A 72,089-nucleotide genomic window follows, 5' to 3' on the forward strand; every position below is an offset into this window, starting at 1 on the left:
CCAGAGCAGGCTGCCCAGCGCCACGACCAGGTGGGTTTTTGAAGATCCCCAAGGAGGAGACTCCACAGCCTCTCTGGGCAGCCTGGGCCATGCTCAGGCATCCGCACAGCACAGAAGTGCTCCTGGTGTTGAGAGGGAACCTCATCTGCTCCACTTTGTGCCCTTTGCCTCTTCCTGGCACTGGGCACCACTGAAAAGAGCCTGGCTACATCTTCTTTGCACCCTCCTCTTTTATGTTCATAGACATTGACAAGATCCCCCCGAGCCTCCTCTTCTCCAGGCCGAACAGGCCCAGCTCTCAGCCTCCCCTCACAGGGGAGGTGCTCCAGGCCCTCACCATCTTGGTGGCCCTGCGTTGGACTCTCTCCAGTATGCCCATGTCTCTGCTGTACTGGGGGGCCCAGAACTGGACCCAGCACTGCAGGTGCGGCCTCACCAGTGCTGAGCAGAGGGGGAGAATCATCTCTTTTGAAGTGATCAAGCTCCATGGGAGTCTTATTCCAGTCAGCTCTCTGCCCAGCAATGAAAATATCAGTAACAGAAATTGATTCTTCTTTATAGAACTTGAAAGTAAGCTTTTCATTCAGCTATTCATTATGGAGACATCCTAACACACTTCTGGGCATGATCGTTAGCAATGGCAGAAGGGATTTGTTTTCTATGGAAGAAACGATATTAACACAAAGTTTGGGAGCGTACATATAGCATTTGACCTTTACATTTTTGCCTCCTTCATGATAGGTTTAATGATGTGTAACACACTGAGAATTTGTTGGAAGGAGGATTATTTTATTAAAATTGCTTAGCCTGAGGCCGTTATATGAATTCGGAAAAGACCTCAGCACAAACAAGTGCCAGACCTCGGTGCCGACACTGCTGACTCAGGCTTTTAGCAGAGGATGTGCGATTCACCTACCTCCCCTGACAGTAACACTTTTGTTACAGGGTAAGTACCATATTTCCTCTGACAGTAACACTTTTGCTTATATATCTGCTATCCCATCAAACCTATTTTTTTTCTGACCTTCACTTGGTTCTGTTACATAATTTCTGGGTCTATTAAGTAAAAGATTCTACATTATAAACATCATAAAATAAAACATCTACATTATAAACATCATAAAATCGGTATTTCGTATCATAAAAAGTCTACGTGGGTGGGAACTAATAGTTTGTTGTGGTCCCGAACTTCAGTTGCATTCTTGGTGTAAATAGCTTTATTCTCACCTCAGAAACACTGATGTAGTGGAGCTCCAAGAGAGCACCCAGAGACAAAGTGGGACAACACCATGCAGCTGCTACTGATATTACTACTGCTGCCCCAGGACCACTGATGCAGTAACTTCTATTGCAGTGTCAGGAGGAATCAGTGATTAATACAAAACCAAAAATTAACAGTCCGTGGAAATGCACCAGATGTTAGTACGGTGGCCCTGCCTCTGCGCAACTGCTGCTGACGTGGGTGAAACATAAAGAAAAGTTTTAATCGGACTCACTGTTCGGAGCAATCACCTAGTTCACACAGATGGGAGAAAAGAGAATTTAGACCATATCAATGCACACAGCTTCATGCCACCAGAAGTACCTCTATTTGCCTCTCCACCATACTGCTAGTTCTCCTAATTTGGAGTGTAAAATCAAGCATCTATTATGCGACTCTGTCACTTTATTTAGTGACCTACATATATCCAACTGTGTCTTGCAAATAGTCAGATCAGGTGAAGTGAAACTTCTGTGCTTCCTGTTAATGTGGTGTGCTTGCACAGCAGTGACTCAGTGGCATGGCAAAGTGGAATTACTGACATAGTGCATCTTGAAGAAAACCACTCTAACTGGGAACAATATTTCGCGAGCTGGTTTATAACTCAAAATTCAGCGGTATATAGTTACTCAGGTTAAGAAATAGCCTCAGCACTACGCACCTTAATTTACCAAGTACAATCAGTTTTACCACGTAACAAATCCACAGCATCATCAGTAATTAAAATTGTTCTGAAGGGGAGCAACATTGTTTAAGGTGGAGTACTTCTACCCAGACGCTGCCCACTGAGGGCCTGAGTTCAGCAGCATCTCCTGAAGGTGAGCCCTGGCTGCTCAGTCATTCTGTGTGAGGGGGCTGCTGGAGAAGGAGGTGACAGTCCCCGTGGTGCTAGTTATCATCGGTCTCTAGGAAGTCATCATTCCCCGCTGCAGCCCTTCTCCAACCTCCAACAGTTACACTACTGCCCATCTCCCAAGGGAGCATCTTAGTCAGCAAGTTTCCTGTTGGAGTGGGTCTATTGTCAAGAGCGCGAGATTTATGGGGCCAAAGGGAGACCAAACAAAATAACCACAGCCTAGCAATTAGGATGCTGTTTTCCTGGGTTATCTGTTTTTAGCCATATGTCGTGTGAGCTAAAATATGTAAGCAGGCTGGAGCCAGCTTCCCCCTGGAAGCACAAAGAGCACACTCCTCACGAGAGCACTCCTCTGGGAACACCTCAGCCCGGGAGCACACCGAGCCTCCACATGTTCCCACTGGGCCTCACTGCACCCCTCGGGGATGAGAGCTGGGCACGCAACACCCCAGAACAAGGAGCATCACCGATGCCTCTGTGTGCGTGTGTGTCAATTTACTGGCTAGAAAGGGACCTGGGAAGGGTTAATCCCAAAAGTATGCGCTCTCTGGATCCTGTCAGCCACTACTGTTCAACCTGAAGTCTTTGGAGATGCCCCAGGACATGACAGTGTTAAACAAAGTCATCCTGAGCAAAATTGTGTTTATAAACACACACACACACGCAATATGTGTGTATATCAGACATAAACAGAGTTAAAAGGAAAAGGTTTGAGGTCCGCTCAAAAAACCTGCACAGGTTACGACCTCAGTTACTTCAGGAAAGGCAAGCTAGCATGAACATGGATTAGTCACATTTACAAACTCACATGTGCTCTACCAGAAAACTTGATCAAAACCTCAGAAGGCAACGGGGAGTAAGAAGCTTCGATCATCTTTTTTCCCTCCATCCAAAGAACTGCCTGCACTCCGGATTTACTGCCATGACTGTATGACCAAGAGGAAGCTCATACCAGCAAAGGAGTGCGTTTGTTCTTGTGCTTTTATTCCAGCCCCACGAATAACATAATCTGATCCTACAAAAGGTAAATAGCTTTCAAACACTATCAGGAGTTACTCGGCTTCCCAAAGGGCTGCTAGCCTGCAGGTGAATCTTGTGCTGTTCTTGGTCCTCCACCCCAACGGGATGCTGAAGGACCACTGAGCGCTGCCCCTTGGTGCTTCTTGGGGCTCTTCCTATATCACATAGGGCATGCCGGGTTTATGCCTTCAGCACTGAGCTCAGTCACCCCACACACTTCTCCAGAACACAGTCTGCCAACAAGGCTCAGCCTGTGAAACAGAAACCTCCCAGGGTCAGCTCACATTGACACAGACGAGCTGTAGTAAATATCAGAGTATTTAGGCAACTCCTTTACATTGTTCATGTGGCACTCCAGATGTCCCTTCATCATACTAGCAAACTCAGAATAAAAAGCAAAACAGAACTTGGATATGTATAAAATTGGGGGTTTGGGGTTAGCTATCACCCACTGTCCTCTCTACAGCTTCTGCTGCAATCATTGCCTACCAGCAACACTTTCCTACCAGCTTTCAAATCCAGATGAATCTGCACCGAAGACCTGGCAGCACCCCAGGGAGTTAACTGTAGCTCCAAACACCTCTCTTCAGGAGACACAGGTCTGTGAAGGTTTGGGTAACTGCAGGAACTGGGAATTTAATTTAGGCGGCTTCAAATGAAATCAGGTTTTTGTTTTGTTTTGTTTTTATTAGAACAATTTAAATACTAATGAGAAGTTTTCATTATCTCTCATTTGCGTGTGTCTGGGTAATGGAACTATTTTGTTACAGGCTCTGCTGAAAATCGGTCAACTAGTGCATAGCAGAACTTCCACTTGCATCAGATGGTGACCAGGCTCTTTGCAGACAAAATTTACCACATGGTAACAACTGCTCTGACACCACAGCACCAGCTGCCAGCCTAGCCTTGCAGGAACAGGCAGCTCTAATGAAGCAGCATGGTGTTATGCAAAGAAAAGCACACTAAGTTTTTCAAAGAAACTGCGCTTCCTGCCCATCTTCAAATAATATAAAATTGTTGGTCAAGTATTATGGATAGCAGTGGAAGAAAAATGAATTTCCCAATGCTGTCAATGATACCGAGATTCAGATAAAGGAAACATCTTAGTAAAATGAAGAATTGGAGTGAAGGATAGATGTGGTGACTGGTAACTTCCCTTCCCTTCACCCTTCTGCAACACATGCTGGTTTTCAACCTGTGGCCCTTGGGTCCAGGGCGAATTCAGACTACCTGTAAGACATCAGTGAAAGCACATCTGTTTTCTGGAGGCTGTTAATCACTACACAGGGACCCACATGAGCAACACATGGGTCTATTAATCAAAAAAGGCTGAGAATCCCTATGTAAGAACACACCCATAGTAACTTAGGCATCACTAGAAGACCACTGGGTTGCCTTAGAACTTAATCCAGACTGTACATCCTGTAAATATGCCTTCCTGTCTACATTTTCACTAAAAGTAATCTAGCACTGGTGGCTAAAGAAACTGACTGCTCACATTTGGAAGGTTAATGACATTCATACACTTCACGTAACATTTCAGAAACCCTATCAGGCATTAAAATTTTAAAGTAACAACTAAAAGTTACTGCAAAATTACTGCATTTTAGCAGGACTTTTATTGGATGGAATTACCCGCAACCCAAAATTTTCTCAAAAACCTTTTCTCCATAGCTGGAAAGCCCTAACTGATCCTTCCCAAACTGTTCAGTCCAGGGTTTCAGGGATAAGCTCAGCATTTTAAGTAGAGAAGGCTGACGCACCACGAAAGGCACAGGAAATTGAGATACTGAAAAGAAACGAAAGCCCAGCGCCACGAAATGATGCAAATGCCTAAATATTACCTTGCTGCTATGGTAAGCATAAGGTAAACCCTCAAAACTCTCCTCATTCTCAGGGGGCATCCAAACTTTCCTGGAGAAATTGCCTAAGCACTTATAAAGTTGTTTCATCCCTCCCACTGAAGTCAAGCCACTGTGAGCAATTCGGCCAGGAGGAGGAGGATGCCAGAAGCGAGCACAGCTTTGGGAATAGTGAACACAGCTTTGTTTCAGTTCCTAGGCCAGCAACTGTTTACATGCAAAGCATAGAAGATTCAGTAGAAGTGTGAGGTATGGGAAGGACTTTTCCCCAGTGGCAGTGGTCTGCAAGGAGAAACTGACTGGCTTCTACAGGTGGTTGAGAGCTGTGAACCTACAGCAGTGAGATTCACCCAGTACTGGAGTAGAAGACCTGCAATTCAACAACTATTGACTGGGTCTATTGTTAACGTGCTGTTTTTTTAAATCTTGTCCTTGACAAGCTCCCAAAGCTGTTTCTTCCTTACAGATGCATCTCCTACTGGCAACTGACTTCCTTCTTGTTTTTTGTCTCTCCACTTCAAGGCTTTTAAGATTTCCTTGACTGAAAACAATACACATTCACTGTACAGCACGCATTTGTAATTATTAATAAAGGGTGCACTTTTGAACTTTTTCCATGTTCAGATTACTGGAAAACACAACAGGAAACATGTCTGAAGGCTGGACTGAGTCAGAAAAAAAAAAATAAAAATAAAAAAACTTTCTTGAAGAACTAGATAAACAACAATAGCAGAAAGCAGGCATAAAGAATTTTTTTCTGCCTCAAAGACGACGGAAGAGCATCCTTCAGAAGCTTTGCTCTAACACTATTCAAAAAGGGGTATTTTATCTACATTTCCCCTAAATATTTCTGTGCAAAAGTAACTTCAAGTAGAGCACTTCAGGCAAAAGCTGAAGTGTTCACAGGGGAAATATCACGATGAAGTGTGGCATGCCATGGGCTTTCATTTTCATCTCTAAATTGGTCTGCACCCCTGTGCAACAAAAACATCTCCCTCCTCTACCACTTCTGTTGTCTCCCTGCTAGAAATCACCCAACTCACAGTGCAATACTGTAAGCAAAATTGACACATATGCTATGAAAACATTTATTTTATTTTTTACTTCCAGGCCTCAAAATTGGGCCTGCACAAAAACTCTGACTGAGCTGCCAGATAACCAGAAATCCCAAGCAATGCTAGAAAAGCAAAAAGTGTTTTGTGTTGTTGCTGTTTTTTGTTTTTGTTCTTTGTTTTTTTTAAGAAGAGAACACAGTGCATAAAACTCATATGGGTTTACCACAGGAAAATAATGGAAGATGAGAGCTCTTGGCTATGACAAACATTAAACAATATGAAGAATGTGGACAGAAGACAACCAAATTAACATTTCCATCTTAACAAAAACATTTCCAGCTTTAGCCATTAAGTCTCCCACTGTAAAACAGTGGCGACTGTCAGTTTTCATATAAGATGTTTTACTCAAAAATAGGGTTTCTTTTTCAGTACAAACTTTCTGACCAATTACAACTTAAGCATTAACTGTATCCCAAAGAATAAGCCCAGAAGTCTTAGAGAAAAAATAAAATGCCTTGATTTGTTTCAAACTCTACTGGTAGGAAGCTATTGCAATGCAGAAATTCTGGAAATGGACACTGATTTCCATCATGATCAGTGCTGGATACCGTTCGTTTTGTATATCAACACCTCATCTGTTGGGGACTGTCCCTTCGGGCATTGCAGCCTTTCAGCTTGTGTAGCACCCATCTGCTCAGGACTCCAAATATCAACATATCCACATAGCTTTAGTAAGTTATTCTTTCTAAAGACTTGTTCTGCGGTCTTGTCTTTCAAAAGTCCATTGGTGTTCCAGCTGAACAGCTGTTCCACTAAACAGAGAAGTGTCAACACAATAGACTGGTGTTTATCTGGAATAATTTGAATAGAAACAAAGCCAACTTAACCCTTTTTTATTTTAAGTATTACATAGACGTAATTGTGTACAAAATCAGAATGCATACAAATGTGTACAAAATTCAAATTGTTCTGGTACAAAATTTCCAAATTAAATATTATTAACACTTGAAGCCACGCAAGAAGAAACAAACCACTGTAAGAGTTGGCTGCTAGCCATCTACTTCTTCGATTTCATGTTAATTTGTTTGCATCAGTTGCAAAGAGAAAACAGGCTGTCAGCATAAATCACAAATATTTTTTTGCTGTGACAACTGTAACAGTAGTCCAGTCTCCCATAAACAGGCAACTAGAAAGAGGTAATTAAAATGTCAAAGTCAAGAAAACATTCTTCTTTTATTTTAAGATATCAACTACCCCTAAGTACCTGAGGTTGAAGAGGGGCTGGGAAAGACCACTGTTTAAAGTGGCTAAGGTTGTTTTTTCCAGAGAAGTTGACATTAACGCTAAATATGGGTCTCGCCCACAAAACATTTCGCTACATCTTACAATCTGCAGAACTGTACACAGTGATCTTTAACAGTCATCCTGGCCAAAAAACTGTGGGCAATCAAGAAACCCTGAAGCTTAACGTCCTTTTCTGCAACTCTTGTATGTTCCGTATTAGCTTCCTTAAAAAGTAATAAGGGCTTTTTGGTAACAGGCTAAAAGTATTAAGTAGCAAAAGCAATGAATTTTGCTATAGTGCTGTGTTGTACTCACGCTTCATACAGTAACAGAATCAAATACACCACGGTTGCCTTTAAGGTATCTGGTTAAAGTCAAGCAACTGAGATGTTTGGTGAATGATAGCGTTGCCCCTGAATACTGTCCCACATCATACTGCCAGACTGCAGCAGAATACCTTGAAAAGTAATACACAGGTTACTGGGTATAGTAATCGTCTGAGTTTCAAGAGGTGCTATTAAAAACAAAACAAACAACAACAACAAATAAACATGGCTGTGTAACATAATTCTCAAATATAAAGGACCTATATTTTCAACACTGGTTTAAATGTTGAAATTTTAAATTGGGATGGCAAGTCCTAAAGTTAAGTCATAGTAGTGACAAGTGAAAGGATGCTACATGGCACCTACAATCATCATTTTTAAAAATTTACACTACAACCTATAAAAATAAATATTTTTACAGTTTCTATAAAACAGGTGGGAGAGCCTATGTCTTGCCCCAGAAATCCTCCTTCCTCTTCTGAGCTCGTTCCAGTATCTGAGATGCAAGTGAGCTAGAAGCTGCCGAGCGAGCAGAAATCTGAGACAGCCTGTCATCTGTTGGGGAAAGCAACAAGGGAAAAAATAAACACAAAGATTAAATATGCATTTAAAACACAGCTGCATTCATGGCAGACTTGGGAAGTACAGGTATTTTTATATCCTCTGTAATGGTAGATAATAGAACAGTATCACAATATACTTTGATTCTATTATTTGGTAACTGACATACAGGAGAAGAATTTCACTAGAAAGCTACTAGGAGGCCACGTAAGCTTAAGAGAGCTACATGCCCGGCACTTAAACTCAAGAATGAGATCCCCAATGTCACCTGGGGAATTCTGAAAGTACTACCCGATTCTCCAGGTCATCTTTACCTTTACTCTCCTGTCAGGGACCTCAGACATTGCTCCTCTGCATAGACTAGACTCTGACAAAAACATATTCATGAAAGCAAACCACTTCAAGCAAACAGGACAACCTTAGAATGCCACAACTAAAATATCACAACCTATGTTGCCAAAAGAGCTCTTTTGTGCCAAAAGCAGTTAGTGTGCCACAAGCTGTTAAAAGAAATGTATCTTCTGAAGAAAACAGGAAGTTTAACACAACGACAACAAGCAAGCTTTATAAATGTACTTCTGAAAGGTCTTCTTTTCGAACACAGGATCCACTTCACACCCAACAGAACTTTGAAAATTAAACAGCCTGGATGCTGCTTCTGTGGCAAAGCACAACGTTTTACTTCTGCAACATCATTATTAACTTGTTGCTACAGCCCCGTCAAGATGCTCTCTATGAAAAATTACACCCATTCTCCTGCAATGGATTAAAATATACATATATATATATATATATATATATATCCCTGCTTTCCAGGCCTCCTACCACCAAAACAACAACAAAGATTCTGCATCTAAGTTCTACCAGACCTGTACTTTGTCAGTGTTTCAATAAACTGTTCAGGAGCATTTCTAAATCCTTGAAATGCAGTCATACAAACAGCTCACAACAGACTCACACACTGTGCATAACAACTGTGTTCCTACGTATGAGAAAGCTGCTAACTACACTTGTGCAATCAGACGTGTCCTTGGAATAACTCCCAGTTTTGTATGCACATGAACAACTATGGGCATACGAAATATCCGTGAGCTGGCACATTGCACCTGTTTCTGAAAGCTCATATACCATCACTCAGCTCATAGTAAAAAAAAGAAACAGCAATTACTGCACTTGATCTGTGAGCTGCAAGCTCGTGGGAAGCTGCAGAGTACTATAGGATTTTGCATGGTTTATGTAGATACACAGATGCTTGGCTGAGCCATCTGCACAACCTACACATTTTCCAGCCAACTGCAATGAGTGAAATAGAGAATCAGTCTGAACCTTGGTTAAAACCAAGGAGCCAACAAGCATCAGGGGTACCAGAAAGGGCTTTGGTTACTCTGGGGTATATCTATAAATAAACTGCTGTCAGATACAACCTCACTCTGCCCATACTCTAATCTGAACCAAACACAAGTGATTGTGAGTTGCATAGCACCACACCAAGGTCAACCCTATACGTCAAGCTAAGAAATGATGTGTATCAGCCCAAACTTAATGAGGCTACAGTGCCTTTGGTTGACTCACACGACCAGAAGAGTTTTTTTGTGGCTGCCCACAAAAGGGCCAAGAAGACACACTGGTGGCCCATGCACGCACTGGCTGCTCCCCCCGAGTAAATTTACAGTAAATGGAAGAAAAAGCCAAAACAGCGATCAGAATAACAGGATGCCTCTGCTCCCTAACACACGTAGCAGAGGAGCAGGTTTGAAAATTGAAGTCAGAGGAAACATTTCATGCTACATATCTGGTGGCGAACACTCAAGCAAAATCTTTATCTGAAGATACGTGGTACCTTTTAAGTCGCATCCATAATTACTGAAGCTGCAACCTGAGCTGTGATCATTTTGCAGTTTGCTTCTGTTGCTACCAACACAAAGGCTTAAAAAAAATTGTGGGGAGGAAATGATTTTAGGTATGGAGTTGAGTAAGCTATATTAAACATACTGAACCACAATGGGCTGCTTAATTTTCAGCTGCATTTAATGGTTTATTTATGCTGGAATATACCTTCATATTCCTGCTTCACATTACCGGGGTGAACATTTTTAATTAGTTTTGATAAAACAAACAATGGGGCAGTTATTCATGCAAACACGTAAACCAGTATTAGTTACTGTATTCGGAGACCTCCCAAGTGACTGCAAAAGTTAAAATTAATCTAGGTAACACACATATGATATACAGTAATACTTTGTGACGAGAAATACCTTCATCATTATAGTTTCTTTCCTGAAGGGGTAACTGGAAAGATCTCATTTTTGGATTCCCAATATTTCCTAAGAGAAAAAAGTCAAAGCACATTTTTGAATCATTTCAAAAGAGACAAAGGATAATATTTAATTGTACAACATTTGAAAATGTTGCATTATTTCCATCAAGACGAGTCTTTCAAACAGCAAACATGCCAAAAACTCCATGAGACTCCTTTACCCTAAGCTGATGTAGAAGTTATTCCATGGCATTCTTCTCCCCTATCTTTGGTAAATGCTACAACAGCAATGTAGTAAACTGCACTCCAGGTGCTGAGCTAGAATGCAGCACCAATTCTAACCTCTTTCCAAGGAGATTCTCTGGATTTCACTAATCCACTTAACCTGTCCAGTGCTTGCTCCTTTCTAGAATTAAATTATTACCTTATTATTAACTAGTAATTACAACACAAGAACCAAAAACTGTGGTACTGTTTTGGGCAGCTATCGAAAGCCTTTCTGGAATGGCAATGCAAGTGTATAAACTTTATTTTGACTAAGGGGTGAAGGTCTCTTCATTATCAGATTTATGCCCTCAGTGCCCTCAACAGTTGTCAAAAATCTCTGAAATGCTCCAGCACAAATTCCTCCTCAAAGTAGAATTTTCACAGAGAATTAAAAAAAAAAAAAAAAAAACCTTAAGTGTCTTTTCTCAATATCCAATAAATCTTTTTATGGATTTTTTTTTATTTGTTTGTTTCCATGTTCTGCAGAACTATTTAAGGAGATTATTTCTCAGAAATCCACAACTTCTGCAAAGTAATACCATGTTTTAGAGGTCCAGTTACACATCACTCCACATATACGTATCAGCTGTGGCCTAAAGATTAAACATTACAACTGTTCATGCTAAACCAAATTATTCTCACAATGAGCAAGTACTTATTGAAATTATTACAGAAAAATTAGACAACAGACCACTAGAATACGATGATGTTAGTGGAATCTGAAACCAGGGTGGACAGCTGTGTGCACACCTTCTCAGCAATATGTGCTAGAAAAGCTTCCATTTGCATACAACACATTCTTTATGGTCATTAAGGTCAGAATACTGCAAGGTGACCATTTCCATCCCCTGACACTAACACGGCCAGTTAATAAACAAAACCCACCATTATGCTGGAATTCAGGATCCTTGAGAGTTCCCTGAATACGGGGAGAGGGGCTCCAACAAGACACAGGGCAGCTTCTGGTTGATTTCAGCAGAGGAGGTACAGAGGAATGCTCTTGATGGGCTGAATTATGAGAAACTCGCTCATCAGAAACACCGTTAGAAGGCCACTGATCCTGCCTAAGTGGCAGAGGATCCAGAGTTCCCAGCCCAGCAGGTGGAGAGGTAAGGAGAGAAACAGCTTTCATTTCCACATCAGGCTAAAACAGAAGGTGGAGGATGGGGAGGGAGAAAAGCAACAACAACAAAAAAAGCAGCTCATATATACTGTTTTAAGTATATTCACACCAGCCTTCAAGTACAGACCCTCACGTATACACCAAATGGTTTTAAAAGGAAAAAAATCAAGGGCTCCGGATGGCAACTTGTGGGTTTTTTCATTTGTTTGTTAAAAAAAAAAAAAAAAAAAAAAAACAGACCCCATACTTTTAGCAGAAAAATCCAAAATGGAGCTCATCTAATCTTACTCCTTTATTTGATTAAAAAAAAAAAAAATACATATTTATTCAGACATCATCCCTTTTAGTCACAGATGCTGATAACTTTAGAATAAAATATAACACAAGAAAAAGAATTACTGAGTAAATTACTCAAATTACTTTAAAAGCATTTTCCTGAAATGCAAAATGCTAAGTTCCCTTCCTTACTCACCCGGAAGGATCTTCTTTTTGTAGCTTCTCTTATACCTTGCCTAGCTGAAGAAGGGTCTGTTCCTAAACCTCGCATTCTCGGCTGTGAAGATGAAGACCTCAATTTAGGAGGAGACACTAGAACCGCACCTCCTATTGTAGTGGAGAAAATGAAAAATAAATTATTACCTTAAAAAAAAAAAACTTACTGAATTAATTCATGTATGTCTTTTTTTCTTTAGTTCTTGAAATACAGTTTTGCATTTAAAAGTCTTTACCAACAGCGGGGGTAGTGAGATCATGATGGGTCCTCTGTGCTCTACCAAGAGCTCTCAGCTTTGGAGTAGGAAGTCTGCCGCCTGGCTCCGAGGATACAGAAGAAGAATCTGACACAGCTGCAGAATTCAGCAGTAAGGCATTCTCACTGCAAAAATGAGAAATGATTACAAGGTTAGCTAAGGACTCAGGCATCTTCCATTCAAACTTTTGACTTCTAACACATTCCTATGATGAAGGTAAGTCAGTTAGGGCCATAAAACACCAACAGCCTGTAGCTAAAACACCTGTTTGCAATGACAAATCCTGAACTCTAGCCCCAGGCCTCAGTTTCTGTAATTATTTTTTTGTAAGGTAACTGGATAAAATTCATAAACAGTCTCAACCTACAAATTCAGGCTCCCTCTGTCCCAATAAACCTTGAATGCTTTGCTGCACAGTAGCACAGACTCAGCTGGGCTGGAAAGAGTCCTCGCCCAGCATAACTTTGAGCCTGAAGTTGCCAATAGTCACCTCAGAGGTGGGAATGTAGGTTTTGTCTCTTTTCAGTCAATGTGGTGGAACCGAAACCAAGTATCCCACATTTATGCAACCACTCTAGCCCCCAGGTTATTATATAAATCAGCACTACCACTTCTGTCTTTCTCCTCCAGATGCACTGCAAAATAAGGTGGCAGCATGCCCATGCTGTGTGAAGAACCCGATCCTACCAGTGCATGCTAGACACACTCTGAGGACCTCTAGGCAAGGAGTGTCTCATTTCTAGCTCTTAAGCAGGCTTGGATAGCATGCTGTTGTTAAGCTGCATGGCCACACCTAGAGCAGATCTCAGCGTGCACACAACCACATTGCAAGGTAACAGAGAATCTTCAATGTCAATCCAGAAACATCATTGAACTGCATCACCTCTAGAATCAGAAACTTAAAGTTTTCAGGTGACAGTTTTGAATGCTGAGGCCTGCGTTTCACTTCTATCTGGGTCTAGCATCTCAACCTTTCTTTGCCTGGCTTTGCATACAGGATATAATCCCCAAAGGAGATAATTACATTTCCTTACCTTAGATTTGTGGCGCAACACCAAAGATAAAACACAATAGGGAATAAAAAACGCTTAGATAGTACGGTAACAAGGGCCAGAGTTATTCAGCTTTAAATATATATCAAACTAAAATACCGTTCTACCAAAAAAGTCTGCAAAAGTTGCACAGTAAAAAGCCAGAGACTTCTGTAAGTAGATATAATATAAATCTTTCAATTGCCAAACACAGTACTATGCACTGTACAATCCACATGGTTCTAAATACCCCTACACTTTTTTCCTACCTGGCTTCAGTAATGTAATCACTTGTGATTACTGGATGCTATTTTTTTTTTCTCCAAAGTCCTCTATCTTTGCCCATGAGTTTTATTCAGAAAAACAGGCACTTAAGAACAAGATCGGCATGGATTCTGTCCTTTGAATCCTATGAATCCTACACTATCAACCTGAAGCAAACTGGGAGCTTTAATTTTCACTATGCTTTGCTGCTGTGCAACAAACAGCCTGTTCTGATAGGCCTAGACCACAAATTGTAAAGCTTTGGGAAAAACGCATTGTAATTTGTCATGCTTCTATTGATATTACAACTTCAGCCTGACAAGCTAGAAAGCCAGTATTCTTCTATCAACCAGCTCAATGTCTTGAAATTTCTTATTCCTTGTTGTACAATTAAAAAAAAAGGAGTCACACTAAATTATACTCTTTTAAAGTAAATCTGCTTTAAGAACAAAAACTAGTTAACCTACAAATTTCTGAGATGTTAGAGGAAAAAATTAAATATATGACAAACATGTTCAGTTTTACCCTTCAACTTTGTTATCTTCATTGGTGTCCTTATTGTTTTCTCCTAAATTCTGCACCGCAACTGCATCTTTTTCGTTTTCTTTTTCTTCCTCTCCTGTTGACTGCTGATTCTCCTTTTCTTCAGTAGCTTCTTGTTCACCCCAAACTAAACGCCTTTTGACTGGAACAGTTGAAGCATCTGACATGTCTTTTTTCTCAGTGCCATTCTCGTTTGACTCTTCCCTGGCTTCAGGTTGCTGCAGCATTTTTGGCCTTGGTGCAGTCTCTTTTTCAGAAACCCTAGGCAACAAAGAAAGCAGCATCTCATACCATTGATTTGCATGAAATACGTGTGCCTATATAGAGCATATTCATTAACTTCAGTCCTTCATCAAAAGTACAGCTCAGATATTAAGAAGTGGTACAGTTAACGTGACGTACGATTAAACTCCCATTGAAATTTTAACTGATGTTTAAGCACAACCCGTTTTCAAACTAGGTTCTGTGAAAACTCTTTTTGAACTACTATTTCCAGAAATGGACTGTAAAATTATCTTTGTGTTTTGAAATATGAAACAACAAGCTCTGTATTTTGAAATATAAAACAACAATTTGGATTATCAGAAGTGCTCAAAATGTAACTAATTCCATGTGTAGGAACTGTCTGGTGGCACAATTTTGAAAGCCAAGCAGCTTAGAAAACTACTTTCTTGGCACAACTTTTCAAAAACACAGTGCACAGAAATAAGATCCCAGTGCAGAGAAATAAGGTCAGTAAGAGGGTCTGTATTTCACTGGCAAAAAAAATAAGCTAACAAATCCTAAAAATTACCACCCCATACTTGACATCAGTGTAATAAATACAGTTTTATGAGTCATCCCTCAACCCTTACAACAGCCACAGTCATGCAAATGCATAGATCTCCTCACACCACAGAAGCAGCAGTCTCAGTGGACCATACACTGAATCATCCAAGACATTGTTTTCAAACCTCAGATCTCAGCAAATACACAAATGACTTTTCTTCCCTCTTCGTTTGAAAAATATCTCTGTGCATATCACTAAAACACTATTTCTGAATTTTCCTAGCAAAATATTTAGCATCTGCCAATTCTGATGGAACTCTAAGAAAGGAAAAAATGGATGCACACCATTCCAGATCCTAAATCTTCATCTCAGAACTAAGCAGTGTCTTAAGACTCAACCACTGGGTTATTAATTAATCCTGACAAGAACATGGATGAATTCCAAGCAGGCAAAACGTATTTCACATCATTCCAATAGAAAGAGGAATATTACTTCAGTATGACTCAGTGATAAATTCTCCCATACTTGATGAAATTAAGGTTGTCACACTAAATATACATTTGTGGATAATTATAAAGGAGAAGCATTTCTCTTCTTTCGTAAGATTTGACCATGCCTCATTTTAAATCAGAGAACAAATCAACTGATACATCTGTGAAATGGTAAATGTCCACAACTGTTCCAGAGAATTTATGGTCAAACATCAAAGATCTTAAACCTATGCTAAGCCAACATTCAGCATTTTGCTCTGTTTCAGAGCTGCAGAATAACATGCAGGACTGCACGTCTTACCCAGCAAGATCTAGTGCTCTAATGTCATTGCTGATGCCTTCTTCTGAACTGGAACTCGAGGACACATCCCAAAGACTGTTATTATCAGACAGGATCTGGTTGAGATGGTATCGGGAGAAGTGTGTTCCCTCTATTCGCTGTCTGTAAGCTTTGGCTCTTGCTCGAAGTTCTCTCACCTGCACATCAAAGTTTCGTTAAGTTGTACATCTCTTTCAAGTTCACTTATATATTACTACAAAGTACTTGCATTTGCTAATGGCTGCTAAAGGAGAAAGGCAAGTTACTCATAACACAGGGCCACCCACAGCACGAACATTGCATGCTACAGTAAGTGCAAAAAAAGGAAAGCAAAAATAACAGAAGTTTACGTTTAGTAAGCATGTTTCAGCCATTAAGCCAAAGCAAAATTATCAATTACTTATTCAGTGAGCACAAAAAGTTATGCAGCAGCTATGAGTAAGTTTAGTGTTGGATTCTAGTCTTTTCACCAGGATTTAGGCACAGCACAATGCTCCATTAAAACATTCACAAAAGAACTTAGATGCAACCAACCTCCATATACCACATGGAATTTAGGGGGTTTTGAGATGCCTAAGAAGAGGAATACAGAATTATTTTAAAATTTCTTAATTTCCTGTCAACACTGTATCACTCTTCTAACTTTATTACAGTCTAAGTAAGTAACTAAGGACTGAAAACCTGCCAGTACAGCTCTATGCTGCCTCCCTGAGATTCAGTAACAAGTTGTAAAACAAACACATCAGCACTGGTATTTTGACAATTTTTGTCAAGGTTAAGGAAATTAATTTAGATTTCTAAGCCTTAACGCTCAAAAATTCAATCAGCACATATTAATTTCTGAGTATTTCCAGTCAACAGATCTGTATGCAAGTGTACTACTGAGTTAATAGGTTGTGAATACTGCTACTGTTTATTGCTACACTAATTTTATCTCAGCAAGGAGCTGACGACTACATGAGATCTCTTAATGCTATTTTGTGTAAGTCACAATATCAAAATCATTCCTTCTAGACTATCACTAACTGTAAGAATGAGATGCAAAACTGCTAAAATGTCAGTTTTTGTTTCAAAAATAAGCATTGCAAACCCTCTCTTTAGATATTATGCTGCTGATTTAACACCGCCATTTTTATGGCTAAAACTGTTGCAATACTCACTGCCTTGTGTCTTTCACACAAACACAATTTAAAGCACATGAATAAAAAGCAACAACAAAACTTTTATTTTCAAATGATTAAAAATAAGTTCTTGATATGGTTGTATGTATCTTGTTATCCGGTCTCACTAAAAAATGGTTCAGAGGAAATAAGCACTTTGTCAAAGAGCAGAAAAGCAATACTGACACTACCCTTAGTACATTTTTACTTTATTATTATTGTTATTTATTTCACGATAGGCTTAACATAGTTCTTCCTGAAAGGAACAGGGGTAAGTGGGCCAAATTCCACAAATCCCACTAAAAGCACACGGATACAGCGGATAGAAATCCACTTAGACTACACCAGCTAATGCCCCACAAGTTGACCCACTAAACTTCCAAAGAATAGCCCATTAAAAATATATACTTGTCATTTTAAGAGGAGAGTTTAAAGTTTGAGATGCGAGCGATTTACTGGATTATTCACTTTAAGCAGAAGAATGAAAAATTAATTATGATAGCCACACCAGAAGGAATATAAATCCAGAGCAACAGGACACTGCGGGGGGGAGGAAGAATACTATGTCTCCAGTGAATTGTGAAGAAGTACAAAGGACAAGCGTCTCCTTCAGTGACTCAGCAGGCAGCGTTATCTCAGCAGGACACAAGCCCCAGAGAGTCCTGCTGTGATTATGAATCGTCCGCATTAATTTTTCAAAAGCATAATTCAAAGAGGTCTTTTCATTCTGCTGCTCAAAAGAAAACCTTAATGATGTGTATTTTAGGTAGCAATCTAGCAATAATCACTACAGCTAAGGTCATGCCAGGACTCTATTACAATCTTCGCTGTTGGGCTCAGAACTTCAGAAAGTCCATTTCGGACCCAAAGCTATCTACGTATGGTCTCAACTAAGGGGGAAACCCGACTGCAGCAGTCAAAGCTTATCATCTAATCACTTACACTACAGAGAGGTGTTCTGTAGGCACCCTCAACAGGGGGGAGTCTCAAAGAGCAACCTGAGGCAGCAATGACACAGCTCTGCAGAGCAGCCGTGTCAGTGCATTAGCACGGGAACAGGTAGGGAATCGTTTACAAACCAAAAGGACTGCTGAGAAACGGGTAAGGAAGCCTGTATTGTGAATGGCTTTGTTGCTTTACAAACAAAACTACTGCTTGATGCTTTTTCCAAGCTTTACATCCCTTTATTAATCTGCAGTAACGTATTTCTCAAATGGCTAAATTCTTTCTTAGGTCTCAACTGTGAATGAAATATTTTATTCATTTCTGTTAATTCAGACATACTGGATTCCTAGCCCTTAGAACAAAAATATTACTGAACTCAGAAAAAAAAAATAAAGCCCAGCAAAAAATGAGGTCTATCAGGTTTTTTTATTCATATACTAAGAGAGGTTTTAAGAATTAATTTAATTAATCTTGGTTTCCTTCCAATCTATCCAGAAGACTGGAAAAATTCCAAGCTTTAAACTTGCACTAGACCCACAAAAAACTTCATTTTGAGTCATAATCCTGTAAGATTTATATGGAAATACTAATAAGACACTAACAATTAAAAAAAAAATACACAGAAAATTGCACTAACACATTTGCACAAGCTAAATAGTTTTCCTTGCCTATTAGACAAACTAGATCGATATGCTCACAGACATGTGATTTCAAGTCTAACAGAGGAGAAATTCAGGCAATTCCAATTCCAAAAGCCTCTTCTATATGAAGTCACACTAAGATCTAACGTCGGTATGTATATTTAGAAGTGTGTATGTCATATAAGCATATTTATAGTCAATAAAACATTTGTTATAATTGTCTTAAAAATTGGCTCTTCTAGCTACCTGGCACAACTCCTTCACTTCGAAGGCCCTAAAAATCCTACTAATTCTTTTTTTGAATTCTTCATGAGGTGACTTTTTTTCAGGTTTCCTCTGCAAGTCTCTTGTCAGCAACAAAACCTCCACAGAAGAGTCAGACCCATCCAAACCACCTATCTACAGCGTGGGAATTTCTTGTGCACTCTAATTAAACACCAGATATATTTACTTCCAACTTCTCTCAAACACATCCTAAAAAAGATCCTGCCTTGTTAAGGCCTAACGCCCACCCTCCACCTGCAGTCTCCTCATTCCTTCCCTTGATCGTACTGCAGAGACTCCTCCCAGCCGGCCGTGTAGCAAACAAAATACACTCCCCGGCAATGCGTCCCTCTCCCTCTACTTGCCTACCAGGCAGCCACTCTTGAAGCAGACGCTGCTCTGGACTGCCGCCTGCTCCAGTTTTGGATGTTTCTGACACAACATCCAGCCTCCAGACAAAAGCCTTAGATGCCAGACAAATGAGGTGATATTCCACAGAAACGTTCTGTATACTGCTTACAGCCGGGCTGCATGAGTAGCTTAGATTATTCTACAGCCTTAGGAATGGTTAGTGTAAATCTAATACATCCGTCGGTATTTATCAAACAGAAAATACTGCTCGTTTTTAGTCCTCTAACCTCCTCACCAGACTGTTTTTGCAGAACGGATTATCTGATGATGGATACAATAATTTGAGTCACCACAAACTACAATATAATTTAAACTTCGAGACGTATTTCTCATTATTACCTACATTCAATATAAATTTCTTTTTACCTAAGAAGAATAGAATGACTTTTTAGATCCTGTAAGAAAACATAGAACTGAAAGCTACCATGATACTCGTGCCTTTTCCAGCGAATGCTATTTGCTGAAGCTCAAAGCCCAGTGCCCTAGAGCCATCCCCTCCAGTTCTGCCTTCCACATCAGCTTGGTCTTGACCGATGAGACAGCTCTCATTTGCCAAGTATCTACCATGTATTTAGCGGCACGCAGTGTGTCAGGAAGGCTCCCTCCATCACATGAGAGAAGCCTAGGCCACTTCAGTGAAATCTGACTGCTGCAGAACTAGCTCTGGCAGTTTTTTAGCAGATTGCTGAAGGTTTTGATGTACTTGGGTAATTCAGGGAACCTTACTCAATAATCGCTGTGAAATACTACGCTCCTGAAGCTGTTGAGTATTTTCAGAGTTCTCAAATGAGTTCCTATGGGGTATAACACTGATTGTGGTTGCTAAATAAATTACAAGAAAATACTTCGGTTTGCTAAAATTGGACAGAGAAATTCTAAATTTTATGGTGCCTTCGACTGAACGCAGCTGACTGCTTTGAATGGATTTATCCTGGCAGGCTAACAAACTGAGCCTGACCGTCAGACTGACCTAGGCTCATACATGTGTTGGCCTTTTCCTTTTATCCCCTTGAAACTCCTACCATCTAATTCTACACTGTAAAAACACATTAAAACTGAGCTGAACATCCAACACTGCAATTATCCGGTCGAAAAGATGCTGTTCTGGACAACTCTGATTTGTAAGGGAAACAAAGTTCCTCCCTTACTTTCCATGTCACATTAATTAATTTATTTTTAAAATCACACTGCCTCTTACTTTTTCTTACTACATATTAATCTGACTTGTCAGAACTTAGTCTTCTTTGTAGTCACCTTTGTTAGCACTGCAATCTCAAAACCATTTTATGAAGACCACAATTCGAAGTTTGTTGCATATAAAAAAGGATAATACAAAGCATACTCAGGTTTCAGATTTATTTTTTTTTTTTTAATAATACTCACCTGATTGGGAACTTTACTCCTAATACGAGACCAAGCTCCATCTTTGTAGAAATACTGGGCTGGAGACAAAAATTTTGACCTATATTCAGTGTTCATCTTCCTAGGATACCAAGAATGAGGATGGGGGGAAAAAACAGAAAGAATAAAGCTTGATACCCAGAAGAGTCTTTTTAAAAACATTTTTAAATTTATATTAACAATAAAAGGTATTCTTGCACTTAAATTCCAGGGCTAAGATATGAAAATGCACACTTTGAAACACAGCTGACCACCGTCAACACAAATAGGAAAGACATAAGAGCTCTTTCATTTGGTAGTTCTCAAGTCTTCAAGTAGTTACTCCTGTTGTTTTCCTCACAACACTTCTGCCAGAAACTCTTTCCCTCTCAGCCAAATCAGCAGAACACAGTACACATACAAGCCTCAATTATTTCAATACAAAATGGAACATCTTGGTTTAAGTCACTGATGAAGGTGCATTTAAGTAAAATTGCCTGGTCTGGCACTAAGGCGCCCAAGATGTTTCCTTCTATGAACTCTGCTATAAAGGCAACATGCTCTGCATATGGCTGGGGTGGGTTCTTGGGGGCAGAAACATCTGACTACCAGAACAACGTTCAGTAATAATTCATCTAACTATGGCCTACTGTCTTTGATCTTCAAAAGCACTCGGTACGCTTAAAGACAGATTCATTTTCCCTTCAGCCACTCAAGTGTAAACAGAAAAATTAGCATAATCCAACTTAACGCAGGCACTAAGCAATACTACAAGCCCTTTAAACACTGAACTGTGGCTGTATTAGCTTAAATCTAAAGAGTTGTTTTTGCTTTAGAGCATTGCTAACTTTTTTCACCTGATATTTAATATATTAAAATAAATATACGTTTTCAGTCCTTCAGAAGTAGATCATAGAAGTCTGAAGTCAGAGAATAAAATGCACCTTTTAAAACAAAAAGTATCAGGGCGAAAAAAAACCTTTATATTCAGAACTTCTTTCCATATGGCTCCTTTTTTAAGACTCAGATTTTTTTCAGTTTTACTTGCAAAACTAAAGGACTAGTTCAAAAACACATCACTACTGTGCCTCTGTCTGTCATTCTGTTGCAAAAGCAGGCCATGCAATGCAGGTTGCATACGAAGTGCAAGTCCTGTCTGCATACTGACAACTTTTCCTCTGCACATTTTCACAATGATTTGCACAGTGACTGTTTTGGAAACTTTTGTTTGTGCTACCACACTGAAGGCATAAGAGGCAGAAACCTGTCCTTAAATTGGTAGAAAATGCTCAAGAATTTTATACAGAATTTTACACTGAAAAATTGACTACAATCTATGACATCAAGGAACTATGAAATCTAAAGATTTAAAGGCTTCAACTACCTTATATCTGCTCACTTTTTCATAAAGCAATTTTATTTCATAGTATTTGGGGAGATGATTTTGTCATTATCTGCCAATACCTAAAAGCATTCAGACCTTGGTAAGTCTCCTCTCCCATCTTCAATCTAATACCTTAACACTGACAGAAAGCCATGTGAAGGGAAGCAATCACTGGGAGATATAAGAAGTGTGAAGACAGCAGAGATGGAATAGATTTACACATTTTTAACCTTACTTCCATTCTGGGTTTTCATTTCTCTGACTTACCTCAGATGTGTGGAAAAAGGAAACATGAGTTCAGTTTCTACAATGTAGGTATGCGGCAGGAGAAAGATATTTGAATATCTCTCAGTAACATACAGTGTCATTTTATTTCAATGTTTGTCAGATTACCCTATATTACCCTATAATAAATTTCTTTATTTCCCTTTAGTCTTGTATGGTCTAGAAAAAGAAGACATCAAGTACAATCAACCCAGTTTTAAGACATGTAGAGCAAGCATAGGAAAGCAGTTTGAAAGGTGACTACAACTTCCAAAGCACTCTCTGAGAGTTTAGAAGCAGCACTGCATCGATTTAATTTCATTTGATTTTAATTTATCAATAATAACATTATTGCATCAGGAGGTTCATCTGAACCAGTGTGTTCACAAAGCTTCCACTGCCTGGAGAAAGGGATACAAATTAACATCAGGTTTAGAGGTACCCACAGGAAGCTCAGACTGAGTGCTGCAGGGCACAGACACCACAGTTGTTCTTGTGACTACAGGATCATATAGATAAAGGCCATCATAAACCATTCTAAACAGTCAGCTGTACACCTATTTGCTAGGCTAGGTTTTCCCATTTTATACATACCCACGATTTGTACGTAAAGAGAGGGGCTTTTGACTGATATGCTGCTTATTTTTTTGTTTAGGATGTTTCTGCTCTGATTTCCCTTGTTTTGATGCATCTTCTGCTGGCTTGTGAAACGGTTCTTCCCTCTTACTCTAAGGCAAAGATAATTTTAAAAATACTGCATTAGCTAACAAACTGAAAACCCTCATGTTCCTTTTGACGTCAAACTTTTGCAAAAAGTTAATTTTAAAATGTTAGCTGTTTGGCATACTTAATACAAGATAGCATATTACATTTTGTTAATGCAAGAATCAACCAGCAAAATGCCAAAGCTATAATTCCAAGTGCAGCATTCACTTAGTTAGATGATCTATTCTGTACACTTCACAAAATGAATTTAACACAAAAAATAAATAAAAAAAAGAGTACCATACCTGTGCATTCTAACCAGATTCAACATGTATATTTCTGGAATTTATAATTAAAATAAATAAATACTGTTAGCCTTATAGTAAAGCAATATAAACCGATTTATAATAAACCAAAATGTGATTTTTTAATTTGCTGTCCTTCTGGTTTTGAAAGGGTCAGATTGATTTGTTCAGCTTTCACATCAAACAATTTTTTCCTGTTTATTTCATCTTCTTGGAAATCTCAAACATTATTTCTTTTTCTGCTGGAGACCTTTACAGAAATTGTTCAAATTCAAGAAAACAAGCACGTAAAGCAAGAAAAATAGCACACACAAACTCCCAAATTTTTCTTTCAAGAAATTCATCAAAGAAGGTATGTGGGTATAGACAAAAAGCATTTTGAACGCTTTCACCAAAAATTCCCTTCTCGTGCCTTCTTTTCCTTTCCTTATTAACTCTCATGGGAAAACATAACATGAATTTCTGATATAAGAAACAAAGAAATGCTTCCTGAAAGCCTTGTGACTTTTAGGCTTTCTTCACATCTGCTAGAAGAGGGAGGAAGGGGCATAATGTCTGTCAGTCTTAAATGAGACTTAAAACAACAGGCAGGTCTAGGTTCTAAATCATAAAGCCTCCAAGTCAACAAACGTCTTTAAGAACCTCAAAAGTACCGACAGCTTAAACCAAGCCACAGGCACTCCATGTTAAGGATGCATCTGGCTCAGTAACAGTCCTACGGAACATGCTGCCTTACAATGGCTGTTTCTGTTTACCAAGAAACAGAGGCGGGCATTGAAGAGACTCTCACGTGGTCCTTCCACCTGAACAAAGGTTAGCTAACCTGCAGAAATTTAGACAACGCTACTCTCAGCATCTTGCTACAAAAAGAGACATTCATTTTTCCACCTTGCAAAACGTCATGCAATCTAAACTGCTCTCTCCTATTTTCAGAAGGTCTTAATCTGAAGCAATTCCTTGTTATTAAATGCATTTGGTAAAAAAAACTACAACCACATTTACTAAAATTCCACCAGTGTTTGTTCAAGTCAACAGCAAGACAAGGAAACGCAAGGCCTCAGACAGCTAAATGACTTTTGTAAAAGACGTTTTGCTCTGATCAACAGAACTTACATAGGCTATACAACGTCCTGTGTTTACCTTTCAACTTATGAAGCTAAAGGCAAATCAACAATAACCCTTCCTCCATATTTCTTTAAAAAAAAAATTGTCTGAAAATCAGTTCCAACTGTGACATCGTAATTTCTTTGTTTTTAATTCACACACTATCTGACTTACCTAATAAATTCCAGGCCTAAACAGTAGTAAAAGCATAAGCCCTCCCATCCATCCTCCTGCACCCTAAGAAACTACACTGGTAGCAACAAGGGCATAAACTGGAGTTAGATTTCAGAAACTATGCCAATCACTAAAAATGTTTGCATGAAAAAAAAAAGAAAAGAAGAATGAACTCAAACTAACAACTCAAAAAAGAACTTGAAAATTCATAATCAAATTAAGGTGACAGTTCAGGAAAAAAACACTTGGAATGACTTTGTAAACTGAACAAATGCACTGCAGAAACTACTAAGAGAAAATAAAGCTGTACAGTGCTGTTTTCAGTCTTTTACAGCAAAACAACTACTGAGTCCAGTCCAGTGTCATTAATAACAGCTACGAAATGTAACTGCAACAATTTTTTAAAAATCCTCACACCCACATTATTGAAAAGAACAATCAAAACTATTTAAGCATACTTAATGCCTTTCTTTTAGGGAAATATTTACTTGCTCACAAACCAGAAATTCTTTCTCTTCTGAACAGCATCTCTCTTGTGGGCTCTTAGCAGGAGGAGAACCTTTGGAATTTCTGTCATGTTCTGTTTCAGAAGTAATTGCAGGAGACTTGAACGGAGGTATGGATTTACTCGTATTGCAAATAACCTTTAGGTAAGGAAAAAAGATGAAAAAAATAGTATGGTGATTTGCTTACCTTAAGGCTAAATTTTCAAAATCAGTTAACCAATTCAACATACCAACAGAGAGCCAGTCATGCATAAAAATACAGTATGTGCAGGCTAATTAACATCTAGGACAAATTGAAAAGAAACTTGCTTTCAAAAAAAATACATTTGAAGGAGAGCGATTCAGGCACAGTTAAACCTGTGCTCAAATGCTGTTCTTACCGAAGTTCACTAGCAAAGGTTTTCTTTATTTGGGAAGACAGTGGGGAATGCTGCAGCTCAGCTTCAGGCTTATATGTAGGATTTATTTATTTTTAAAACAGATGACATAAAACTTCCCTAGGAGTCCTGTCCGTAAGAAACAACAGATGACTGTTCTCTGTTTTTGAACTAGATGCTTAGGGCTTGGTAATTTGATCTAACCACTGTTTTCCATTCGCTACTGCATTATAAGCCAAGGTACAGAATTTACCTAATATGTGATTTGATATCATTTCCTCATGGGGTGTTGAGAGTCGAAAGACCAGGCCATATGTCACATGTGGCATACGTTTTCCTCAGCTTTGCTATGTGAGTTTAGGTGAGACTTACAACCTAACTTGGATAACTTGGTCAAACCAAACTGATTTCTAATAAAATCAAACGGAATTCCGTATGAAACTTTCCGTAGGGTGACATTCTGGTACTGGCCTCTTCCTGAAATGGTCCTTTGGTTTCTATGCTACTGTCACACTTTTCAGTGAGTTCTCCTTGCATAAGGGACTGCTGGGAAACAGGTATCTCAAAGTACGTCCACCTGCTTGGCATTGCAACAAGAAAAATACAGGAACAGGTTTATAGTGATTGACCCTAGTTATCAACATCTATCACCTCTGAAAGCCATTAGGGAACAAATCTGCTACCTGCAGATAGCAAAAGAGATAGCATCATCTGTGGTAATCCCATTAACGCGTATGCCCCGAGTGAAAAAAACAAGACTAAACAAAAGCTTTCTTTTACAGCAAAGCTTAAAATTCCAGATTCTGCAGAAAGGCCTATACTGTAAAAGGACCAAAAGACAGAGAGGGTCTCTTTTGTCCCAACCTCTGGACAATATATTCAAAACACAAAGCAGTCTCACAAGCAGAATTATTCTTCGTGATCCGATTAGCAACGTTCCCAATCCTATGAAGTCCAAAAACTCCTAAGATGCATCAAAATCCCACAGGAGTGTCTTAACATCAGGAAATTCCACTCATATAGAAGCAGTTCTCATGAAAGAAAAAACACAGCTGACTAACTACAGAGATGCACTTTAGGGCCTAGAATTATATGTGCACAGAGATGGAGACTGCGAGTAAGAAAACATGGTAGCCCATAAAAGACCCTGAAAATAAATACTGAAACCTGCTTGATTTCAGTGGCAAGACATGTTATTACAATAAAGAACATCTGAACATCCCTATGTTGATTATCTATATACAAGACGACATAAAAATTATGAAAATAAAGGGTAACACTGAGTAGGACCTCTGAGCTCCTCAGGTAAAATTAATGCAAATTAAAGAAAATGGTCCTGTTAGAAAGAAACTGAACAAAACCAGGGCGGAGGAGATCAAGTAATTACACTTGGCTACAATGAAGAATCACAAGGAAACACATCTGATTATCCTGCACTTCTTTATAATAGAAGAAAAAAATGTATTAATAGCATGCCAGTTTATTAAAAAAAAAAAAAAAAAGGAAATCTTGGAAATTAAACAACTTTCCTTAGACATAAAAGAAATTATTCATTTAGTTTTTGAAAGTTACCTCTTCAGCTGCAAGTATGGGTGACTTTTCATGAGGACTCTTCCAAATAAATTGGCTTTGATATTCAGAATTTCTGGGGAAAGTATTTAAACGTGGAATATTCATGCCTGCTTTCCTCTGAAGGACTCTGTGAAGCTGACAACATTTAAAAAAAAAAAAAAAAGAAAATTAACACCAATTGTTCCCTTTCCTACAATGTCTTGCAAGTCATAAATCTTTCAATGCACATCTTCAAAACATTTTTTTTTTGTTATAGGAATTGTATGAAGGCAAAGTATGTTTTCTCATTATAGCCAACAACCCCAAGAAGTCTATAAATCATCTGCTAAATCGTCATTTAAGTGAAATCAGTAGAGATGGCATGTGAAGGGGAAAATTTGTATTGACCTACAATGGAACCAAAAGCTGGTCTCAGAAGTACGGTTCTCCCACCAGAGAAGCTACAACGTAGAACAACATCAAAATACAGAACTAAGGAAAGTGAGACAACAGAGGTGGTGTTACGTGTGCTAACCTGCTGTAAATATCAGATTAGTAATTTTTATACCAGTCAATTTAAAAAAAATAATCTTCCCTTACCCCATTATCCATTTTTTCTGGTTCTTTTTTTGAAGATACAAATGCTTCATTTTTATTTGGTGGAGCTACAGTTGGTGATCTCTTCATATTGTTTTCTGCAAGGGCAAGAGCAGTTTCAACTCTAGAATCTGCAGAATGTGACCGAACTTTTGGGGGGAGCCTTGGTCCTTCCGGTGTTTCAATTTTTTCCTGATTCACATCATTATTATGGCCTGTGTGCAACTCTGCAGTCTTCAGAGCCTCAGTTTCAAGTGGGTCATCCAAATCACAATCTGCTGTCCATTCAAACGACTTTGAAATTTGTGGATTATGGTATGGTACCCTTCTCTTGGAAATGAAGTTTGGTTCTCTTGTGATTCCTAAAAAAAAAGGACATACTAGGTTTAACTAAAACGTTATCTTGAATACATAGTATCACTCTATTACAAGAAGAAACAGAAAGCTTTTCATACAACAGATAATTAGAGAAAAAATATTCTAGTATCTTTGAGCAATGACAGCCTATGAATTGTGGGCACAATCGTGAAATTATGACTTCTTTCACATCTGTGAATGCCCCTCCTTTCCACTCAAGAGGGACAGCAACACCGTGCTCCAGGACCATGCTGGATAAAACCCTGTTAAGAAAACGTGGCCACAGAACAATCTTTTGCAAGTTGATTCTGGGAACAGGAAAAACAACAACAAAAATTAACGGAGACAGTGAAGAGAACGTTGTTAACACAGCTAAAGAATAACCAGCCTATAGTGATAAAGAATGTCATGAGCACTTCTAATTACACGTGCACTATATACCTTGCTAGACAGGTTCTCATTTACTGTGCATGGACCGTGACAGACCCCTAATACAATTGCAGGCCATTAAAGAACAGATACTTGAACTGACTTCCATTTTTGAGTGTCTTGAAGAGTCTATTTAAAACTATCACCTCAGATAGCCGGTAACACTTTATAGTGCAAACATGAAATAAATTCCAAAATTCTAAAGAGACCTCATAACAAAACAAGGTATAAAGTTATTTTAAAGAATTGCTGACATTTACACATGCAGATGAAAATAGAATTACCATACCATTTTAAGACAAGGACTGAATGGCTGGACACATTTAAAATGGAAAATCACAATTCAAACATGAAGTGTACATATGTGATGGAAAAATAATTGAAGGCCTATAACTGGCTGAAAGAAACAATTTCTAGGAGAAAGAAACTCCCGTCTCATGAAAAAAAAAATGTAGAAAGAGATAAACTGCAGTGAAAGATCTATACGTACTGTCTGTATGCCCAACTATATATACAGGTAGTAGGAAATAATTCCAGTGGAGAAACACTGGAAAAGTAACAGGAAAGAACTCAGAGCACCTCTTAACTCTTTCTGCCAGTATTCCAAGCCATTCTTAAAACTATCAATTATGCATTTCAACAGGAAGAACAGTAAGCATATTAACAACAGCAATCTGCACCGATGACAAAGTCCTACAAGGTGTCAAGAGTGACATTCAAAGATGCACGCTGTTAAATGGCCAGAAGATAGGTGTGAGTGCAAATGAATCCAAAAATGTAGGAAAACTACACCAAGCACACACAAAATCACAGCTACAACGTGAAAAGGAGAAACTGCTGTATTGCTAACTCATGACTTTATTGCAAGTCTTGTAATATTTGCTGTATGAAGTTTCACCATCCTTCACGTGACTGGAGATGATGCATAGCTTACAATTTTCAAAACAGGTTAATATGTGTGGATATGTCTGCATTTCAGAATTTGTGGAAGTTACTCTCTTAAATACAGGTACCCGCACCTACAGGCATGTGCAAGGAAAGCAAGGTTAAAGAAAGACGTATCTTGCTGTAACAAAGAAAGCAGTAATATACAAGTAAAATCTTTGGCAAAATTAAATTATTTACTGAAATGTCTAGAATTTTGGTCGAAAACAAACCATACTTCCAGCAGTTGGTTCTTAATTACTAGGCCATAATAGAGATCACTTATTGTATCGTCTAATGAATATATTGGACTCCAATTACACAGACTGCATAGTGTGATTGCACTGAATTGCACAACTCTGTTAATCTGCTTTGTGCCACTACAATAATTTGTATTGTTTTAATGCTCCTTTTCAATGCACTGCCAGTTGTCATCACTCTACAGCTTACTCCTATTCCTCAACTCTCAATGGGTCTTCCAATCCAGACGCTATTTCCTTTCTCTCCTACTTTTCAATTTCACATTTCCCTGCCAGGATAACATCTAGAACACTAAATCCCAGACTACAGCATCACAAGCTTTGCCGTTTAATGTCCATCTTTTTTGTTTGTCCTAGTCAGCTGCCATGGGTAAGTCTTCCTAACAATTTTACTTTATATTAGACTTTGATCAAATTAGTCTTTTCTTAATAAAAAAAAATTACTTAGTGGTTCTATGTACCATAGGTAAACCAATGCATCCTTCTACGGGCTCTGTATGGGTTAACACTGCACCTGTGCTTCATGTTTGGGATTTAGTTTATGCTGCACATCAGAAACCACGTTTTTGAGGTTTTGTATAAATAGCACTAACATTAAAACAAAGTTTCAGTGTAGCCTGAAGAAAGATGGCATTCAAACACGCATTCCTACAAATAGTAACTAGGAATATAATTTCAATTGCGTAAAGAGTCCAAACTGCCAATGTTACCGGTTTGCTGTGGTCGCACACCCCACCACAGCAAGCCTCTCGAGACCCACGGCACCTAAGGCTGATCTTCGTCAGGGCTGACTTGGGTGGTGCTGGGTTTTGCACTCGAGGGGCAGTTTTGGGGACGCTTACCTAACTGATCCGACCGAAGTCCTGCCCACCCGGACTTCTGCTCTTGAGCTGGGCTACACAACTCTGGGGTTTTCCATCTGAAGTTTCTCTTATATTCGCTCAAGCCCTGCAGCAAACAGAGAGGTATCTGTCAAATGAGTGATGCCTGCCGCGCTTCTAGCACCTGTGGGTATGCAATCTGAGAGGAAACACCTCAAAAGACGTCTGCAGGAAACACTTAAAAGTAGGAGGCTGCTCTTCACCTCCCAAACCAAACCCTACAGAGACCAAAAACTACCCTCCGAACAGCAGGAGGAAAAAAAAAAAAAAAACAAGCGTGGAACAGCTTCACGCATACAAAAAGCATGCAAAATCACGCTTTAAATAACTTCTTCCACGCCCACAACGGCGCTCTTTCTGCCTTTTGGGGCCGGTTTCCCTTAGCACAAGGCTCCCCCGCTCCCGCGGCCGCTCCTCCCGCCGGGCCGGGCCGGGCCGCGCCGGGCCCTTCACCGCCGCCGCCTGCCTGCCGCCCCCAGCCGCCCCGGCACCCCCTCGTCGCCTCACCCTGAAGCGCACGGGCATGGCGGAGCGCTGGGTGCCTGCCCTCCGCCTCCAACGCCGCCGCTGCCCCAGCAGAGCCGCCGGCCCCCTTCACCGGGCGCCTGCGCGGCGGCTGCACAACGGGGGCGGGGAGCGCCATGGGCCGGGGCCGGGCGGCCACCGCCTCCCCTCAGGGCGCTGCCCGCGGGGGCCATCTTGGTCCCGCGACTTGCTGAGATCTTGCCTGCTGCCCACCGAGCCCCTCGGCCCAAAAGCGGCACGGCGTGGTTTTGCTGCTGCTGTGGCGGCCCCGGGAGGTCTGGCCGAAGCTGCCAAGGGGTTCTGCTGGCGGAAAAATAAGTTCCCTTGCCTTCCCGGAGGCCGAGCGGCGGTGTGCGGGCTGCCGTGCCTTCGGCTCAGCCGCCCTCCCGGCGCACCGCCTGCCGTCAGGAGATCCTAATCCATCTTCTGGGCCATATCCTCCTGCGGGGATCGCTTCTGCGGCTGATCTCCCTTCGACACCCACTCTTTAGCTACGTTGAATTAACGAGAGGGTTTAAAAAAATAAATAAATAAAATAAAAAAAATCAGAAATATTAAGCAAAATGGCTTAGGCAGTGTGTACTCCCTCTGCCCTTTGCTGCTGACTCTCCCTGTCTGACTGCTTGGTGCAGCCTGTTGCTGTTCTCCAGCACAGCCTAAGCTGCTTGAGCGAGGGCTTTGCCATCTCTGTCTCTCCAAAGCAGCCTGTTAGACGTTGGAAGAGTGATCCCAAGCCAAGTGCAGTGACTGAACTGCAGTTTAGATCCGATCAGAGCCCGCATAAAAGGCGAGCAACAAGTTTCACTGTTGAGGCGTGAGAGGAGAGCGTCGGTCAGAAAGCCTGTCAGCAAGGCAAAATGTTTTTCTGCAACATAAACTGCCAAACCGTGAGGGATGTGCTGCCCTGCTAGCATCTCTGAGTTCCGCACCTCTTTGTTAATGAATGTCAAGACAATAATTTTGTTAGAATTTATTGACTGATTACACTCGAAACCATTAGGTCCACCAAATGAACTAGTTTGTTTTGTTATTACAATGGTTTGTTTTCAATCAGGTCTAGTTCAGTACATTTTCTAAAATAATGCATAAACTTGTTATAGAATATGAAAATCCAGCTGGCAAACTTGTTGTTCAACATAGATTCCAGGTTTGCCAGGAATCCCTCTTCTTTGATATGTATGGAAACCAAGCCAAACATAATTTCAGTATATTTATAGGGTGTTTTCCAATTAGCCAAGCTGTAATAATATATTTATAGATGGTTTGGGGCTGTCTGGATTCAAAGGTGGGTTTGAATCTTTAATCCAAAAACATAACATGACACCACATCGCCCTGAAATGCTGAGTATTATATTTCTTAACGATGTCTTCCCTATTTTTTTTTAAGATAAAGCAAAATAAATTATCCTGAAATGATGGAATACATATTCATCTACATGCATTGATTCCTTTAAATTGTGTTTTTTATCTCCTCCTTATAGCTAAGAGATAGCTTTAGCTGATGTGGAGGAAGTATTTCTGTAAATATGTCAACCACTGAGCTACCTGATGCCCTTTATCACTGCTGATGCATATTAGCTACTTCAAGTTCAATGTATATGCATTACTGAACACACAGTTATTCAAGATAATATGATGTAAGAATGCTAAAATGCTTAGGCTGCTAAGAATATTTTCATGTCAGTGCTGAATAAATAATGCAATCATAAAAATGAGTCCATGTGCAGAAAAAGTTACAGCATATTCACAAAGTCATTGCACTGAAAAGAAGGAAAATAATTTGTCCCAAAGCCTAGAGAGTTTTCTGGAAAATAAGTTAGCTGGGACTGATGTAATGTACATCCATTGGTAATTGGTCTGTATTATTTATTGGATCCCATTGTTTAAATAAAAAAAAAAGAGCATTTAAGGCTTGTGTTTCTACATAACACATTTAAACAGTTTTAAGTGCAATTCAAGTCATTTCAGATTTCCTCAACACTTGGGAGGGTGACTGTTTTCCTCCTTTGTTTCCTATAAAACACGCGAGTATTTTATTTTGCTTTACTGACACTTATTCGAGATCTTGTTGTTGCTGTTCTTCAAATGAATTAACAGATGTAATTTGCTAAATCACACATGAAAATTCTCTTTATTTTTTACATGTGTAATTTCAAATGGATAAATATGTGACCCATCTATTTTTCTTTTCAGATTGCTTGCCAGTTAGCTTAACTGCCTCTTGCTGCATATTGTGACCCTTATCTTTGACCTTCTCTGTCTCTTGACCCAAGCTCTTTGGGGTCCTGACTTCAAGTGTTTGATCAGATTTTCCCTGAGAACCTGTCACTTGAACATCAGCCTGTGAAAAGCTGTCTATTACATCTAAGCAAATGAGGACCTCTTTATGACCTGTTGCTCACGCTGCTTGTAAACTCATATACTACAAGCAACTCTGCCTTAAAGAATCGGTAACCTAAAGTCTTTTTCCTTTCTTTTACTTTAGTGTTGATGGTCTCTCCTGCCAAAATGCACGATGTGTCAGCAATCCTCCCTCCAGCCAAAGAAGGCTAGACGCAGCTTGCCGTGGAGCCTGTCAACTCCATGTGTCAGCCTGAGGGAATTAAATGAGAGCAATGAAACGTGCCTTCTACCTCCAGTGTCTCTAGCCTCTAGCACCTACTGGTACATAAGCAAAGGAGGAGGAGTAGCACAGCTGGCCTGGCTCCAGTCCCATAGTTTTACTCTTAATAGCAAATGTTTCTAGTGCAAACTTGTTCCAGCTTATTTTACAACTCATTTAGAAACTGCAGTGTTAAAACTACTTTAGCTTCACTACTCATTTCAATCCACTTTTCAAGTTATAGAGCTGATCCAGCAGTCATTAAACAGCAGCGTTTTGTTGCTTACAGAGATCTGGATTCAAAGATATCCTGGATTTGTGCCTCAGTAATGGTTCTTGAGCTCTGGTAAATGCATTAACTGTTAACTTAAACTAGTCTGTCAGTCTGACACAATTTCATTCTGAATTGCAGAGAAGCCTGTGCAGTTCATCTTTCTAGCAGCAAAAGAGGTCATAAAGTGAATACAAAACATGGAAAGCAGGTTCAACTCCTGGCCCACCATCCACTTTTTTGTACGCTGTGAGCTCTCTCAGGGCAAAACACTGTCAAAAGTGACTGCTGCCTTTGAGAACTTAATTTTTTAGCCACCCAAGGGCAGGCACATACTGCAGAGCTTTCCATAGCCAGGAGCCACCAGCCTCCATGGCAACCCTGGGTGATCTTGAAAGTGTCTCAGATCAGACCACTCTTGAAATCAGCATCTTTCTGTATCAGCCTTTCTGTAATTCTCCCCTCGCTAAAATGAGAATAATATGAAATTCCTAGATGTATTTTGATATCTGCTAATCATGATCTTATTTTGATTATAGAAGCACAAGATTAAAAAAAAAAATACATAGAATTCAAGTTCAGAAGCAGAACAATCTCAAATGTGTGTAGTTGATGAAAGGGTGACGGTGACTAACTTCAGTTCTTGCATCAGAAGAAAGTGCAAAGTAGGAAAGCATGTGTAATTTTGATCTAATTTTGATCTAATGTTTGCCTTGAGAGCACAACACAACCACAGCTGCTCATCCTCTAGTGAAGATGCATATACCCAACTTGTGGCTATAAGCAATAGTGATCTGTTCCTGTAGGAAGCACAGGGCATCACTTTGTTGTATTTGTGCGGCTGCACACGCTCAGTCATTGCCAGTCTCCATGGCTGTTCATAATGCAGTAATAATCTCCTTTCTGTTTTTAAAAGTGCATGAGATTTACACACCACAGTAGCAAAACTGTGCAATGCTGGCATGAATAATGTGTTATGACAACCCCTCAGGGAGCAACTCCTGTTGGCAGTGTGTGTGTAATCCCTGGATGGCCTTCTGCACTGGTAACGGCACGGTAACAATGGAAACGTGAGCGTGGCCTCGGGTGTCGCATGGCTTGGCTTGGCGGGCTCAGCTGTGCTGGCAAGGCAATGCAGCTCAACACCAAAACGGACGGAGAAGTGGCTAGTGGTCACTGTAGAGGGCCGTCTGCTAGATGACCCAAACTCTCTATGCTATATCAAGAAAAGGTTTTATAAGAGAGCTGCTGAACTTTCTGTGGAATTAAACTTTAGTCGTGTCTCACTCTGTTGTGTATGCTGTCTGTAACAGTAATCCGCTGTAACACTACTGCAAAATTGTTCTTGCTCTGTTAGTAATGATCTATCAGTGCAATTTGCTAGTGCCTGTTATCCGTGCTAATATCTGTACCTTACCTGTTATCTATAAAAAAAAGATTATAAGGAACAGAGGTAATGTTCTGAATAAAATGTATGTAAAACTCTTTTTAATAAGAGTAAATATTGAAAGAGATGGCATTAATATCTTGAAATACACTGTACCAGTAGCTGTAATGGTGTTTGGAAGCATGATTTCCCCAGATTAGGAAGGGGACAATATTATCAAAGGGGAAACAACTTGGGCACCCAGCTGCAGGAAAAGCCATTAGTGGCATTTATGTAGATCATATATTTCCCTTCATTATCATGAACTGATTCTCTCTAGGTACCAAGGGCACCTGCCTCCAGACAGACGGCTCATTACCCACTTTCTCCCTTACCGATGGGATCTGGAGAAGCTGCATATTCTTCTGTAGTATGCATCTGGCCTGTGCCAATTTCTTAAGTCACCACACCAGTTTATGGTGATGGTTTTCTGTGGCAGAGACACACAGAATTATTTTGTGGTAAGATCCTGAAGTCAGATCAACTTTTTTATTTATCTACCGTTTTATCCATTAACCCTGCAGTAACTGTAGTGCAAATGTCCTTATTCTTGCTTTCACTTTTTGTTAAACAAAGCATCAGCAGCTGGCCAGCCTTCACTGGTACAGCTCAACACTTTACCTGCACTGAACACAGGCCAGACTTTGATTCCTCAGCCTTTTTCAAAGGGTGCCTCTTCCTGACTCCTGCCAGCCCAAAGGATTAAGAATAATGCTCCAGCAGTTAGATATACAAACCTACATCTATCCATAAACTACACAAATTGATAAATATTGCTGTGCCAGCTACAACATGTCTAGCAAAACTAGATTTGCTGTGCACAATTACTCAATTAGCTCCAGTGTAATCTAATCAGGTTATCTGAAGACACTGATTTTAGTAGCTTAGAAGAGGGGTTCCCAAACTGTTCATGCATTCTCCCCAAGCATGCATGGTTTGCAGGACAGTGTAGGAGTTGCTTTCATTACCTGTGGCCACCACCACTGCTGCTGGTAGTGGTCCCTGCCACCGGTGTAACCGCCAGTGGTGATACCTGGCTTTAAAAGTTTGTGAAAGCCACATTCAGAAACTTGTTTCCCCTCAAAGAGGGTAACCAGGGCATCTGAATGAGCTTTAGCAACCTTTAGCTAGGCCAGCTCAAACCTGCAACTAACGAGGATCTCGTAGTCCTGGACTACCAACCACAAGCCTTTGTTCTCCTGGTGGTTGTCTGCGCTAGGTACACACAGCAGGTCAGGTAAACATGTCTCAGCCTCATTTAGCTGTTGCGAGGAATCTGTTTTACTGTGTACCTGTTTCTGATGGGCTGTTCACAAGGTCAAGAGCTTTTGAACACTATGTAAGCTTCTGGTTACCGCAGTTCAGCGTTTCAGTTGGGATTACGTTAGCTAATAAACAAGAATGTTTTAGGGCACTTAATGCTGCACTAAAACACCGCAGGTGCGAAGTGCCACAGGCGTTTGATTTGTATGTGCTAAAAAAAAGTTCACTTTTGTATTGGTTTGAGTATATTCTGTCCATACCACTCCAGTTTTATGTCAGACTAGATATTGCCAGTCCCCCCCAGACAACGTAAAGCCAGTACAAATACCATATTGTGTACTCTGGATAATTCAGCAGCAGTGCAGTTGTGTGCTCCTGCCCAATCCATTTGGACTGCTAGGTGATCCAGTACCACACAAATCAAACGTTAATGGTCCTGTCAGTATGTCCTTACCGAAATTGGGGTTTCTTAATTGTCTCGGCCTCTCTTCTGTCTGGCACACATATGAACACAAAGAAATCTAATATTTACCAGAGCAGCTGTTTCCTACCTCCTTCCCCGCCTGTAGCCCCCCGGGACACCATCCTAATAGAGTTCTGTGTAAACAGCAGTTGGCAAAAATCCTAAAGTCCCTTCAAAGGCAAATATGACATCACTGTGACACGTTATCTCAAATTTCTTGAGAAAATTATTTCCTCAAGATAATGCCCACCAGAGAAATTGAGCAAGATGAGGGTGTTCCCGGAGGGCCTCATCCATGGCTGTGCATTGTCCCCAAGCCCTGACAGCCAGATCTGGGCTGGTGGAGGGAAGCTCTCAGGGCCTTCACAAAACAGGCACAGTGGGCCTGGCCTTGTTTGCAGGTGATCTGCATAAACACGATGCTTTCTAGTATTTTCTTTGTATTTGTAGTAAAATCTAAAGCTCCCATTTACTGTTGGAAAGGAAAATGCCACCCAACCAGCAGTCTGGTCCTTATAGCACCTGTTCAGTCTCAGTGTCCAAAAGTCAAGTTTCAGTCCATTTAATCCTGCATGCCTTTTCAATTTCAGACATACCAGAGCTTTCAGTACTTTTGAGAAAATATATGCCATTAAATATGATACATTAGATTCATTTCAACATACCTGACTTGCAGCAGTACTGTTCCAAAGATAATTGCATTTGGGTTTTTCTTTCCATAACAGTACCTTGAAAAAAAATCTGCAATTTTCTTCTCTTGCGTAGCTCCTGCTAAAATCAATGGAGTGACCTCAGTGGCACAGTCTACTTAAGGTATCTCTTCTTTCCCCAGACCTGATTAGCTGCTTTGCAGGCCAGATCTAGCCATAGCATCACTGGCTCATCATCTTGCTATGAGATTTTAAAAGGATTATGAAAAGGATTATGTATGATAACCTTTTATCCTCCTGTCACTGTCTTGAACTTGGTCTGTGTGAGCAATGGCTTGATGTCATTTACGGGATCACTCTGCAGTTGTAAATTCTAGTAAAACTTTTCCTCAAGTAAATTGGCTGTAAATTGGCACAAAATCCCCAGCACAAAGAGGACATGTACATGTTGGCAAGAGTCCAGAGGAGGGCCACAAAGATGCTCAGAGGGCTGGAGCACCTCTCCTATGAAGACAGGCTGAGGAAGTTGGGGTTGTTTAGACTGGAGAAGAGAAGGCTCCAGGGGGACCTTATAGTGGCCTTCCAGTGCCTAAAGGGGGCATGCAGGAAAGCTGGGGAGGGACTTTTTACAAGGGCATGTAGTGATAAGATGAGGAGTAATGGCTTTAAACTGAAAGAAGGTAGCTTTAGATTAGATATAAGGAAGAAATTCTTCCCTCAGAGGTTGGTGAGGCACTAGAACAGGTTACCCAGAGAAGCTCTAGATGCCCCATCCCTGGAGATATCCTGAAGACAGGGATGATGAAAGCATTCATGTAAGGAGCAATATCATAGTAAGTTAAAACTAGCAATGGTGATACTTACTGTTTTTTAAAGGGTAGTTCAGGCAGATGTTCCACCACTCCTGGTAGCATAAACAAGTTGAAATCGGTTTTTCATCCCAACAGGGATGTAAACGTTGCAGGAAAGAAGCCATGTGAACATTAGGTAGATTTTTTAATGCCAGTTTTAAAATACAAATGCATGGGAAAAACTCATTCTCTTAGTTGACTTATGATGGAAGTTTCCATTTGGTTTTGGATTTACACATCCAAAAAAATAGGGTCAACTTTTTCAGAATACCCCCTCTTTTTTTTTTCCATCTCCCAGCCTGCACAGTCTCTAGTGTAGCAGCATGGTAAAGACAGGCTAATTGTGACTAATTAACACCCATTTGTGAAACTGTTGGGACCACCAGGCCAAGCAGAAACCTATATCCCACCTTATATTTGGAGGAAAGTGTACAGGGTAAAGCACTGCTGAACAGTAGTAAAATACTTAGCTATCTATCTGTCCACACATAGCCTCCAGTGTGACATTAACCTCCCTCAGAGTATTTTGTCTGGTGGATATAATGCTATGTAGAAATAATTGGAAGTTACGTATTTCATGTGCAATCACCTGATGAAAAAAAAAAATCATAATTTTCCTATATAAAAAGCTTCAAATTTTCCAAAAACTTTAATTTGTGTTGAGGGAAAACAAAAGGAAAGAGAAAGAAAGAAAGAAAGAAAGAAAGAAAGAAAGAAAGAAAGAAAGAAAGAAAAAGAAAGAAAGAAAGAAAGAAAGAAAGAAAGAAAGAAAGAAAGAAAGAAAGAAAGAAAGAAAGAAAGAAAGAAAGAAAGAAAGATCGGAAAGTCTCCAGCTGCTCTGTTCTTACCAGAAATTAGACTTAGTAGAAATAGTATCAGGAAAAAAGTTTGAAATTCATTTGATGTGTTAATTGGACAATAGCAACAGGATCCAAGAAGGTAATCCAGACTGATTCCATTATCACAGCTGGTGTTTTGGTCTTGCTTGAGAAAATGGGTATTTTTGTTTTCCTCTCCATTTTGGATCTCTCCTTTATGCATGGGTCGGGCTGGCAGTCTCTGTGAAATTGTTGCCTTTTCAAGCTTAGAAGAATTATTTGAGAGTTAATATGTTTGATTCTTTTTTCAGCTCGCAGCCTTATCTCCCTCCCAGACACAGTCAACCTCAAATCAACAATTTGCTGTTGAAGATGTTACATTAGTTCCTGTCATAACACGCTGCATCTGTCCTCCTTACTATAACTTTAAAATGTAACTGTAATGCAGCAGCTCTTCCAAGTGATTTTCCTCCTACTCTTTCTACATCTGCACTTACTCCACCCCTGATACTCACTGAACACTGAAAGCATGGTATTAAGACAGTTTAAGGAAGGCATATTTCTCACATTTCTTCTGTGTATACAATGTTTAATCGTCAATAAACGATGCTTTTCTAATCTATATTTTACATTTATTGAGAGCCATTGCTCATCTATCAGACATACTTCTGACTGTGTTTTGAATTGGATTATTTAAGAAGTACTGAGAAAATGCCTGAAAACCTTTATTGGTATGATATCACTTCTAACAGACAAAGAAGTCATACTTGTTTCTCCCGGACACTTTGGCTAATCATTTTTCCTGGGAACTTCAGCTAATCCCAACAGCATAAAGGCTTGCTGGAAGAAGGAAACGAGGGCCCACACATCCCACAGGGTACAGGAACTGAGGTGATGGAGTAAGGGTTAGGTCCAACAAGACCTTTTATCAGCAGTTTCTCTCAGAGAAAGTCATAGGAGATCCTAGTTTAAATTTAAAGCTAATCTCCTAGCAGTTTCCAGAAAAGAATGGAAGCAGCACCATGTTTTCCTGTCCACTTGCGGCCTGACTTCTAAAGCAGCCTGTGGTTTTGGATGGCTCCTACCTCCTCACCAGGGCAAATCGAATCTTTAATCTCTGTGTGGGGACAATGCAGATTTTATGGCACAACAGTTTCTCTGAAGACTTGAGTGCTGACTTTCTTTTCAATATTGGCCTGAATCCACTAAACCGTGCATGAATGTACAATACCAGAAATTTTCCACTGCAGCCAATTCATTATAACTACAGTCTGTTTTCTGGCTTGTTCAGTGCAGAGAGATTGAAGTCAACAATGTCTTCTGTTGCATTTTGGTCAATAAATATCCTGGTCCGGATTCATTCCTAGTGTAACTCCAATGCTGCAATGATTTTTTCTCACTCCCTGAGTAAAACTGTACAACCAAAAAGATGACAAACCTTCAAAAGTATTCTGCTGGAAATGTCACTGAACAAAGACAAATGGAAAAATTTTAATTTAAAATTTGCTGAAGATTTGCTGACAACTGGTTGTTAAGCAGATCTCTTCAGAGTGAAGTTTAGAAAATAATCATAAATCAAAGTGAAATACAAGATCTGTTAAATAAAGATGTTTAGAAACATTTATTTTTAAGCTATACCTTCCAGGGTTCTCAGGCAATATATGGACTGTTGACAGCTGTATTATGACTTGGGCAAATGAAGAAAGCTGGAGAAGTGGCAATGAGGGAGGACAGCATGAGTCTGTATTTTGCTTTTTTATTACCACATCGCCTCTGGCTTTGAGACCCAGGCAGAGGCCAGCTGTAGTGGGCAGGCAAATTTACAGATGTTAACACTTGCCTCCGGCATTTTCTTTCAAAGAGGTTATTATCTGCAGTTGTCTGCTGGCTAACGTGCAGTTTGAAAGCAAAAGCCAAAACTTAACTTGGGCATACAGGGTACGGACCAGTAACCTCGGACATTGTGCTTTAGCAACTGAAAGCGCATTCAGAGCGTGATTATTTTTCAATGGATCTGAAATCCCGGCTCTGCGCCACGGCCGGGACGCGGCAAAATGGCGCCGCCGCCGCTAGGTGGCACGAAGCCGATGCGGCGGGAAGGCCGCGGGGCGCCATGTAGCGGGCGGCCGGCGGGGGGGAGCCCGTCGCCGCCACACCGGCCGTGCCGGGCTCCTGTGGAAAACCCGCTTCATTCCGATTTGCTAAGCGGTTTTCTACATAAAAGGGGAAGGAGGAGCGTGTTCGCGACAGGACTACATGAAAAGTCATTGCCGTGACTTAAGTTTTCTCTGTATTGCCGCAGCCAGGCCTTTAAAGCGCGCACTTTTTTCTCTTTCCGGCTTGGAGTTAGAGCGATGTGGAGAGCCGGGGCTGCACCATAAAACCTCGTCCAGCTGACTGACGCTGCTGTCCCATTCCCCCCATCCACAGCCACACCTCTCGTTGGGTCCAAGCTTGCTTTCAGGCCTCGAGGTTGTACATGCCAGCCTCACAGCACCGCTTTTAGGCCGGACAGATCCCTCAGTGCTTCCAGTTCACGCAGGCAATCCCCAACATTTCTTCAGGGATATGCACTCTTCGTATCTTACACAACTCATCTTTTATTCAGATTCGCTAATACCTAATCCATTACTTCACACAGCATTTGTAAGTGATTATGATGATCAATCTCCCCTAAAACACAGGAAGGCTGGCCGCGCTGCTTACGATGCGGGAGACTGAGAGCTACAGAAATAAGTTCTCGTTAGGCTTACAACTGTTGATTAAGCTTTTGTAACAAAATTTTATTTCTTCAGCATCGCAGACATGGAGAGCACTTTCAAGAGAAAATATGGCAGGCCCTTTTTCTAAAATAACTGTGCTTTAAATGTGGTATCATATATTCAGAAGGCACTTGAAAGAAAGCAAATGGAAGGTCCTTGTACCAAAGCACCTATACTTTAAATGAGATTAAGCGCAGGATAAAATGACAATAAACAAAGGGCTAGATGAAAGGCTGGCAATGGGAAACAGTCAGACTTAATAATATGACCATATCTTATTTCCTCTTTAGATTTTTTTTTTAATACAGTAAATTTATTGTAATAGGATTTCTGGACAGCATCCACTTTGAAAGCCTGTGTAGAGGTTAGCAATAGCAGAGTGGCTGAAAAAAACTGAGTCACAGCAAAGGATTTTAAGGGAGTCTGAGGTTGCAGGAAGCAAGAGATCAGAGACTAGTCCTCTGGAAACACTTTTAACAATACCAATTTCTTATAGAGACAGCATATTTTAATGCATTGCTCTTATGTAAGTTCCTGAGTCATTTGTGTCAAATGTGAATTTGGTTTGATTTCCTGGAAGTGTGATGCTACATTCAGACACTACGGTGACGAAGGTTATATACATGAACACAGTCAGAAGTTGCGTGCAGGGGTAAGAGTTTCCTTACAGGAAACTTGATTTTTGCCAGAAAACTCACCATGTTCTCAATTTTGGTCAAAGAGTTTTTTCCCAAAAAAAAAAGGGGGGGAGGGGGCAGGGCAGGGCAGGGTAAAATATTCTTGTTTTATGAATCACAGAGGAAACCAAACTATTTTTGAGAAAATTTTCATTTTGCCCGAAACTGGTTTTTTTGTCAGCGTAAGTTTCATTCAGCAACATTCAAACATTTCTAAAACATGTATATGAATTGTCACACTGCAAGTGCCTTGCCTGAGAAGGACCACTGTGGTTTAAAAGGCTGGGCTGTAGGCTATGGTCCTGAATCCGAGGTCGGGCTCACAGTCCAGCTCATCTGCAGGAAGCAGAACTGTACACCTGCACAGCTCATGCCTGGAGCAAAGGCACAGAGTGACTGCTGGGAGTCAGTAGTTGCCAAAAAAAAAAAAAAGCGTAAGTGCTCACATCAGGGATGCCTAATCAAAACCCAACAAATTCAAAATATCCCCTATTCATGCTCTTCCTTTACAAAGAGAGGCTGGAATCTGAGCTATTCCACACGCAATCCGTGTGTGCTATTTCAGAGCACCAAAAGAAATCCAGGGAGAGGCACTCGCTGTTGCAGCCAGAGCCCAAAAAGCACAGCCCTGGACTTCCTCGTAAAGTGTGCTTTGCCCCTTTCCAGCCCAACCCTTTGCCTCCACCCAAAGTTCAAAACGACACACCATTTCTTTGCTGCACAACTTTCCTGAGCAAAACAGCCTGTTTGTTATTGATGGGCTGATCAGATTCAGGGCTGTGCTATAATCAAAGGAACTAATTTCGACCAAATCTTCCTGGGAGAATCTCCCTGCTTATTAGATCTTCTTTTTCTCTGATTTCTGTTCCTTCTAAAAATAAATGCAGATCAGTAACTGGAAATCTGCTGTCCTAGTAGCAGCCCTTCTATTATTAATATATTATTTTCCTGAAGGAAAGTGTTTTCTTATGTCAAAACATTGCATGGGAGTGCTGTCTGAGGTGCTACACAAAACATCTGTACATGTTCCCATTAACTGCTCGCGTGCCAGATCGATATTCAAACAGGGTCACTTGTTCTCCACGATAGCGACAAGCATCTAAAAACTCTCTAAAAACTGGGTGGTTAATGTGAACCAGGCATTTTTAAAATAGATCATCCAGCCCACCCATGATTATAAGGCTGAGCATAAGGGAGCATGTTTTACAAGGTCAGTTCCAATTAAAGCTCCTTTCCCAACCCAAATATCTTTAATCTCCGAAGACTACTTGTGTGCATCATTTCACTTATGTAAGTCTGTTTTGCGATTGCTTCCAATTATTTCCCTGCCCACGTAGCTCTCTCACCCTCATCCACCATGGTTACAAATACACACGGAAAGAAGAAGCCAGCCCTAGCTTACTACAGCTGCTTTCCTGGGGAGCTTTTTGTAGGGCAGTGCTTTCCGAGTGATTTAATACTTTGCAACAAGCAGGCAAGTGGGGGAAGGGAGAAGAACTGCTCAGATGATGACGGTGCTTAGTAGATCATGTCCCTGCTAATTTAGTTACTAGCTTTACTTTTTACTATATAGTTTATACACAGGCATGACACTGCAAAGACGATAAAAAAGAGCTTAGAGGAGGGGTTTTTGACAGCAGAAATAGAATGAAATGCTGGTCTTGAATCTGGCAGACTCAAAACTCCTGGTCTAAACTGGAGGCAGGCTCAGATGTCAAGGGCAGATTTTAAGCTTACTTCTCTGAAGTGATGCCACGCTTTGTCAAACGTAATGTTTTGTTGGAAATCTCACTGAGGTTCCAGTCCAAGTGTGTGTCTTTGGTCTTCAGTATATTGATTCAGGTTGCAACAGAGACCCGCTCGTGAACTCTGGCGCAATCTGGGACCGAGAACGGAAATTGGTTCCAGCCCATTTTAATTAAAACATGCGTGTTAAAGATGTTAATACCACAAAGGTCAATCAGGACACAGACCATTATGTTACGTGAACAGAGCAAAAGAGTATCTTTCAACTAACTCTACCATAACATACTGATTTCTTTCTTACTTTTCAGCAGGCATAAGAAAGGACGGGCTTCTGCAGCTCCAGGAAGGGGAGTGATTCTGCCTGATTCAACAGTGCCCACTTGCCTCCCTGCTTTGCATCACCCCGCTGGCACACAGGGAGGTGGAAGGTGGCCTCCTGGGCTCGCTGTCCTCCCCTGAGGAACTTCCATGTCCCCCCACAGAGAGGGGAGAAGCAGGAGGAGGGTGGCTGCTTGTGGTCCTCCCAGCCTTGGGAGGATGGAGGAGCCTCCAGGCTACAAGTGGCTGTTCTGATACAGCTCGTCCCAGCTCGGGCGTGCCAGAAAATCAGGCCCCATGGAGTTACACCAGCAGGCATGAAAGCAAATTAAGGCCCTGGCTCCTTAATTTCATTGTTATGCATTTTGGTGGTACAATATGACTAATTTGTTAGGAATAATAGTGCTGCACTCAAATATGCCCCTCTCAGAAAGTGTTTCCCCACAGCCTCATTAAAAAAAAATGCATTTGCCTCAGCTCCTGAGAGCAGAGTGGCTCTTTCAAGTGGCATATTCTCTTTTTTTCTAACACCCCTTTGAAACTGCACCATCTTGCCAATGTATTAAGTAAATGGGCTAGGTAGCACTGTGCTTTGTTTGGGTGGTGCATCTGGACAGGCTCTCTCTCCATCCCCACCAAATAAAAATCACTTAAAAAAAAATCTTTTTGAATGGAAATGGCCTTCTTTCTATCACTCATCCATTCCAGTACCAAGGTTTGACATTTGCTGGCTAGGGCTGCCACTAGGCAGCGTGCTTGTAGTGTCAAGACCTTTCATCTGAGCTAAAGAAAGCAGGTATTTATCTGAAAGAAGACCCCAAACATGCACAGAACATTTCTAACCAGTGCCCATAAATGCATCTGATGATAAGGGAATTCTGCCTTTGAACTCATTGTTCCTATCAGATTTGTTTTTAATTGAGTTTGGAGAGTTGCATTGCAAATATTTTTTAGGAAGGAAGCAGTAGTATATAGAAAAGATCGGGTTTTGTGCACTGCCATTGGGGAGCAATGGTGAATTTTGGAATTGTTATTCTACTCCTCTCTGATGATTGTGTTAAGGATGGGAAATTCTAGCATATTTTATTTTCTATGAAGTAGGAAGATGAGAATATTTATCTTAGTGGACCTCACCCAATACGCAAGGGGCCAGAAAAGCCTTACACACTAGAGTCCTCCTACACATTCAGTCTCCATGGTTTCTGCAGTTCTGGCAAATCTAGCCCCAGGTTTTACGTGTGGGTTTCCTAAGAAAGCTGGTGACTGGATGAACTACTCGAATAAAAATGGCATAAAATGGAAAATGTTCTGGTACAATATCAGCCTCAAGATAAAAGGAATTCCTTTGAACGTGGAAATATTTTGGTAATGCCTGAGGGATTTTCCATTGCCCTCCGAGCTCATCATCTGTAATCTCTGCCTCATTGCTTCCCACCGTATTTCAATTTGAAAGACTTCTAAGGTCATAGTAGAAGACAAGAAGTACTAGGAAAGATGCCACATTAAACTGGTATATTTATTACATATACCTGTACAATGAGCCTAGGTTTAGAGGAGAAAAGGAACAAACATATACCTTTGAATGAAGCAATACGGTTATCAGCCAGGTTTGCTGCACTGAGTATTTTCTACATTTTACAAAATATCTCCCATACAAATCCGGTCTTTGCAGAACTTGCTGCGATAAGTGGGTTATCTGGCGAATTGTACCTGAAACGTTATTCCCGATAATCACATTTGATTAGAGAGTGCATCTGTGCTTACTTTCTGCAGGAGTTGCCCACGTTCTGAGGGTCAGGAGTTACACCTGTTTTCACCAAGGCAGACCTTTGGAGCAGATGTTGTATTGATCAGACTTCTGGGACACACATCACGGTAGAGCCCAAGTCACCTTAGGCAGCATATTTCAGAGCTATGTATAAAGAATATTGATTTTTGGCCATGTATTTCTAAACACAGCAAATGCAACATCTGCATCTTCTTCCTGAACTTGCACCTGGCATTTTCAGTTTTTCCTGTGCAGACTGGCTGTAAAACGTTTCTAATACCTAATCCCGCTAAAGTCAACAGCAGCCATCTTCATGTGGACAAGATCAAACTTTGAAGTAGATTAAGATCAAGGTGAAGGAGAGAGACATAAACAACTTCAGCTTCACGTTGAAAGCCCCTCTCCACTAGCAAATTTATAACAAAGTGCTTTGTCCAGGGGAAAATGCATTGGAAGAAGCCATGCTGTTGCAAAACATTGGACAGCAAACTTCTGTGCTTCACCCTTTACTCCTACCAGCTCATTCTCAGCTGATTCCCAGATTAAAAAGTGAGGCATCATCATAGAAACAGAAAACACAACAAAACAAAATAATGGCCCTGTGGAAAGAAAGGAAACACATCTCACAGCCCAATCACTCAGATCCAAAGGTAGAAGCAAAGGGTTATGCTATTATTGATACTCTCAGGAGCCTAACCACCAATATTCAAGAAGGCCTGCCTGAAAGTTATTTTCTTCACACATTTTTACAAGCACAACTTGCAAGTGCAAGCAAGAACATGACCACAGAGTAAGTTTAGGTTTAAATTGGTGATAACTCTAGTGGAGTGGAGACTGTTGTTACCTGGCGGTGCCCAGTAGCTCTTGTGAATTAGGATGGTCCCTGCAGGGAACAACCATTGCACATGGCCATGAATAACACACCGTGCTCTGGTTCTTTGAGCAAAGTAGGTGTGACCCTCTCTAATAAGCAGACACAGGTCCGAAGAATGGGCCCAGCTCACCCCTTGGAGGTAATTTAACGTACATCTCAAGTTTTTATCCAACGTTGAGAACTTTAGACAAGCTGTACGTGTAACTTATCCTGATAGATACAGGGGTCTTGCTTGCAAATGTTGATCTCGTTGACAAATGCAGGCTATTAAAAGAAGTCTTGCATTAGCAGCAGTGTAGTTAGATGACATATGAGCAAGTCAGAGGTGATTAGGGAGAGAGAGTCCTTATACTAATTGATTGGTTATGTTCTCTATTAATGTAGGGAGCTCATCCACTATGTTTTAGCTAGACATAGGTTTTAAAAGACAAGGTTTTAAAAGTGCCTTTGGCATTGGGAGCTAATATGAAATATACTGCAACATAAAGTTCCTTCAGAAAATGTAGACCTGTTTAACATACTGGCGTTAGGAAGACAGCGAGGATTTTCATGAGTAAAACGTGCAGAATTTGGCCCGACTTTTTATATACTGCCTGAGTGGTTCTGTGTGATTGCTTCTGCATTTGTTTTCGTTTGCAACTAAAAGCAAGATTTTCTGTGGGAATCTGAATTGTGCTCTGTGTACTATTTACATGTGCTGAAAGAAGCAGTGATGTACGATAGGAGCCAGTATGAGACTGCAGCAGAGGAAAGCCATTGAAACATATGCATGCTGAACTCATTAACTAAATTTATCCGGTATTATTTTTAGTAAAAGTCCAGATGACTGTGTATCCCCATTACATCTCCCTGGGCTTGTAAATGAGCTATTTGTAAAACAAGAGAGAAAAGGAAGGCTTAATAGAAATTTATCAAATTATCTTTCTAAAATGTGTTTCATCCATGTTGTAGCCAAACACTGAGGGGCCACAGCAGCTGCCCCTGTAGCTCAGTGGTTGCAGCAGTAGGCAGGCCTACACCACATCCCACCTTCACGTCCTGCCTCCCCAGCTGAGTGCTCTTAATTAAGGCACCATTATTCCGTGTATAAGGGAGCCTCTGCAATAGGAAAGGCTGGAAAAAAAAAAAAAACTTACGCTGTGAAATAAGTTGAAACCTGGTGCCTTGCTCGTCTCCAGCGGAGGAGGTGTGGAGTCAAGCACCCTCAGGCCAGGGAAGACTTTCACCCTGCCGTCACCACGTCTCAGGCAGGTTTCTCTCCAGGCAGCAGAGACAATGCAGCAGAAAGCCTGAGCAGGGACACTGTCACCGCAGAGTCCCTTAGGAGGACAGACTCCCCGGTCGCAGTGGCTTTTATCACTCCCCTGGCCCGGTGCCTTATTCTCCCCTAGGTCTGCACAGTGCCACGGCTCTAATAGGTGACAGCTGATCGTTTACAGAGCATTTCATCCCGGGCTATAGCGGGGATTTTTCCATACTGCAGTGACAGTCAAAACTCGGTTCTAATGGAGAACACCGTTTTTCTCTACCCAGACCTCTCAGCTGAACAAAGCCCTCTGCACCAGTGCTTGCACCACCCCTGCCTCACTCCTCCGCGCTCGTCTTCCCCACCGCTGGAGTGTGAAGCATCCTCAGGATGCCAGCAAGCCATCTCCTTCTTCCAGCACCCTTTCCTCTTCACAGATGCTGTTCGCTACGTGTCATTCAAAAGCACAGAAGCAGGCAGTGAGATCACCCTGGCTAATTGCAGTCTGTCCCTCTGGCTCTTGACATCTTCACTCTTGGCAAACAGCGAGACACTGACTGTGGTGGGGGGACAGGGACCTGCTGGGGGAGTTATATGGCAATTAAATCTATGTCAGAATAATTCAGGCACACTTCATTAATTCTGGTGCACCATTGATTTTACTGCAATTAAGTTCTGAAGCTTTCAGACTTGGTTGAAATGTCAAATATCAATTAAAAAGAAAAAACTCAAGCATTCACAAAATGGATACTTTCTGGAGATGATTTAGCAATACTTCACCACTCCCTTCCATTTTGGTCACCAGCTCTGATAAACTTCAAGTATGAATCTTCATCTGATAGTGTTAAAACGTTGGCCAATGCATCTGGGAATCATTAACAGTTCAAACTTAGAGTTAAATTCATGAACATTAGCCAAGGAGAGGTAGTTGCCAATGCAGGCTCGTGGACAAAATGGAAATGAGAAAAAACTCTGCTATCATATGTGAGCCAGTGCAAGGTAAAATTAAAATACATAATGGGAGGAGTCAGACAAGTTTTAACGCGGAGGAAAACGTAACACAGTGGAGCTGATGTATCAATGTCCCTCCTAACTAGAGCTTGTCTCTCATGAGCGGCCCCAAGCGAGCTCTGCTCCTGGTGCCAGGACCAGCTGTGCTGGGGGAGGTTTGTCTGTGGACCCCGTGCACAAGGATCCACCCTCCTGACTTCCACGTGTTTCCAGTGCACACATGCTATAAATCCATGTTGCACCTTGCCCACATCCTAGGAACAGCTTCCCTGCCTTCCTCTACTCCTGCAGTGGAGAAGGGGAGAGAGCAACAGCATCTTCACAAAGGACATGATAATCTCTGATTACGCTCGAGAGGTCTGGAGAGTGAACTTCTAAAATATGATGCTCATTTTGTTAGACACTGTTTGAGGATATTCTAGATGAGGATTAATGAAAACCAATAGCTTTCTAGCTGTGTTTATCGTTTTCTCATTTAATTAGGGACTTAGCTCCATGTTCCAGTGTCAACAGAGCCAGCAAATATTTAAATGAGGTTGGGATACTCGTTTCTTCATTGCTTTGCTTCAGGAGAGGGGATACTCCATTCTCTGTTCCTCCAATATTTTATTATGAAGCAACAAAACAGTTTTTGTTCACATCGTGCACTGACAACAGAGGGGGAGAACGCAAGGCACCGGTGCATGGCAGGCTAACGCACCTTGTGTCTGCATTGTGCAGGAGCGCAGCTGGACTATGGCAAAGTGCTGTCCTAGGCAAAACGCAGCACGGAGCCCCCTGAAGCTCCCTCTGCTCCCCCAGGGGCACTCCATCGCTGGGGACTTTGCTTCCCTGACAGGCAGAGGCAGGGACTTCCCTTGCAGCCACTCCTGGCACCGCGCTGGAGGCCAGGGGACATCCGGCAGCATTTCCCCGTGCTTGGGTGGGGTGTCCTGGTGTGTCACGCTCCTCCTGCGACACCTCCCTGCTAGGATGCAGTCACTCCTGAATTTTAGGGTTTGCGATCTGATTTTATGCTTTGGGCCAGCCTGCCCGGTGCCAGCAGGCTCGGGCGTCACCGCACCCACCAGACACTCCTCACCCCCAGGGCATTTCCTCCTGAGCACGGGATCTAGAAAGACACACGAGCTTATGTAGCTTGTGTTCCGATGCAGTCACGCGTCTCCCAGACACAGAGACCAAGGCTCAGGTGTGAAGTTCGGCTGCCAGCAGCACATCTAGCGCAGGGGTTGCTGCTGGGAGCTTTCTTGTTTCATGCCAGAGTTCCCCTAGCACGCTGAAAGATCGGGAATGGAAGGCGGCTTCAACCGTAAAGGTAGCATCCATTTGTATTTAATAGCTAGCATTGATTTCCAATTTCATATCTGCTGAACAGTAGCCACCGGCCACATTAAAATTCATCATCGTCTTTGCTGCACCTCCCAGTTCAGACTCTGCCATCACCCTTAATGAATCAATCCATGCCAACACAGCATGCGTGTGTTCTTAAACAGTTCGTGGTGACATTATGGAGTGAGGTCGGCTGGACCCTGAACAGCCTGGTTGTAGTAGGGGGCTACAAGGAAGATTTAGTCATAAAACACTCAAGCAGTTAGAAAGACATGCTCAATCTTTATTGAAGAACTAAGTGTCGTGCTACTCTTTGTCCTTAACGCACACGTTTATTGCAGGATAATTGTATTTATCCGTCATTGTGAAGCTTTACTGTTCTTTAAAGCAGCACGGAAGACACGGGATCAGCTGTGTTACCCTCTGCCAGTACTGAAATAGAGCTCCCTGCCTGGCCTGCGCTGTGTGCGCACCAGCCAAATCTTCCTGGGGGTCAGGTGTTTTGCCATGCAGGCTTTGTTGCACATGACCCACAGCCACCCCACTCTTCTCACCTTATTACAGGGCATAAATGAAGCGCATGTCAATGCGGGTCTCCTCAAGGCCTGTGCAGCCCTGTGCTGGGAAGAGGCATGGATATTTAGTGAATTTAGGGCGCTGATGGCTGACAGCAGCAAGCTCACGTCAATGCTCGGTGCCACGTTCAAGCAGGGCTTTTGTTTGGGGAAGGGCAGCTCTGCTCGGATCACGTTCTCCTTCAAGAGATCAGTTCTCCCTAGACCTAATGTTAGCACAGTGAGCCCAAAGATATTACTCATCAATTAAAAATTCAATAAAAATAAGCTGTCATTACCATAAGCCTTCTTACTGGGAAATGTGGAGTTGAGAGCTTTACCATCCCGGCCTCTGACAAAAGCCCCGAAGACAGGCGGCCGTGGTGTTAATTGATTGGTGTCATTTATAAGTAATCTAACAATGCTGAATAATTTATTTGGCAGTGACATGCACTGAAAATATACAGCTGCAGGGATATGTGCCCAGCCTCGGAAGAAACGGTGCTAAGCAGGGCGTAAGGCAACGATTAAGATGCGGCGATCTCCTTGGGAACACTTTCCCGTGTGCTTTGCTTGCCAGTGCTTTTATTACGGCAGAGGTGTATAGATCTGACAACGGGAGAGTATAGATCCGGGTGGCCAAAATGCACGGCCTCGATACTCTCTTTTGCAGCAGATCACCTATAATGAATTTTAAAAGCGTGCAACGTGGATGCCTAGCAGGAAGTGTGCGGTGCTGAGTCCAGCCTTGCCGAAAGGACGTAAAAATTGACCGTAGCGTTTCCACGCAGAGGATGCTGCTGATGGGAAAAAGCCCTATGATTTAATCTCTGTCTGACCAAAATGGAATCAAAATTCTTGCCGTCCAGTGCCTGCAGAGTAGGCTTTGCAAGGGTCACCTAATAGGGAGTGCCTCTCATTAATCTGCATTGTTTTTGCAACTGCGTGAGTAGTCCCAGTTCGTACGCTTTGAAATCAAGAGAAATCACCCCAGGGAGCAAGAAAGGCTGGAGAGGCCGGCCGGTGGAGCACAATCTCTGCCCTTGCAGATGTAGGAGTGAAAAGTTGCTGTTAGCTCTGTGTTCGCTCGGGCAAATCTTCCCCTGCAGCTGATGGCTGAAAACCGGGACCAGTTTCAAGCCCATGTCACAGCAGCGGGTGGGCGAGTCCTGCGTGGGGGCATCCCACCCCCACAGGCCAAACCACAGTTTTTCAGTTCTCTGGAATACAGGATGATTTTGTGTAAGGTCTATTTTACTGGGAAAATTAACTGCATTTCTGGGAGTTGCTTTAGAAAAGGTTCCTGTGCTTTGTAACTCTGACGTTAGTCCCGCTCTGGTTTGTAGAAGAACTCAGAGATTAACCCCAAAACAAAAAGGACGGTCCCTTTACTGCATGATTTCTACACTGTTGAATCAAATATAAAAAAGAGAGAATTATATTGTTTAGGTCTTATTCATGTGGCTAGCTTCAAGTTGCGTGTTTACAAAATACAGGTACTTTAACAAGCGATGCAGGGTGGGGTATTTCTTTCCAAGCGCCAGTTTTTGAAGTTAGGCGATTATGTGGAAATCTGAACTCTCACAAAGCCTTTAGTTCTCCGGTCTGCTCCTGGCAGTGAGCCTAAAAATATAACCAAATATAGCCAAATGCCTCAGAAACTAGAATGTTAGAAAAAAAGCATGCAAACCTCTTTTTTAAATATCTATTTTTTTTTTTCCCTTTCCCCCATTTAGACGTTCCTTTAAGGGCTTCTCAACACGAGCTTGATGATCGCTGCATTCTCCCTGTGACTCTTCAGCATTTCCAGAGCCGTGCTTGCTGGAGGGGAATGCTGACTGCGGACAGCGGCTCCAGCCTTGCTCCGAACGAGTCAGCAGCAGAGCTCTCACCGACTTCAGTCAATGCTGGATGGGGTCCAAAGAGAACAAGGGCAGGAGGGAATATACTTGTTTTCATTACTCATGTTGGTTGTGTAAACAGCACTCACTTCTCACTGAGAAATATGCAACTTTATTTCCATCGTTTTTAGAAAAAAAAAAGCATTTACCAAGAAAATAATCATTACTGCACACTGATTGCTCATTTTTTTTCCATTGCTGCGCACATCAGAGCACGCATTGGTACAAATACAACTGATCTGGTTAAGTGTTTTAATACACAGGGGAGTAAATTGTTTGGGATGAAAGAAATTCATTATCCACAGTTTGCGGGGCTGAAAGTCTGGCTGTTTTAATGTTACTGCAGAGTAAAAAAATTTAAAAGTGCATGCTGCGACAAGCTGAAGGCATCTTTAGGCTCCATTATACTAGAGTAAGCATATTAATTAGATTATTGTTCATTCCTTCAGGAAAGCTGAACCCCGACACGGCCAGTAGGAAAACCAAAGGCAATCAGCCAAAAGAATAGCCAATTTCCCCAGATTCTTTTTTTCCATTAATTTCCTTCGCAACGGGGAAACTCCTGGTTCCCTCCTGAGATAAGGACAGGGAAAGCTGAGTGGCACAGGCACGTTGTGGGGAGGCCACACATGAGTGCAAGAGGCGATGTGAGCGCTCAGCGGGGCAGGAGTGCGCGTTGGGCTGCGGACCGCAGCAAGGTGCACGCTCCTGCCCAGGGCGATACGAATCAGAGCCTCTCCTCCCCCTGCAAACAGAGGTCTCCTACACACAGCAAACACGTCCAGGCCTTGCACAGAGCTCAGCTGTTTGGACAAGAGGTTCTGTGATTAAACATTAAAGGACCTCCTCGTCCGGGCTTTTGCATCAGCTTTTTCCTGCAGGGCCATTGTTTGTGTCCATACTACCCGCCAGCTTCTGTCTGATAAGGGAAAAAGAAGACATATTTATTTACTCCCTTATTTGTTTACATTTTACCCCTACTTTGGCAGAGTTTTGTGATCCATAAAACTCACCTTGTGCTGTCTGAAGCGATTCCTCTTTGTGTACATCGTTGGAGCAACATCTTGGGAAATGATGTGTTTCCCACCCGGGTTCTTGTACAGGGCTGCTGCCAGATCCCCCTTGGAGCCCTGAGGTCAAGACGTTAAAGTGAAATCATTTCCAATTCATTAAAAAGCTTTGTGGGGTGGGATGGCCCAAGGTTCAGCACAGAGCTGTTCTTACAGGATTGGGTTTGCAAGTGCCGGGCTAGCTGGCTTCAAAAGAAATTACCTGGAATGATTAGGTTAATTACCTAGAACCGAGCCTGTCCCATCCAGAGGAGCAGCGTGAAGGCTGAGCAGGCTGCAGGTGTTCCCAAGGCAGCCCCCAGGTGCAGCTTTCTGACCAGGCTGCATTTAATACGTCGCCCAGCGATGCGATGCTGCTCAGCTCCCCTGAGCCCAGCAGCTCCCTGCAGCTGAAGGCACCTCGGCATGAATTGCTGTCGTGCCTGCCTCGATGATCCTGGTCTTGGGGTCCTTGGTCATATCTGCCAGCGTCGTAGGGTCCCTGTCCTGCCCTCCAGCTGGAGAGAAGGAGGCAGGATTTGTTCCTTCATGAAGAAAAAGACATCACCCCAGGCATCGCCCCTAAATGGTGTCACACTGTGGGGTTCGGGCTCAGCCAGGAGCCACAGCGGTGGCCCTTATCAGGTACTGACTGTCTGGGAGGACAACAGCACGAGGAATTTTGTTTGCTCAAGTAATGACAGACTTTATTATAGAGCAACCGTGCCATACCAAGCACGTTTAATAATTAAGTGGTGAGATATGACGAGTGGCGAGTTCCAGCACAATTTTTACATGCCTGGGATTGTAGTACAAGGCCCAAAGGCCAAAGAATTTCCATCAGAGGATCAAACTATTTTGCATTTGAATCACCTATTTTGTCTATTTTTCTGCAGTCTGTAGCACAGCTGCGATATTCTGCCATAAATATTGTAAGCATAAAATTTCTCATGGTCTGAGACCTTGGAATCTCTTCTCCCCAGCAATGCATGCGTATCGCCAGGACACCGGAATACACCCCTCTGTCCCTGATTAAGTCTGGAATTGATTTTCAGACCTCAGCTAACAGGTCTGAAAAAGAGGTTTGCTGATGGAATCGCTGACAGATTAACTACATCGATGCAAGGGCCGTCACCTCAGTGCCACGGCTGCTAACACTCGAATATTTCTCCTTATGCCATAACAAAGGGGAGAAGAACTCGAGATTTCAAAACAATACTTGTTCTTATCTGCCCCAAGTTTGATATGAGTTTTGTTTGCTGCATACTTGTCTCTCTCCAGTGGAACTTGAGTACATTATTGTGAAATGCAATATTTTCCGCAGAAATGTCAAACTAATGCAGCATCAACCCTGAGACTTTAATCCTAAAAAAATAAAAATAAAAAAAAAAATCAGAACGAAAGTCCTCACAATAAATTTATAACAAGCTCTTTGTGGTATTCTTTGCAAGGCCTTTCTTTACGCAGAGAACATAACACCGAGCAATGTGACGTGCTGTGCAGCAAATATTTATTTTTCAGATAAGCACAGAGGCTTGAAAGGCCTAATGATCTAATTGAAATAAATAAGGCTCTGCTGGAACTCTGGGCCGGATGCTTGTGGCTGCGATGGGGAAAATGCCCAGCTGCTCTGCTGCTCCTTCTCTGCAAGCTTGCCGTGGGAGCGCCAAGCTGCCGGTGGGCCAGGCACCATGGCTTTAGGCTGCTCACCGCTCCCCACCTCTGCTCTGGCCGACCCATACCTGCAGGAATAATATGAGCCGTGCCTGGCATAACCAGACCTGACTGGTGATTAAGAGAGGGTGTGCTTGATCAGGGCAATTAAAATTAGAATCCTGCTCTTAGTAATGGCCGGCACGTGCTGCTCAGCGCAAAGAGAGCAAAACCAAACATTAAATGTTGAATATTTTGTAAGGTATCCAACGTTCATTAGAGATACCGAAAGGGTGTTTGTGATTCCCAGCCTAAAAAGCTTCTGCTCCTGCAGCAACCTGAAGTTCAGGGCGGGCTGGAGACCAAACCCACAGCAGTGACAGCCAGCCTCACCTCGAGGACGAGGGCCATCGTGCCTGGCCTGACGGTGGCCATGTGGGAGGGAGCTGGAGGCAGGCAGGCCAAGCAGGAGAATATGGGATGGTCAGTGAGCGTCGCCTCAGCTGCTCTTAAAATGCATCCTGTATGGAGGCAGTTTGATTACAATACAGAGAGGCAAGGGTGAGGAAGGGAAGCATCGATTGAGATGTGATCATCTGGCCGCATGGTGAGGTATTTGCACATCTTCCTGTGCGCTCAGCCAGCTGTGTGTGTAACATCTGGAATTAGGAGGGGGAGTACAGCTGGGACACATCCCTTTCCTGATTCCTGCAGATAATCAGCTTGTGCCCTGAGGCACTACACTTTGCTAACCATCTTCTTCAAATCCAATTTTAAATGGACTGCAAGATCATATTGTGATGCTGGCTGACTGGTACAGCACATAAATACATAAACTCAAGGTATGACCTGCATGTTACAATGCATTTCAGGAACTGGGAAAATGCAGAAGGAAATCTCTTATATTAAAAAAGACAACAGCATTCTTTCTATGTGACTATTCTTTTTATTAGATTACATATATCAAGATTTCTACCATTTTTCCTGAAGAAGTAAAGGCTGTTTCACAGAAGCTTCAGGGAAATGGCTGCATTTTAATACAGTCTAATTGACTTTTATGGTTATCTCTGAGGAGTCCTGGTCATAAAAGCTAATTAAATTATACTGATCTACATATTCAAGAACCATTCTATTTCTCACCCTTGAAAAAAAAAAAAAAAAAAAGAAAAGAAAAAGAAAAAAAGAAAGAGAAAGCTGGAGGATCATCCTCATGATTAGGACATGTTACAATCTCCTGACACCCCTCTTTGTGCTGTTTGATTTGCTCAGTGTTGCAGGATATATTTAACCTTCCTGAACAAGTGACTGTCCTTACCAGCTTTAAGAATGTCGGTGATGTTATTTCAGATCTCTCCTTCTGCAAATGTGTAGAAAGATCTATGTGCTCGATTTACAATTCTACACTCATCTAATAATTCTCTAGAGAAAAGGTTAAAAAAAAAAAGAAAAAGTGAATGCAAAAGTAAATCATCTAAATCTGCATGACAAGGGGGTTAAAAAGTAGACTTTCTGCATTTCTTCATTTTCTTTCTTTTTTTTTCAGATGATGATTTTTTGTTTCTGCTCTCACCTTGTGAGAGATTCTGACTTTGTTGTAATAACAGCTTAATAGCGTGCCAGACCTCATACTGTAGAAAACAGCATCTTTTTTTTTTGTCTGACCTCCCATTATTTTCACATCCTTATTACCCACACAGTGCCAGATTTCCAAGATATTTAAGAGCCAAACAAATCAGACTTGTGCCAAGAAGGTTTTTATGAAGCAGGGGGGAAAAAAATCTGAATACCCTGGTAGCAGTCTATCTCTATCTTTCAGCACCCAAATACCTTTGCAAATCTGGCCTAAGGCTGTAAGCAAAATTCTCACCTAGAGTTATGGCCATTTGCCTCAAACAAAAATTGCAGAAATGAGTTCCTGTAGAGTTAATATCAACATAATTAGACCAATTTAAAAAAAAAAAAAAAAAAAAAAACTCTTCTGACACAATGCCCCATACAAACCTCTGTCCAATGCCTTAATCCAGCTAATACACTGTGCAGTAAATAACTACTAAGAATTGCTCAGCAGCAGCTCAGAGTTCAGCAGGCTCCCTTGTACTTGCAGCCACCATGTCGGGGATATGAAATGCTGTAGGCAGCAGCAGTGAAGTGGTAACATCCCCCTTTTTCTCTTTTATTACTGCCTGACTGATCAGCTCAGACCCTCTCTTTCATCCTCTACCTGCCTGTCCCTCCTCCTCTCAACTTCTTTGGCTCCAAGTATCTTGAGGACAGCCGTCAACAAAGCATCTGCTGCTTCTGGTTTGCATCTCAGAATTATCTGCCAATACAACAGACAAGCATCGTCATCTCTGCTGCTGCTCCTTGTTGCTGACCTACTCTTTTTCCCAGCTCCCAGAAGTTTTTGAAAACACCCATAGCATGATTTGAAAGAAGTCCGTTCACCAAACGTAAAATTGTGGGGGAAGGCCTTGAGGAACTAATGCAATTGCTTCTACAGTAAGCAGCATCAGAAAATCTCTGAGAAGACCCTCAGTACTGTAGGAGTTTGTAAGGTGAATACATGAAAATATAAAAGTCACTTCCAACTGGGAAAAAAAGAAAAATACAAGCTGATTTGTCACAAATTACTTCTTTTTTTTTTTCTACAGAGGAACACATAAAATTGCCAGATTTGGGCAAAACATCATGAACTTCTGTAAGAAAACATGCAAAGAAAAGGAGGTATAACTTCTTGGTAATCAAACCAAATTGGGGAAGGGGATGTTGAGGGACCAACCTCAAGATTGGTCCCTGCCTGCGTTTCATACTCTGTAAGGCCCAGGATCCACCTCATTATGGCATGAGCTCTTAACCAGCTCTTAGCCATGCCAGGCAGAGAGCGGGGGGTGCAGGGGGTGTCTCAGTTTCTTCGGTGAGGACAGACTGGTGACAAAGCTCCATTGTTCTGGTGCCTAGTCGTCCTGTGCTGTGCGATGGGGAGGTCTCCATGCCAAGCTTCTAGCTAAGGATCAGATTGCAAAAGAGAAAATCCCTTTGGCCCGAGAGCCTGTACAAAACAAGGGCTTTGTGAGACAAAGAATAAGGGCTCCCATCGAGACAGGCACCTCTTGCATTCTTGTTGACACACATGTTCGGCACCGCGGTGAAATCAGTCACGTGCTTTGCATAGCTTTCTTGACCCTAAATGGGACAACATTCAGGGTCCCATTCATTGTCTTTTCGGAGAAATTCCTGACAAAACCAGACATTTGTAGTTACAAGAGTTCTCTGTTTACAAAGATCCAACCAGCTCTGCCTCCTTGAGCATATAGCTGCCATCAGACAAGGCAGTCATAGTCCTGTGCTTCTGCCTGGGACCAAGGTGGGGCCAGGAAGTCAGGCCAGGATCGAGGGGACATGGCCTGGCAGCGCTGGAGACAGCGTTCCTGCAGCACGTCTGGTGGCTTTCTTATATTCATCCTGAATGGGAAGCAGCTGATAGGCTCACAAAGCTTAAACCAAACCACAAAAAATTTTAGCTAGAACCAGGCAGTCTTAGATACTGTCTTATTTCTATTTGCTTTACACCCAGCCCTTCGGATAGTAAGAAACAGCAACATTTCAAGGGTCAGGTTTCAATGGTGAATTTGTGCATACAAAAAGCACAAGTATTATCTTTGCAAGTGGTCTGGTAATCTGGAAAGTCTTTGTTTTTTCCTGGGAAATCTGACCCCCTGGTTTCGTAGCTGTCAGGGCTTGGCTGCAGGTCCTGCTGCTAGCCTAAAGCAGTGTGTGCAGTACCTCTAAACTGGCTCTCAGTGACCTGATCAGGCAGGTCGATAAATATGGCTGATATATTTTAATTGAGTAGTTTCACGGATCGGTTATGTCCTTGTTTGCAGATGGATTGCTACTGTGGAGATTCACAACTTTTGTTACTAGACCTGTCTGAAACGCTTTCCCACCACAGCCATAATTCAGAAGGAAATTGCTCCAGCTGGACCTTTTCCCTTTTAGCAAAGCCCCTCAGCTGTGTGTGTTTGATCTGAGGATGGTTATGTTATACTAGTGTGCAGCATCTGATAAACAGGGTGGACAATAACATTAGAGCCTGTGGTGTTGACAGAAACTCTGCCCATCCACCAAAACCTGCTCAGCCTATGCAGTGCTTGGTGAGGACTTACCGAGTCCTTTCCCTGGTGACCATATCCTGCTTCTACTTCCCACCCTCCCTCACCCACAGTTTTGTTTTGCTGTTGTCTTCTGCCCACAAGGCACCGCAGTTTCTGCAGCTGCTGACTTCTATGACTCAAATGCTTATCTAAATCCAAAGCTGGGTTACGGAAGGACTGATGAAGCAATCACAGCCAGTGTTTTGGCTTCTTCTGTAGGCATCTTCTCATGCACCCCTCAGAAGAAGGGCAGGTAAACCCTTCTAGCACAAGGGCTGAAATGTAGCTACGAAGCTTCATGGTCTTTTAGGAAAGCTGTATATTATCCATTCATGAAAGTGATACAAATCCTCAAGTTACTGTCTGACTGTACTCTGCCTGAGTGACCAGGGAGTCACAGTTTTTAAAGGTAACTCATATCTGAGAGCCTTCCTTCCTATTGGACTTGGGGTGTGTTGGACATTTAAATAGAAGTTAGGAGCCTAAATGCCATTTAGAGTATAGTCCTTAGTTTCTTCCCAAATAGTGGCCTGCCCACAGGGATGTGTGGATTTGCCACCTCAGAACCAAACTGCTAAATTCATTAATCCTGAAGCTGGGTATGAAGGTGCTGAGCAGGATTCTGTGCAAGACAGATCTGCCTCCTGCATCATCTGGGCACATGAATGCACCACACATATATATCTGGGCTACGAGTACATCAAGCTGTTCTACCATCTCTTCTCCCTGGACCTCAGTAGGCCTTGTTAGGACATTGGTCCTGATCTTATGGATGTTTCTAGGGGTAAACCTAAATCCTTAGACCTAAATTTAACTTAATATGTGAACAGCTGCCACAGATGATTTGTATTGTTCTGGAAAGCCAAGAGATGGCCAGGCCAGGAATGGTACTCTCTGTACTAGGCCTTGCTTAGACACCAAATGCAAATACAGTCCCAGCCCTAAAAACTCATAGCTTAAGGTCAGGAAAATATGTGGCAGATAGGCAGAAAAACAGAGAGGAGAGCAACTCCAAGGAAGTAATGAAACAAATATTTGTTAGTCTAATAGGTCTCACATGAACTCATGGAGGCACTGTGGCAAAAGGAGAGTCTTAAGGAAGGACTGAAGAAAAATTGTGAGGCAGCTTTGCTGATGTTTACAGAGAGCTTCTCCCGAGTGTTGGGGATGGCACAAGACAGAATGTGGAGGTAAAAGCTAGCAAGAGGCAATGAGCGTTGGTGTAGTGATCTGGTGAAAGGCAGGATTCAGCTTCTCAGCCCTGGAGGACGTGGTAGATGGGATGAGGATAGGCCATGCTTTTCCCCACCGGCATGGAGGGATGGTACCCACAGAGGAACTCCCCTAGAGCATTACACACACTGCCTGACAACAGAAAGCCCCCCTTCTTTTGACCTGCCATGAGTTAAATATAACTAAAAAGCTGAAATGGAAACAAATGGATGGATAAATGCTGAGGAAACAGACATCATAGAAACATTATAAACATGCACACTGTTTTTCAAACAGCTTTTCCTTTGCTTATGATTCAATATGAAAATATTAGATGTACCTTCTGAAGTTAGTGAAGAATTTTCTACACTTTGAGAGTAAAGTCTTATTCCTCCACTTATACTTTGGCTTGTTTGCACTTAGTTCTTCCTTACCACACTCTTTGTGTTTGCTAACATCTAACATCCACTTCTGGCTTCAGCTGCAATTTTTTATATCGGTGTAACCACTTTTTTCATGGTCTCTTGGTGCTTGTTCTCTGCTTTGTTTAGATTAAAAGGAAGGACAGGCACTTGCAATCCCACCAATTGCTACTTGAATATTTCCCAGTACCTACTTGTAAATTCCTGGAAGTTTTAGTGAGATTTGCATAATTCTTCTGATGATTATCTCTATTGTCCTTTATAAAGCAAAACTTGTGTTAGTGTCATCAGTATTCTGCATTCTCTCTGCTCCAGAAACAACCATAAAGTCAGACGTGACATTTGCCTGGATTTGACTGTGCCAGCCTGGGTATCACATCCTTTGCAAGGTGTCCAGGTTTTTTCTTTGCACAACCCAGACCATTAGATGTGCAAGTAGGAGGGAACTAGGGCTGCAAAGAAGAGACAACCTTACCTTTTTACACTAGGGACACCATGTTCAGTGAGCACTTCCACCCCTCTCTCAGAAACAAATTTTCTACCTGACATTGCCAAGGGCTGTCACTGCTCTGAGCCAGTCTTCAGAATGAGGGGGGTGAGACTCAGGCAAGATCCTATCCTGAAGAAATATGTGTTGAAGTTCAGACACAGATAGATCTCAAAAAAAAAAAAATCTACCACTGTGGTGTTGCTACCTTACACTCAAATATTGTTGACCCTTTTCTCTCTTCATCCTTCTGTTTATTATATTCACCTTAAAAGGCTATTGGAATGTGCAATCAAAATTTCCCAAATTATCATTAAAATTTGTTCCTTCATGATTCTTTTGGACTGATCTCTACCATCTGTGATTCAGATCTCTACCATCCGTGCAGTGCGAATATTTTTAACTATTGTAAACTATACTGATGGGCCAGAAACATGCAGTTTACTGTATTTCATCTGAAATGTGAAATTGTCCCATTTGGGTCAACCACATGCAATGTGAATATTCATGATAAATCACCTACATCAACAGTGTATTTGTCCTCTGTTAAAAACCATACTATGCAGATTAAAGTTCCATAGCTCCCTTTTTTAATGTCTTGTTCCACAGTTATTGGTAACATGACTGCAACCTCTATCCCTAATGGATAAACCATTGGATAAACCACATAGGGGGGTTTATGAACTGTCGGGGAAGTGTACATCCAATGTCATCCAAGTGTACATCCAATGTCATAAAGAAGTCCACTTCCACAGTTCTGCAGCTAAGTGCTCATATATAGCTAACATTGCTTTAACTACAGGAGAAAGAACGTTTCAAAGAGTAGTGTTTTTAAATGGTTTAGCCATTTCATGGTTTTTAATTGTGCTTTATGTTTTGTGTAGAACCTACAAATATCTGAAAGGAGAAAACTCAAGATTCAAATGTAGGTGACAGGTGACACCAAGATCCTTCACCATATTTCGGTCCCTTTATGCCGAATACAGGATTGACATCAAAGTGAAAGAGGTCTACAAAATTTACAGCAGCAAATATTCCTTTGGTTCAAGCACTGCTGAAGACAGTAGAAAAACCTGGACACTTATGCCAACAACTGCCAGCAGGAAATGCTAGGAAGGACACTGATGAGGAGATGAAAAGCACCAGGGACAAGAGTGTCTCTGGGTTATGTTGTCTATAAAAGAATTGGGTTTAAGCTTCAATATGCTTGAAAAGTGCTAGGTGCTATCATGAAATCAGGAGAGTGCCCCCAGGCTTGTGGTATGTATATTGTATATCCTGGAAATGCAGCACAGAATTTTACCTGTACAATTTGGAAAACACTGCTATGTAAGATTGACAAACAGCTGAATTATTCATTGTGGAGAATGAGAATGAGAACACGAATGAGAACAGGAATGAGAACAGAAATGAGAATGAGAATGGTCCAGCTGGTCCAACATGGGACTGGGAGGAAGAACTGCTGGGTCATGTCTGGCTCTGTCTTTGAAATGGCTGTATAAGAGGTTGTACCACTCACCTAACATACATGCACATTGCCGTGCTCATCTTTTAAATAATAATGCCAATCAGCTGAGAGGCTTATATAATTTCTAAGAAAGTCATTTAGATACTTGAATGACAGAAGCTATGAGCATGCATTGCATTATTACTGTCCCATGTGGTCTGCGGCTATCTTCACTGAAATATTAAGCAATGACCTGATTGATTATTCTTATGACTTTTTGAACAGAGCCATTACACAGGGTTAGATGTCTTATTTGCTGACTTGACAAGATGACTTGTAGTGGGCCCCAGGTTTCCAGTCCATGGAAACAGGACCTTAAAAAGACCTGTTTTCATGCCCAAACAACCAGCCGCCATTTCACTGCCCAGGAGTCCAAGAACAGATCTTCATGCTAGGCTCTCCTCACAGCTTTTTCAAGCTTTGCCTTTATTTATTCCCCCTTTTTATTCCTTTTTTTGCTGGGCTAGGAGAGGGTTATTGGTACTTTTGTCTGTCACACGTATTTCTTCCAAAGGTGTTAGCCAGAAGGCCTCGCATTAATTTTATATAGGCCTTTCCTGTAAGAGATGATCTGGTGACTTTTTCTTTGTAGAAACTACTACTTTCTAGGTTCTTTGTTATACCCTCCACCTTTGGAGAAGTGCAGCTTTGCACACAACATTTGTTTAACAGAGTGAAAGACCTGTTTTTTTCCCCTGCAGGATTCCCAGTGACTTCAGCAATAATGTCACTGCAAACTGAAATCAAAATTTTCCCTGCATTTGGGAGTGCCTTGACTTAGCTGCTAGGAAAGCCACTGTTTTTCAAATAAATATTTACATTTGTGTTTTATTTGTAGCTGATACTTTGGGAAACAATTAAATGTTTCTTTTCCTTACTAAATCTGAATGATTCATATTTGGAGCTGAAGAGTTCGCTGGGTAATTTTTACTTGCTTTGCTGTATTTTTATTGCTGAATTTGTTATGTTGAAGAATCATGTGTGTCAGATGTAGTCAGCAGGCAATTTCATTACTCATGAGTACACATTTCTGAATGTCACATGGATTGTCCAGAAGAAAGTGCAGACTATCAAGCCAGCAACGCCAGAAAATGTTCCTCTGAACAACTTGGAACTCTAGGGACAAATAAAGGTTTTTCAAACTTAAAAATAACCTGCTCGATAATCATTCTGTCCATATGTTCCAGGGCTGTTGTATAGTCATTTCCTTATGCTTGTTTAGTTTATATGTTAGTATATGTTGTTTGTAGATAGATTGTGGACTGTTTCCTGACTTCAAAACCCTGAAGACTCAGCTAGAATTGAAAAGGAATATTAAGGATGCTTTAAATGGGAAAAAAATAAATCTACTGATATTGAACCACTACTAAGTTTCATGTTTCTGACTGCAAGTAAATGCAAAAATCATTAGACAAGCCACTCCTAATGTGGTGGGTTTCTTGATGCTGATGATGGTGATTGCATGACTCCATAAACCATTTATACGGTTTTATACAAAGTTATCTGTAAGAAAGTGAAGTTCAGGGAACACACACACAATCTAGACTCCTCACCCACAGTCCTCATACCAACATCCTACTGAGGCAGTGGGAAACATGCAGAAAAACCTAGCAGGTGTGTGCCTTATCTTTGCACCTTCAGCACATGCTTCAGCACATGCTTTCCCAGGTGGAGATGCTTTCATCTCCCTGAACTTTCTTGATCAAAATATTAAAATTTGTTGATATATAGTTTATTTTAAAGTGTAACATTTTGTATTTGCATTTATTTTATAAAAGTCCTGGTACTCCCGGTACAACAAGTATAGTTTTATATGGATATTCCATCGCCCATCTAAGCAATCAGGGATTTAATTCTGCTTTCAGTGAAGTTTTAGTTTTCAGCAGACACAAGAACAGATCTACATTCATGACTGCTTTTTATAATTAAACCCAAAAGAGAGGAGCTGCGATTAATGTAATGCAGTTTTCCAAATCAATATTGTGGCTTCTTCCTCCCTGATCTGCTGAAATACGATTTCAAAACACAGAACACATTGAAGGCTCAGGGGGAAAGACACAGCACCTAGCATTTCCTCATTGTCTGAGAAACTGAAAACTAGGTGGACCTTAAAGAAGAGAAGCCAATGGGAATTGGGAGAGCTAAGCAGTTTTATATAGCAAAGGACATCAGCTTAAGCCACTGTTGTGCCTGTGATGGTTCCCTGCAGGGGGAAAGTATTATCAACCTCCTCCTTGCTTCCTCATTAGTTATTTTTGGCTGCAGACAAGTCCTTCATTCCTCTTTACCAAGAATGCTAGACTTCCGTCACCATCAGAAGAAGAACAGCAGCAAAACAATGTGCATGTCTGCATGCGCTCAAAAGAATGATGATCAAGTATAGAAACTGTTGTGACATTTGAGCAGAATAAAGAGTGTTTCTAATTTAGCAACTGCATTTATGTCATAAAATGTTATACTGGCAAAGATATAACATACTTTGTAAATACATTTTCCAGGCTTTTCCAAAGTCGGCTCATGCTACGAATATTTCATCTTGTTGTTAGGGTATCTTGCAAAGTTCAAGAAGTAATGTGAGTGTTTCTGAAACAGGGAGGCCTGCAATTGCAAGGTACAGATTATTAGATAAACCTACAGAGGACTATACTCCGTCTGAGGACCAGGTGTCTAGCTGAAATGTAGATGTTTGAATTGCCGATGACTCAAGCTAGGTGAGATGAATCCTGCCTCATATGTCTTCTTGATTTTACAGGCTCTCTTGGAAGCAGAACCTGGAGTAGGCAGTGAAAATACTGAGACATTTTTGTTCTGAAAACCAGAAAGTTTGGTGTTCCCCAGGCAGGTCTACTCACCATATGTCTTTACATTTGTTCTGTATCATAAAATTGACTTCTTGTTGCTTGGTTAAATACAACATTTTTAAGAAGCTAACATATGGCGGTATCATGCCACTTTTCAGAACTGGGATGCTATGGAGAGCAATGGGGAATTCTGTTTAAAAAATGGTGTTAGGATCTATCCTCAGAAAATCTCTGCTAAATGGGGGAAAGGATAAGATATTTTTTTTTATGAGAAGTACCTCTTCTTAAAATATTGATAAATTACTTAACATAGTATGAGCTAGCTGTATCAGAAAATGTTTGTGGCAGTTGTTGAGTATTATATTGAGGATTTGATTCTGTGCAACTAAATGCATGAAAATTCTTTACACATAGACAGATGTTTAAGATGCAAATACATTAGAGATGAACCTGTCAAGTCTAAAAAAATAATCTTTGCTTGCAGTTTTCTCCATCTTTCAAGTAACATTCATTTCATTATTATTTTTGTGTTTCAGGGTAAGGAGTAAATAATGTAATAGCAACCAGCTGTCTCACTGGCACCAGTCTCCCTGCCCCCTGAGGCTTCGATACAGTCAGTAGGTGTCCCATGCTGTGAAAGCCAGCAGAATAGAGATCAGAGTGAGGAGGGAAAATTGAGAGTTAAAAAAAAAGAAATGTCTCTCTAGTTCAGATTCAGCACACTCTGGACCAAATTCTTGCCCTCAAGGGTAGGGTAGAAGGCTCTGCAGAAATGTGGTGCTGCCCAAGGGCAATCCATGTGTTGGGTGATGGCAGCGACAGGAGCCACATCTACATTGCTCCAGAAGAATATGTCGATTTTACAGGAGCTTTCTGAGTCTTGCCATTTCCCTCTGGACTAGGTCTCACAGGTTGTACTGAACATCATCTGGAGGTAATGTGGTCGGAAATATCCTACCCACTTGCTCCCACATCATACTATTCCCTACATCCTAACACTTCAGATGACTAGTGTCATCCTCAGAGCCATCCACCCACTTTCGTAACCTCCCTACGTCTGAGCAGAGGAAGTCTCAGCGGCTGGGTTCTCTGCACAGCTCACGCCAGCCCTTAGGTTCAGAGTAACCCATCTTGTTTCACACAAGTTCCCAAAGCTCTGCTGGCGTGCCAGCATCACCGCTGAATCACCGAAGTGTCTTAGTCAGCCTGCTTAAAATGGCACAGCTCTGAATTGTCTGGTTGCCACCTCCAAATTGCATCTGACCTTCTGCCAATCCCGCTCACTTGTTTCTAGCTGCAGGCCTCTTCTCTGAATGTGCACCCCCACGCTCCCTGAGGCTTCTATGCTCCACAGGCCATGCTGCTGTCTGCATCCCTTTCCTCTGATGAGGTTCTGAGGCTTTCCTCCATTTGCTCTATCAGACCATCAAACCTTCAGGGCGAGGGCTTATTGTGTGTTAGGCGCTGACCTCTTCCTGTACCGCATCATGTACATTTACAGCACTATCAATTATTTAAAACAGCTCTGCCTTCAGTTCAGCCACATGCTGAGTTAAGCTCCATAGCCTTTGGGTAGTTTGCAGCAATTTTATTTTTCTTCCTCAGTGTTTCGCAAATTGCTTGCTACTTTGTAGCACGTGTTACTATTTGCTAGAGGAGATGATATGGTGTATTATCACTCAATAGAAGTGTTTTTGTGGAGATAGTGTTAGCTTTCTTCCCAAAAATTCAGATATGCCTCCATAGGAATGTAATCCCAGACCCTACCCCCAGAGGGTCCTTGACTTCATTAGCACTTTCATTTAGTTCAGACAAGTAATTATTAATATCAACATCTAATTCTAGCAAATCTAGCTGTATGTGCCACAAGGTGACAAGATGTAATAAACATAAAACCATATAGACTTAGAGGAAGGAAAAAATGTTCCCTTCAGTTAGCAAGGGACAGACAAGATAGTAATAGCAACAAACACTGATGCACGTAAGTAGATTCATATTTTTTAACTTAATCTTGTTTCCATGCACTAAGGTAATTGTTTAATGCTTTTTCCTTTGAAGTGCTGGGGACAATTTTAATTATTTACTCAGGTTAATGAAGATGTTAAGCTCTGCCTTGTGCAATATAAATACTGGGACGTTAGACGACACACATGCTATTTTTATTTAGCTCAGGAATAGCTGCAGACAAATGCACAGGGCACACAGGGCAGTGCTCTGGCAGGCTGCTGCTGTCATCTCCTGCCCCACATCCACCCTGTAGGCCCTACACCCCCAGGTGGGCTGGCACCATACGGAGCAGCCTCAGGACCTTCACCTCTCCCAGCAGCCCTTCAGCTCGGTGGCTGAAGACTGGAGGGGTAGGCCTCTGCACAGCGGTGTCCTCATCCTCTTCCACTCCCTCCTCCAGTGCAGGGCTGTCCTTGCCATACCTGGGAGGCAATGCTGCTCCTCACCAAGTCTAGGGCCAAGGGTCCTCCTCTTCAAGGTCTAGGTCTAGGGTCTAGCCCTAGCAAGGCCTGTGGGCTCCCCTCCTGTCTTCCCACCCCATGTGTGCTCAGGGATAAACCAAGAATTATGGGGTCAGGGCACACAAGGACATGGCAAAAGCCAGACAGGATGAGGGACCTGTCGTGCTCTTGCCTGTGTGTGTAGACATGTGGTAATTCCCAGAGGAATCTGGGAGTAAGCCAGGGGACCATGTCATCAAATAACTCACATGCTATAGCCATGAAGAGTCCAAAAACATCACTGTTCCTATTTTTCTCTCTTCAGGCTTGGACCTCTAAATAATATTTTTTCATCCACCAAGCCAAGAATATTAGACCGTAGAACTACTGAGCCTCATCACAGAAGACACAATACTCCCTCTATTCAGGCAAGCCCCCAAATCAAAACATTACTTAGATTACTCAGCAGACATAGTATAACACACAACAATCAAACTTTCAATGGGAAAGCTAGAGGGAAGAGAAACTGTTACCTGAACCACTTTCCATGACCCGTAATCTGTGCCCAGCGTCCAGCAGTTCCGTGGTAGCTGGTAGACTGGGAATGTCTCAGCTGAACGTGACCAGCAATAGCTCAGTCACTGCCAAAGCTCCTAAACTAAAGGACAGGAAAAGAAGGGGCGAAATCCTAAAGCATTGTTCTTAAATTTTGCTCCCCATTTCAATGAAGTACATCTGAGCCAGGTTGGGACAAGGCTTTCTGGGAAGACTAACACTGCCTGATCCTCAAAAGGAGTATAGAGGAAAGAGGAAGACTGAGAAATGAAAGGTCTAAGCCAGATACTTGAATATTGCTCCTGATATATTCTCTGTCATTTTAAGCCTTTGGCCAGCAGAGCCCTTTTGCACCATGTGTGCAAGGATGTCATCATTAGAAGTGTTTTCAAATATCCATTTGAGAAAAAATTCCTTTGTGCTTCAGTTGAAACCCATTTCTTCTTGTCTGACTGGAGTACTTGACACTTAGATTCTTTTTTCTCTCCTGTATCTCAATATTGTTTTTAAAGTCTCATCCTCTCTTCCAGTGAACTCGCAGTCACTCCTCAAATGGTGCTGTCTGCAAATTTATTAACCCATTGCATCATTTGGAATGTTAAAGGGAACATTAAATAGTACCAGACCCAGAGAAGACTCTGTCCAACCCTATTGCATACCTCTGTACAGTTTCGGTGAACTATCAGTTACCACTTTCCAGACATGGTTATGCAATGAACTTGGCTAATCATGGCTTGTATCATACTCAGGGGCCTCATTAACTTCACCAGTAGTCAGGGGAGGTGATCCAAGAAATCATAAGGACTCATCTCCAACCTTCAGGATCTTTCACCCTTACTCCTCATGTTTTTGCTGCTTTCTGCACTTCCTCCCATTCATCACGTCCCTGCTGGAGGCACCACAACAGCAGGAGGATACTGCCAGTGCCACTCTGAGGAGCAGCTACCAGTGGCGCTACACACAGAAGACCCTATGGCAGTGGGCAGGGGACTCCAGGCAAGTTCTTACTCCTGCATTTTGTATAGGGAAGAACCTAGAAGTCCCAGAGAAGGGATTAACAATGCTACAAGCTTTTATGATTTCAGCTGAGGGATCTTACTCCGAGACCCTGTGATGAAGTGCAGAAAAGAAGAACTTAAGCAAAAACAGACTAGAGACTGAAAATGCTGAATGAGGAGGAAATAATTTTGAAATTTTTGCTTGTCCACAAAGCTTATTAAAAAGCCACAGAAGCACAGCAGAAATAAGGCCTCTAAAAGCAACACTGTAAAACTGTACACTATGTTTGACCCGTGGCTCACAGTTTAGGCAGCCTGGGGCTAGAAGTGGATGGTGTTCTTGTCCAAGTTTTAAGTAATCATCATGGTGCATTTGCCATTTTTCCTATGGCTGACTAAAAAGATCCAATTGAAAGAACCCGTATCTTTTTTAAATTGTTTTAAATTCTTTTTTCAGTGAAGCTGAGGTTTTACTCATCATCCCTCAGCTCAAAAAGGCAGGCAATAGAAGAAAAGCAAAGAAGTATAAATTTATGATGGCTGGTCCTCTATGTATTCCTCAAATCTCCTTTACTTGCCTATTATGCATAGTCTTGCTTCTTTCAGGCCTTCTAAAAGATGTACATTTCAGGGAGGAATTTGAGTGAAAGGAGCAGTGGCCTTAGTGACTCCTTAAGGCAATAGCTGCCATAATCCTCTCAGAAGAGAAAATATACATACACTTAACTTGATTAATATTCTGCAGGATAAAGTATTACTTTTAGAATGACTTCTTACGTGAATAGATGAGCATCTTCTAACATTCAAAGTGTCTTTTAGTGTTAAAAGCAGCGTGCAATGCAAATAGCATGACCTTGTAGAGCACACTCCAGTTACAGGACATACTGCTGTGAAATGCATGCAGTATGAACTGTCATTTGAGCAAAACCTGTCCCATATAGGTAAAGTTGTACGTCTAAGACATTTTCTGGGTGTAGCCCCACAGCAGGAGCCACTGTTGAAGTTGTTTTATAGCTTGTATTTCCGACTAGCTTTTACAAGAATAAAATAGTACGAACAATGTGTATTTGCTGTCAAACTTGGGGTAAAAAA

At 41.6% G+C, this 72,089-nt stretch overlaps 1 protein-coding gene and 1 long non-coding RNA gene across 4 annotated transcripts; both read right to left on the bottom strand.

The window, feature by feature from the left end:
* Nucleotides 1–6,931: 6,931 nt before the first annotated feature.
* On the bottom strand, nucleotides 6,932–31,451 carry MDM1 (Mdm1 nuclear protein). Of its 3 annotated transcripts, none has more exons than XM_048065428.2 (15): nucleotides 31,165–31,451; nucleotides 30,619–30,724; nucleotides 27,810–28,168; nucleotides 27,231–27,365; nucleotides 25,264–25,419; nucleotides 23,082–23,215; nucleotides 20,843–20,942; nucleotides 16,573–16,611; nucleotides 16,021–16,196; nucleotides 14,442–14,720; nucleotides 12,601–12,746; nucleotides 12,345–12,475; nucleotides 11,635–11,893; nucleotides 10,481–10,549; nucleotides 6,932–8,219 (listed from the first exon to the last, which is right to left on the bottom strand). In XM_048065428.2, the coding sequence occupies exons 1-15, from the start codon at nucleotides 31,180–31,182 to the stop codon at nucleotides 8,110–8,112; spliced, it is 2,217 nt and encodes a 738-aa protein (XP_047921385.2). In that variant the 5' UTR covers nucleotides 31,183–31,451; the 3' UTR covers nucleotides 6,932–8,109. The 3 variants fall into 3 exon arrangements, with proteins under 3 accessions (XP_047921385.2, XP_047921386.2, XP_047921387.2); XM_048065429.2 differs by having other exon boundaries at nucleotides 25,276–25,419; nucleotides 31,165–31,450; XM_048065430.2 differs by lacking the exon at nucleotides 16,573–16,611.
* Nucleotides 31,452–31,533: 82 nt separating this feature from the next.
* On the bottom strand, nucleotides 31,534–39,569 carry LOC136790168 (uncharacterized). The gene is made up of 3 exons (XR_010829610.1): nucleotides 38,722–39,569; nucleotides 37,873–37,978; nucleotides 31,534–31,673 (listed from the first exon to the last, which is right to left on the bottom strand). It is a non-coding gene; the product is annotated as an uncharacterized lncRNA (long non-coding RNA).
* Nucleotides 39,570–72,089: the final 32,520 nt, after the last annotated feature.

Source organism: Anser cygnoides, chromosome 1 (assembly GCF_040182565.1).
Source record: "Anser cygnoides isolate HZ-2024a breed goose chromosome 1, Taihu_goose_T2T_genome, whole genome shotgun sequence".
Lineage (NCBI taxonomy): Eukaryota > Metazoa > Chordata > Aves > Anseriformes > Anatidae > Anser > Anser cygnoides.

Coding starts and splice junctions, on each gene's coding strand:
- MDM1 (XM_048065428.2), bottom strand. Junction 23,216..25,263: donor AATTTCTGGTTTGTGAGCAA/GTAAATATTTCC, acceptor TCTTTGCCTTAG/AGTAAGAGGGAAGAACCGTT. Junction 11,894..12,344: donor CAAAAAGAAGATCCTTCCGG/GTGAGTAAGGAA, acceptor CTTCTGTTTTAG/CCTGATGTGGAAATGAAAGC.